Genomic DNA, 72,089 nt, shown 5'->3' with positions numbered 1-72,089 from the left:
TGTTGCTTTGTTTCAAACACAAAGATTATTTATGTATTTATGAAAAATTAAATAGAACAGAAATATGTTTAGAATTCTGATATTTTTTTGAATTTAATCAAGTTTGATAATGTCGAACATTTTTGGAGAACAAAAACATTTTTTAAATGCGAACATTTTTTACATTTTGAACAAATTAATTGACAACAACAATGATTTAAAGTTGCAAACATTTTTAAAACAAGAACAAAATTTTAGAATTCTGAAGATTTTAATAAAATTGGAACACAAATTGAAAATCTTAACATTGATTAAAAGTTTTAGTTTATGAAAAATGAAAAAAGAAATATAAACCTGGAAGCATTAAAAGAAAAAAAGAAAAAGAAAAAAAATAGAAACAAAAACAAAATATAGAAAAAGTATGAAAACGGGTCGATCCAGTCTGGGGCACCCAGTGCAAGTTGCGCCTACTTGATGCTCTGTGCGATAAATAAGAAGTCCGGGTTGTCTTCTCAGGAATTAAATGTGTTGGGCCGTGGCGTGCGGCCCACGTACGAAATTCTGGACGAAACCGTTTTATCTTTTCTAGCTGATGAACGCACAAAATTTAGTACCACCTTGGATAATTAAATTAAAATCTTTTCGGTGATGAACGGATGAAAAATCAGAGAAACGCACCTTGCTTTATTAGTAGGTATAGAATTACAGAAGCTAATGATGGAGTCGAATTCCAAAATTCCAATCTTAGGTTTGTAATTCTGGTACATCAAGGTATATAGTGCATGTTTAAATGTATCGTTATCTCATAGTCCAAACTATGAAACAAATTGATCAACCATGAGTGCACACACTATTGACCATGTATATCTCAATTATGTTAAAGTCCCTCAAATATAGACACCTCACTCTTTATCTGAAGCCACCCACCCCCTCCTCGTCGCCCCCCACACATAGAGAAGTCATTCTCTCCCCCAAACACCAACACACGAGCACATTAACACCCCACTCTCTTCTAAATTCCGGACCCCAATATAGGTCTCTATTACTTTGTCTCTTGGGCATGCACACATCTCTTGCCCCACTCTCTAGCTAGGTCTCCCGACATCTCTCTTTCCCAAGCACACGCACTATGTAGAGTGTATCATTCCCATACACACAAAACGACGCCCCCAAACGTCTATCTCCCTAATTATATATGTGGTTCTCACACACTCACCTCACACACCACCCCCACTGCAAACAAGCACACTTTGTCTCCTTGTGCACCACTCTCCTCATTCTATCTCTCCCACACGCGGACCCGCCCCAACTCCTTCCCTGTATACATATATGTCGTGACTTTTTCCATAGCTCCCTAATGTATCATCGTTCTCGATCTCTGTCATTGTACAAAAGTAGGGGCACTCCTTTTTTACCCCTTTACTTGTGCACGGACAGTTGGAGCCGCGCCCCCAGCCACACTAAGCAGGGCAGAGGAGGGAGGCCGGAGAGAAACCGAGGCAACGCCAAGACCAGAGGCACAAAAAGCTGAGGGGCGAGGTGGACTCCCCCGGCAAGGCCCTTGCCGAGGCGGCCTCCGCAGCCCCGGCAAGAGCCTTGTCGGGGCAACTTGCCCAACACCAACAGAACGAGCCACCCTTGAGCCAACGGGTTCCAACCCAACCAACTACATTGGGACCAGGGCTCGGGAGGCACCTCCGTGGTGGCATGCAGATCTTTCTCAAGACCATAAATATGTGAGATCAGATGAGGATCAGAAGACAGTGACCCTTGGCGGGATCCCAGCCGAGGGAATCCACAAGACCCCTGGTAAGCACCTTGCCGGGGACAACTGCAACACCACGGCAAGACCCTTGCCGAAGGCATCAGCAGGGCCACTGCTAGGCCCACGCCAGCCAAGGCTCCGCCGCCATTCGCATGCAGCTACCAGCCCAACCAGCTAGGCAGGCACCTGCGTGGCAACATGCAGCTTCCAGGCCAACTCAGCAAGCACTTGCATGGTGGCATGCAGATCTTCATGAAGGCCCTACCACCGCACCACCTCAGCAGCCTGCCTGCCTACATGGCGTTCCCACGCGTCGCTGGCCTTGGCACGTGTAGAAGCGAGGCGGGGCGGCGATGGACGGGCCTCGTTCCCACCCCCAATAAAGCTAATGGACACCTAAGTAGTGCATTTAATGCACTTTGTCCCGTAATGCCGTGCGATAAGCTCGCTCACTGTAGGCCTTTCCACCTCCTGTGTGCCACTGTGGCAACCCCTTTTTCCTATAAAAGGAGCCCCGAGGCGATGAGGGGGGGGGATTCGGCTTTTTGGAACTACGCAGCCACCGTAGCTAGTTCGAGAGCTCAAGAACACTCAATACATCCACCAAAGAAGGACTAGGGTTTTACGCATCCTCACAGCCCGAACTTGGGTAATCGATTTGTGTGCTAGCTCCTAAACCTGCTCTTCTCACGACCCCGCGCCCGTCGACCGTAGAAGGGATCCCAGTGATCCCATAGGTGCCGTTCTCACTGACATATTTTGCGCGCCAGGTAGGGGGCACAGTTGTGAGAATCTGGTTTAGCAACCAACTTAGCAGTTCCTCGTGGCCATGGTTTCTAAGGAAGAAGACGACCAAGAGGATGGTGTCGCCTGCAAGCATGAAGGGCGCCAGTACCGCGACAGGAAAGCTTAGTCATCCCGGACTTTAAATATTTCCTTTTTATATAAGGTTATTCCCCTCGGAGATCTCGTTCTTTGTATGGAAAACCTGCACGCAAGGGGGCCCTCCTGTGATTGGCAACACCCTTGTTCTGTTTCAGTCCGCTCAACAGCTCAAGCGGCCGCGTCGAGAGTGGCAGGGTAGCCTTCCGCAACTAGCAACGCTCTCGATTCTGACTCGAGTCAAGCTCGACAGTTTGAGCGGCCGCGTTGAGGGCAGTAAGGTGGTTCGCCCGGCAGCAAGTGCACCTGGCAAGCTATCGAGGATCCGTCCTCAAGGCACCGTGCCCTGGGTTACGCGCCGGCAAGCCTACCTGATTAACGTAGGGTGGACATACAAAGACATAAATTGAACAGGAAAATAACATGCACTAATTCAAAAGTACTGCAGAGTTATATTACATCAATTGTTGCTGCGGTTCTAACTAAAGATAGAAATTGTCTTGGTCCTGAACCTGCAGCGACGATAAGAAGCGGGGTGCCTAGTCCTGGCACTGGCCCTCTACCCTCTGGATTCCATCGATGCCACTGATGATGGGCTCGATATGCTCCTTGAGTGGCGCGAGGTCCACACTCTCTGGCAAGCTCTCCAGCGCAACATCGAAGTCGAGGTTGGGATTCCAGTATGCCACCTTGGTGAGAACCTTGGTCATGGCACCCCGGCAAAGCCTCCGAGCCTAATTGGCCAGGAAAGTCGCCCTGGTGGAGCGGAAAATGCTCTAGGGCTCCAAGAAGACCCTCAAAGAATAGGGTCAGCCTAGCATTGGGAGTCATGCTGCGATCCGGAGCGTACCTCACAGTTGGCATCCCCATGGTGGCCAGCTGTGTGGTGATCCTGCCGGCGACGTCTTCAAGGCGGCCGATCCAGCGATTCTCACCCTCCACAAAGTCTTTGTGGTTGGTGGTCTCATTCTTCCGCAGCTGCTTATCGTTCTCCAGATCCTTGGTCAGGGTCTCCTCCCGGGCCTTGCTCTCCGACAACATCCCCTCAAGACCCTCCAGCTTCAGCTTGAGGTCTTTAATGGAGTTGTTGGCCTTGGAGAGCTCCCCGGCCCTGCTGACGGCCGCGCCCTGCGCCTCCGTCAGGGCGCCGTTGAGTGTGTCCTTCTCCTTGGACAACTTCAGGGCCTGGTCCTACAGCTCGTCCCGCTCCACCTCCAGCTCCTTCACCCTGCCGGCGTGAACCAGAGCCTGGGCATCGAGTGCCTCTTTGTGTCTCTGCTCCAGCTCCCGGGTCCGCTGCGCGATGAGTTTTTCCACCTCCTCGTCCTTGCCGCGGAGCGTTGCGGCAAGCTTCCCCTCACGTGCGGCGAGGTCCTCCTCCTGGGAGTTCAGCGTGGCCTGGTGCTGGGTTCGAGCGGTCTCGGCTCCGGCGGCCAATTTCTCCGCCGTCTCTTGGGGCTTCTCGATGTCGGCCCACTGCATGGTGAGCTCTACCTCGCACTTGGCCAGCTTTCCCTGGGCGGCCTTCAGCTCCTCACAAGCTTGGCAGAACCAAATTTGCGCGTCGGCGACGCATCCCATTAGGTCCGCCTCTGCCTTGTCCACCGTTGCCATCCTAAACTTGGCCTTGTCCAGGCGGGCGCGGTGGAGCGCCTGGAGCTTCCGAAAGTTGGCGCCCATGGCCTGGAGAAGCCGCTCCTCCTGAGAACCGTCACCACCGGCGCTCGGCTCGTCAACAACCTCGAGCCCGGCGGTGGCAAGGACCTTCTCGTCGAACACCTATCCCTCGATGGGCGCCCTGGAGCTCGACGCCCCTGGAAGGTGGACGAAAAGATCGTCACCTACCTTCAGATACCTGCCGGAGCCAGAGGCAGCGGAGGAGGAAGACTGTTCATCGACTACCTCCTCCTCGGCAGCGGACTTGCCGGTCTCCCCGGCAGGCCCCTTGCCGGCCTCCTCGGCAGTAGCCTTACCGGGCTCCCCTGCAGGCCCCTTGGCGGCGCCCTCGGCAGCGCCCTTGGTGGCCTCCTCAGCGGCGATCTTCTCGGCCTCCGCCTCGGCAGCCTTGGCGACGTCCTCGATGACGGTATTTATGTCCTCTGGGTCCGCCGAGGGGGGATCTGGATACCGAGAAGGGAATGAGGCGAGGCCAAGACCAAGATTCAGAAAGAACGTGAAGCAAACAGGGACGGAAGGCGAGTGGCTTACCCGTGCCGGGCTGGGAAGCAGAAGTCCCCTCCCCGCCAGCATTTGGCACCGAGGCAAAGCCACCAGCGCCCGAGTATGCCTCCTCCTCCTTTGTGTGCACGGGCTCGGCACTTGGCGCCCTTGCCGGGGACGCCCCTCGAGGCGGCATGGTCAATGGGGGCGGCATGTTGAGGGTAGCCCTCTGTGGCACCTCCTGCTGCTGTCCTCCTCCTGCAATCACGGCAAGGTCAGCACCAAGTGATCGTGCCCCCAACACATGTTGACAGAGGGCGAGTGATGAACGTACGTTGGGGGCTGCGCCGGTGGCTGCTGTCCGGGCTGCTCAACACCACCAGCGGTGTGCCAGAAGCGCCCGCCGGGGGCCGAAGCCCTGGCCCTCTTCACCCTCTGGGCCAGCATCTCCTCGCCCCTGCAAAGATGAAAACAATACAAGATAAGTGGTACAGTTTGGAGGGACGAAGATGACAAGGAGGGGGGAGGGAACAAGAAGCTTACTCCTCCACCTCCTCCTCTGCTGCCTTCCTCTTCCTCCTTGGGCTGAGGGACCCGAAGTCGAAGACGACCTCCGCGTAGACATCTGCCGAGGGGGGAGGAGGAGGTGGGGTCTGAGCGCGCTTGGACGAAGAAGAGGTGGATGCTTTCTTCTTTGCCACTGCGGCTTTCACCACTTTCTTCGCCGTCGCAGCCCTCGTCTAGCGCGCGAATGTCTCCTGGGCTTGCCGCAGTTGCGCGGCCCTGCCGGGCCAGACCGGCTCGCCATAGGTGGCCCGCCACAAGACTCGCCCTCTCCCCAAGACTGGAGGGTCGACAGCCTTGGCCTCCTCCTCCCCCGATGACTCATCGACCACATCTTCGACGAGGGGGGCCCCGGTGCCGGCGCTGCTGGCTTTCCCAGCAGACTCCGCCCACTGGGCGAGCTCCTTTTCCTCTGCCTCCGCCACGGCCTTGTCCTCCACGCCGCCGGCGCTCTCGGCCTCCCTGGCGAGCTCCGCATCTGTCGCCCTGGCGGCTATGTAGTCCAACTCCGCCTGGGTGGTGTCCTGGACGAGTCGCGGCTCGGCACTGACGTATTTCTCCTCCAAGGTGTCAAAAAATTCCTGCACCTGATGCTCCCGCGGCTCGGCCCAATTTGGGACGAGGCCGTGCGCGTTGAACTCCGGCATCATGGCGACGATGTCGTTTTGACGTGAATTGTTGCTCAGCGGGACCACCCCCGCCGGCAACTTAAACAAGGCCCCCTGGTGGCCTTGCCGGCCTTCACGGCAGCCTTCACGGCCTTGCCGAACCGCTCGACCTTGCCATCGCGGTTGACGTCGAGCTAGAAGAGCCGCTGGCAGAAGTGGGCGTGCCCCATCACCGTAAGGTTGTGGTCCATGCCGGGACGCAGCCTTATGATGTCGGCGGCATTCGTGAAGAGCCAGGCCGCCCTCCCCTTGTCGTGCAGCGGAGCGATTTGGCGGCGGATGAAATCCGCCCCGATCATCTCAAGGGTAAGCCCGGCCTCGATGAGACGAAGAATCCTGGTGGTGGCGACCGTGAGCTTCTCGTCGTTGGCATCGACATCACTCTAGTCGCTCCTGCGAACCGGCGGTGCGTGGCGGACCCGGCAAAAATCCGGCGGATCCTTCTCTTCAATCCAGCACCACCGGCCCCGCCACTCCTCCCACCTCTCCTTCTGGGCACCTTTCGGATATGCCCTCTTCTCCTGGGTCCTCGTGATCCAGGGGACACAATCGGAAATGGCGCCCCCCTTTTGGATACGAGGGAAGAAGTAGTGGCGGAAGACCGCCGTGGTGGGATGCACTCCGGCGAAGCCCTCACAGAGATGGGCAAAAAGGTCCATGCACGCCACCGCGTTCGGAGTAAAATCCAGAAGGCGGAAGCCATAGGTGTGCATGATGTCGCTGAAGAAATCGGAGAAAGGAGGACAGAGCCCACAGGAGAAGTAATCGACGAAAAATGGATTCCGATTTAGGCCAGCTTCAGCGAAGGCGGCGGGGATGACGCGCGTGGCCGGATGCCCCGTCGTCTCGCTTCCCGTCTTGCACCCCCATAGGTGCTTGAAGTAGTTCCGGAGTTCAACCGCGTCGACCATCGACGGGAAGTAGGCGTGCTGCGTCCGCCGCACCGCCAACTCGCTCTCCGGCGGCTCCTTCACCCCGGCGTCCTTGGCCACTCCCTTGCCTCTGCTGGTCTTGGGTGCCATGGCGGCTGCGGGAAGTGAGGAATGGAGGATGGCGGAGATGCGGCAGTGGCGAGCAAAGGCAAAAGCTTGTGAAGGAAGGAGAGGGGGACGACGGTTCTAAGATTGGGGAAAGCACGGAGGGTGAATGAGCAGCGCGCTCGCGGTTATTCCTTTTTATGGGGAAGGCGCGGGCCGCCTCTTTTCCCATTAACTGTGATGTGACGCATGCGTGCGGGAACCGCCCCACGCATGACCCCCACGTCACGCACTACCCTCCACATTGCGCGTTCAACGCGGGTCGTGGGGAAGCGTAGCAGACGAGATGTTACCACAGTAAAATTCCCACCCCGACTGCCCATGCACCATTTTGGGCCTGGCCCAACAACGTATCGCGCTTATGTGTGGCCCAGGCCTGGGGGCTGCTATCAGTGTACAAAAGTAGGGGCACTCCTTTTTTTACCCCTTTACGTGTGCACGGACAGTCAGAGCCGTGCCCACAGCCACACTAAGCAGGGCAGAGGAGGGAAGGCGGAGAGAAACCGAGGCAACGCCAAGACCAGAGGCACAAAAAGCAGAGGGGCGAGGTGGACTCCGTAGGCAAGGCCCTTGCCGGGGCGGCCTCCGCGGCCCCGGCAAGAGCCTTGCCGGGGCAACTTGCCCAACACCAACAGAGCGAGCCACCCTTGAGCCCACGGGTTCCAACCCAACCAACTATATTGGGACCGGGGCTCGGGAGGCACCTCCGTGGTGGCATGTAGATCTTTGTCAAGACCATAAATATGTGAGATCAGATGAGGATCAGAAGACGGCGACCCTTGGTGGGATCCCAGCCGAGGGAATCCACAAGACCCCCGGCAAGCACCTTGCTGGGGACAACTGCAACGCCACGGCAAGACCCTTGCCGGGCCCCCGACAAGACCCTTGCCGAAGGCATTAGCAGGGCCACTACAGGCCCACGCCAGCCAAGGCTCCACCGCTGTTCGCATGCAGCTGCCAGCCCAACCAGGTGGGCAGGCACCTGCGTGGCATCATGCAGCTTCCAGGCCAACTCAGCAAGCACCTGTGTGGTGGCATGCAGATCTTCATGAAGGCCCTGCCACCGCGCCACCTCAGCAGCCTACCTGCCTACATGGCGTTGCACGCGTCGCTGGCCTTGGCGCGTGTCGAAGTGAGGCGGAGCGGCGACGGACGGGACGGGCCTCGTTCCCGCCCCCGATAAAGCTAATGGACACCTAAGTAGCACATTTAATGCACTTTGTCCCGTAATGCCGTGCGATAAGCTCGCTCATTGTAGGCCTATCCACCTCCTGTGTGCCACCGTGGCAACCCCTTTTTTCTATAAAAGGAGGCCCGAGCCGACCGGGGGGGGGGGGATTTGGCTTTTTGGAACTACGCAGCTACCGTAGCTAGTTCGAGAGCTCAAGAACACTCAATACATCCACCAAAGCAGGACTAGGGTTTTACGCATCCTCGCAGCCCGAACCTGGGTAAACGATCCGTGTGCTAGCTCCTAAACCTGCTCTTCTCACGACCCCGTGCCCGCCGACCGTAGAAGGGATCCCAATCGTCCCATAGGTGTTGTTCTTACCGACAATCTTGCACATTGTTCTCTACACCATCTATTCTAGATCTCTCATGAAGTCCCTATCACACACACGATGACTCGCTTCCCTTGCGTCTCCGTACATAGGCCAATTTCAAACAACATCAACATTGTCTCCCTATCTATACGACATTTGTGGACACAAACGCCCCCTCTCTCGCCCCCTCTCTTCCTCTCTCTCTCTCTTGCTCTCGCACCCCTCTCCCACACACACTCGATCTCTCTTCCAAATAGTCTGCTCCCCCCCCCCGCCCGCACCCATGCTATCCCGCTACTACACATGTCACAGTGATACATCTCCAACGTATCTATAATTTATGAAGTATTCATGCTATTATATTATCCATCTTGGATGTTTATTAGGTTTTACTATGCACTTTTATATTACTTTTGGGACTAACCTATTGACCCAGAGCCAAGTGCCAGTTTCTTTTTTTCCCTTGTTTCAGTGTTTCGCGGAAAACGAATATCAAACGGAGTCCAAACGGAATAAAACCTTCGGAGAAGTTATTTTTGGAAGGAAAGCAACCCGGGAGACTTGGAGTCCACGTCAAGGAAGCTTCGAGGAAGCCACGAGGTAGGGGGGCGCGCCCACCCCCTGGGCGTGCCCTCCACCCTCATGGGGCCCTCGTGGCTCCCGTGACATATTTCTTCCACCTATATATCTCCATATACCCTAAAACGACCGGGGAACAGAATAGATCGGGAGTTCCGCCGCCAGAAGCCTTGGTAGCCACCGAAAGCCAATCTAGACCCGTTCCGGCACCTTGCCGGAGGGGGGAACCCTCACCGGTGGCCATCTTCATCATCCCGGCGCTCTCCATGACGAGGAGGGAGTAGTTCACCCTCGGGGATGAGGGTATGTACCAGTAGCTATGTGTTTGATCTCTCTCTCTCTTGTTCTTGATTTGGCACGATCTTGATGTATCGCGAGCTTTGCTACTATAGTTGGATATTATGTTTCTTCTCCCCCTCTACTCTCTTGTAATGGATTGAGTTTTCCCTTTGAAGTTATCTTATCGGATTGAGTCTTTAATGGTTTGAGAACACTTGATGTATGTCTTGCCGTGCGTATCTGTGGTGACAATGGGATATCACGTGATTCACTTGATGTATGTCTTGGTGATCAACTTGCGGGTTTCGCCCATGAACCTATGCATAGGGGTTGGCACACATTTTCGTCGTGATTCTCCATAGAAACTTCGGGGCACTCTTTGAGGTTCTATGTGTTCGTTGAATAGATGAATCTGAGATTGTGTGATGCATATCGTATAATCATACCCACGGATACTTGAGGTGACATTGGAGTATCTAGGTGACATTAGGGTTTTGGTTGATTTGTGTCTTAAGCCCAACGGATTGATTGGAAAGAATAACTTTGAGGTGGTTTCGTACCCTACCATAATCTCTTCGTTTGTTCTCTGCTATTAGTGACTTTGGAGTGACTCTTTGTTGCATGATGAGGGATAGTTATATGATCCAATTATGTTATTATTGTTGAGGGTGTTGGAAATATGCCCTAGAGGCAATAATAAAATGGTTATCATTATATTTCCTTGTTCATGATAATTGTCTATTGTTCATGCTATAATTGTGTTATCCGGAAATCGTAATACATGTGTGAATACATAGACCACAACACATCCCTAGTGAGCCTCTAGTTGACTAGCTCGTTGATCAAAAGATAGTCATGGTTTCCTGACTATGGACATTAGATGTCATTGATAACGGGATCACATCATTAGGAGAATGATGTGATAGACAAGACCCAATCCTAAGCATAGCTCAAAGATCGTGTAGTTCGTTTGCTATAGCTTTTCCGAATGTCAAGTATCATTTCCTTAGACCATGAGATTGTGCAACTCCCGGATACTATAGGAGTGCTTTGGGTGTGCCAAACGTCACAACATAACTGGGTGACTATAAAGGTGCACTACGGGTATCTCTGAAAGTGTCTGTTGGGTTGGCATGAATTGAGACTAGGATTTGTCACTCCGTATGACGGAGAGGTATTTCTGGGCCCACTCAGTAATGCATCATCATAATGAGCTCAATGTGACCAAGTGGTTGATCACGGGATCATGCATTACGGTACGAGTAAAGTGACTTGCCGGTAACGAGATTGAACGAGGTATTGGCATACCGACGATCGAGTCTTGGGCGAGTAATGTACTGATTGACAAAGGGAATTGTATACGGGATTGATTGAATCCTCGACATCGTGGTTCATCCGATGAGATCATCGAGGAGCATGTGGGAGCCAACATGGGTATCCAGATCCCGCTTGTTGGTTATTGACCGGAGAGTCGTCTCGGTCATTTCTGCATGTCTCCCGAACCTATAGGGTCTACACACTTAAGGTTCGGTGACGCTAGGGTTGTTGAGATATTAGTATGCGGTAACCCAAAAGTTGTTCGGAGTCCCGGATGAGATCTCGGACGACACGAGGAGTTCCGGAATGGTCCGGAGGTGAAGAATTATATATAGGAAGTCCAGTTTCGGCCATCGAGAAAGTTTCGGGGGTCACCGGTATTGTACCGGGACCACCGGAAGGGTCCCGGGGGTCCACCGGGCGGGGCCACCTATCCCGGAGGGCCCCATGGGCTGAAGTGGGGAAGGAAACCAGCCCCTGGTGGGCTGGTGCGCCCCCCTTGGGCCTCCCCCTGCGCCTAGGGTTGGAAACCCTAGGGGTGGGGGGCGCCCCACTTGGCTTGGGGGGCAAGCCACCCCCCTTGGCCGCCGCCCCCCTTGGAGATTGGATCTCCTAGGGTCGGCGCCCCCCCTAGGGTCCTATATATAGTTGGGGGGGGGAGGGAGGGCAACCGCACCCTAGCCCTTGGCGCCTCCCTCTCCCTCCCGTGACACCTCTCCCTCTCGCTGAGCTTGGCGAAGCCCTGCCGAGATCACCATTGCTTCCACCACCACGCCGTTGTGCTGCTGGATCTCCATCAACCTCTCCTTCCCCCTTGCTGGATCAAGAAGGAGGAGACGTCTTCCCAACCATACGTGTGTTGAACGCGGAGGTGCCGTCCGTTCGGCGCAAGATCATCGGTGATTTGGATCACGACAAGTACGACTCCATCAACCCCGTTCTCTTGAATGCTTCCGCACGCGATCTACAAGGGTATGTAGATGCACTCCCCTCTCCCTCGTTGCTAGATGACTCCATAGATTGATCTTGGTGATGCGTAGAAAATTTTAAAATTCTGCTACGTTGCCCAACAGTGGCATCAGAGCTAGGTCTATGCGTAGTTTCTATGCATGAGTAGAACACAAAGCAGTTGTGGGCGTCGATATTGTCAATTTACTTGCCGTTACTGGTCTTATCTTGATTCGGCGGCATCATGGGATGAAGCGGCCCGGACCGACCTTAGACGTACGCTTACGTGAGACTGGTTCCACCGACTGACATGCACTAGTTGCATAAGGTGGCTAGCGGGTGTCTGTCTCTCCCACTTTAGTCGGATCGGATTTGATGAAAAGGGTCCTTATGAAGGGTAAATAGAAATTGTCATATCATGTTGTGGTTTTGGCGTAGGTAAGAAACGTTCTTGCTAGAAACCTATAGCATCCACGTAAAAACTTGGAACAACAATTAGAGGACGTCTAACTTGTTTTTGCAGCATGTGCCGTGTGATGTGATATGGCCAAAAGGATGTGATGAATGATATATGTGATGTACGAGATTGATCATGTTCTTGTAATAGGAATCATGACTTGCATGTCGATGAGTATGACAACCGGCAGGAGCCATAGGAGTTGTCTTAATTTATTTATGACCTGCGTGTCAACATAAACGCCATGTAAATACTTTACTTTATTGCTAAAGCGTTAGCCATAGTAGTAGAAGTAATAGATGACGAGACAACTTCATGAAGACACGATGATGGAGATCATGGTGTCATGCCGGTGACAATGATGATCATGGAGCCCCAAAGATGGAGATCATAAGGAGCAAAATGATATTGACCATATCATGTCACTATTTGATTGCATGTGATGTTTATCATGTTTTACGTCTTATTTGCTTAGAACGATAGCTTAAATAAGATGATCCCTCGTAATAATTTCAAGAAAGTGTTTCCCCTAACTGTGCACCGTTGCGAAGGTTCGTTGTTTCGAAGCACCATGTGATGATCGGGTGTGATAGATTCTAACGTTCGAATACAACGGGTGTAAGCCAGATTTACACACGCAATATACTTAGGTTGACTTGACGAGCCTAGCATGTACAGACATGGCCTCGGAACACGGAAGACCGAAAGGTCGAGCATGAGTCGTATAGAAGATACGATCAACATGAAGATGTTCACCGATGTTGACTAGTCCGTCTCACGTGATGATCAGACACGGCCTAGTTGACTCGGATCATGTTTCACTTAGATGACTAGAGGGATGTCTATCTGAGTGGGAGTTCATTGAATAATTTGATTAGATGAACTTAATTATCATGAACTTAGTCTAAAATCTTTACATTATGTCTTGTAGATCAAATGGCCCACGCTAATGTTGCCCTCAACTTTAATGCGTTCCTAGAGAAAACCAAGCTGAAAGATGATGGCAGCAACTATACGGACTAGGTCCGGAACCTAAGGATCATCCTCATAGCTGCCAAGAAAGATTATGTCCTGGAAGCACTGCTAGGTGACGCACCCATCCCAGAGAACCAAGACGTTATGAATGCTTGGGAGTCACGTGTTGATGATTACTCCCTCGTTCAGTGCGGCATGCTTTACAGCTTAGAACCGGGGCTCCAAAAGCGTTTTGAGCAACACGGAGCATATGAGATGTTTGAAGAGCTAAAAATGGTTTTCCAAGCTCATGCCCGGGTCAAGAGATATGAAGTCTATGACAAGTTCTTCAGTTGTAAGATGGAGGAAAATAGTTCTGTCAGTGAGCACATACTCAAAATGTCTGGGTTGCATAACCGCTTGACTCAGCTGGGAGTTAATCTCCCGGATGACGCGGTCATTGACAGAATCCTCCAGTCGCTTCCACCGAGCTACAAGAGCTATGTGATGAACTTCAATATGCAGGGGATGGAAAAGACCATTCCTGAGGTACATTCAATGCTGAAATCAGCGGAGGTGGAGATCAAAAAGGAACATCAAGTGTTGATGGTGAATAAAACCACTAAGTTTAAGAAAGGCAAGGGTAAGAAGAACTTCAAGAAGGACGGCAAGGGGGTTGCTGCGCCCGGTAAGCAAGCTGCCGGGAAGAAGCCAAAGAATGGACCCAAGCCCGAGACTGAGTGTTTTTATTGCAAGGGAAGTGGTCACTGGAAGCGGAACTGCCCCAAATACTCAACGGACAAGAAGGCCGGCAACACTAAAGGTATATGTGATATACATGTAATTGATGTGTGCCTTACCAGTACTCGTAGTAGCTCCCGGGTATTTGACACCGGTGCGGTTGCTCACATTTGTAACTCAAAGCAGGAGCTGCGGAATAAGCGGAGACTGGCAAAGGACGAGGTGACGATGCGCGTCGGGAATGGTTCCAAGGTCGATGGGATCACCGTCGGCACGCTACCTCTACATTTACCTACGGGATTAGTTTTAAACCTCAATAATTGTTATTTAGTGCAAACTTTGAGCATGAACATTGTATCAGGATCTCGTTTAATTCGAGATGGCTACTCATTTAAATCCGAGAATAATGGTTGTTCTATTTATATGAGAGATATGTTTTATGGTCATGCTCCGCTGGTGAATGGTTTATTCTTAATGAATCTCGAGCGTAATGTAACACATATTCATAGTGTGAATACCAAAAGTTGTAAGGGTTATAATGATAGTTCCACATACTTGTGGCACTGCCGCCTTGGTCACATAGGTGTCAAACGCATGAAGAAGCTCCATGCATATGGACTTTTGGAGTCTCTTGATTACGAATCATTTGACACGTGCGAACCATGCCTCATGGGTAAAATGACCAAGACTCCGTTCTCAGGAACAATGGAGCGAGCAACCAACTTATTGGAAATCATACATACTGATGTGTGCGGTCCAATGAGTGTTGAGGCTCGCGGTGGCCATCGTTATGTTCTCACCCTCACTGATGACTTGAGTAGATATGGGTATGTCTACTTAATGAAACACAAGTCTGAGACCTTTGAAAAGTTCAGGGAATTTCAGAGTGAGGTTGAAAATCAATGTGACAGAAAAATCAAGTTCTTGCGATCAGATCGTGGTGGAGAATACTTGAGTCACGAATTTGGCACGCACTTAAGGAAATGTGGAATAGTTTCACAACTCACGCCGCCTAGAAGACCTCAGCGTAATGGTGTGTCCGAACATCGTAATTGCACTCTATTGGATATGGTGCGATCTATGATGTCTCTTACCGATCTACCGTTGTCATTTTGGGGCTATTCTTTAGAGACTGCCGCATTCACTTTAAATAGGGCTCCGTCGAAATCCGTTGAGATGACACCGTATGAATTATGGTTTGGGAAGAAACCTAAGCTGTCGTTTCTAAAAGTTTGGGGATGTGATGCTTATGTCAAGAAACTTCAACCTGAAAAGCTCGAACCCAAATCGGAAAAATGCGTCTTCATAGGATACCCTAAAGAAACTATTGGGTATACCTTCTACCTCAGATCCGAAGGCAAGATCTTTGTTGCCAAGAATGGATCCTTTCTAGAGAAAGAGTTTCTCTCGAAAGAAGTAAGTGGGAGGAAAGTAGAACATGATGAAGTATTGCCTCCTGAACCGAAGAGTGGCGCAGCTCAGGAAATTGTTCCTGAGGTGCCTGCACCGACTAGAGAGGAAGTCAATGATGATGATCATGAAACTTCAGATCAAGTTGCTACTAAACTTCATAGGTCCACAAGGACACGTTCCGCACCAGAGTGGTACGGCAACCCTGTCTTGGAAATCATGTTGTTAGACAACAGTGAACCTTCGAACTATGAAGAAGCGATGGCAGGCCCAGATTCCGACAAATGGCTGGAAGCCATGAAATATGAGATAGGATCCATGTATGAAACGAAGTATGGACTTTGACTGACTTGCCCGATGATCGGCGAGCCATAGAAAATAAATGGATCTTTAAGAAGAAGACAGACGCGGATGGTAATGTAACCATCTATAAAGCTCGGCTTGTCACTAAGGGTTATCGACAAGTTCAAGGGGTCGACTACGATGAGACTTTCTCACCCATAGAGAAGCTGAAGTCCGTCCGAATCATGTTAGCAATTGCCGCATTCTATGATTATTAGATATGGCAAATGGACGTCAAAACGGCATTCCTTAATGGTTTCCTTAAGGAAGAATTGTATATGATGCAGCCAGAAGGTTTTGTCGATCCTAAGAATGCTGACAAGGTGTGCAAGCTCCAACGCTCGATCTATGGGCTGGTGCAAGCATCTCGGAGTTGGAACATTCGTTTTGATGAGATGATCAAAGCGTTTGGGTTTACGCAGACTTATGGAGAAGCCTGCATTTACAAGAAAGTGAGTGGGAGCTCTATAGCATTTCTCATATTGTATGTGGATGACATATTGTTGATGGGAAATGATATAGAATTCTTGGAAAGCATAAAGCCATACTTGAACAAGTGTTTTTCAATGAAGGATCTTAGAGAAGCTGCTTACATATTGGGCATCAAGATCTATAGAGATAGATCGAGACGCCTCATTGGTCTTTCACAGAGTACGTACCTTGACAAGATATTGAAGAAGTTCAATATGGATCACTCAAAGAAGGGGTTCTTGCCTGTATTTCAAGGTACGAGATTGAGCACGGCTCAATGCCCGACTACGGCAGAAGATAGAGAAAAGATGAGTGTCGTCCCCTATGCCTCGGCCATAGGGTCTATCATGTATGCTATGCTGTGTACCAGACCTGATGTGAACCTTGCCGTAAGTTTGGTAGGAAGGTACCAAAGTAATCCCGGCATGGAACACTGGACAGCGGTCAAGAATATCCTAAAGTACCTGAAGAGGACTAAGGATATGTTTCTCGTTTATGGAGGTGATGAAGAGCTCGTCGTAAAGGGTTACGTCGATGCTAGCTTCGACACAGATCTGGATGGCTCTAAGTCACAAACTGGATACGTGTATATTTTGAATGGTGGGGCAGTAAGCTGGTGCAGTTGCAAGCAAAGTGTTGTGGCAGGATCTACATGTGAAGCGGAGTACATGGCAGCATCGGAGGCAGCACAAGAAGCAATCTGGGTGAAGGAGTTCATTACCGACCTAGGAGTCATTCCCAATGCGTCGGGCCCGATGACTCTTCTGTGACAACACTGGAGCTATTGCCCTTGCCAAGGAGCCCAGGTTTCACAGGAAGACCAGGCATATCAAGCGTCGCTTCAACTCCATTCGTGAAAGTGTTCAAAATGGAGACATAGATATTTGTAAAGTACATACGGACCTGAATGTGGCAGATCCATTGACTAAACCTCTCCCTAGAGCAAAACATGATCAATACCAGGACTCTATGGGTGTTCGATTCATCACAATGTAACTAGATTATTGACTCTAGTGCAAGTGGGAGACTGTTGGAAATATGCCCTAGAGGCAATAATAAAATGGTTATTATTATATTTCCTTGTTCATGGTAATTGTCTATTGTTCATGCTATAATTGTGTTATCCGGAAATCGTAATACATGTATGAATACATAGACCACAACACGTCCCTAGTAAGCCTCTAGTTGACTAGCTCGTTGATCAAAAGATAGTCATGGTTTCCTTACTATGGACATTAGATGTCATTGATAGCGGGATCACATCATTAGGAGAATGATGTGATGGACAAGACCCAATCTTAAGCATAGCTCAAAGATCGTGTAGTTCGTTTGCTATAGCTTTTTCGAATGTCAAGTATCATTTCCTTAGACCATGAGATTGTGCAACTCCCGGATACTGTAGGAGTGCTTTGGGAGTGCCAAACGTCACAACGTAACTGGGTGACTATAAAGGTGCATTACGGGTACCTCCGAAAGTGTCTGTTGGGTTGGCACGAATCGAGACTGGGATTTGTCACTCCGTATGACGGAGAGGTATCTCTGGGCCCACTCGATAATGCATCATCATAATGAGCTCAATGTGACCAAGTGGTTGATCACGGGATCATGCATTACGGTACGAGTAAAGTGACTTGCCGGTAACGAGATTGAACGAGGTATTGGGATACCGACGATCGAGTCTCGGGCAAGTAACGTACCGATTGACAAAGGGAATTGTATACGGGATTGATTGAATCCTCGACATCGTGGTTCATCCGATGAGATCATCGAGGAGCATGTGGGAGCCAACATGGGTATCCAGATCCCGCTGTTGGTTATTGACCGGAGAGTCGTCTCGGTCATGTCTGCGTGTCTGCCGAACCCGTAGGGTCTACACACTTAAGGTTCGGTGACGCTAGGGTTGTTGAGATATTAGTATACGGTAACCCAAAAGTTGTTCGGAGTCCCGGATGAGATCCCGGACGTCACAAGGAGTTCCGGAATGGTCCGGAGGTGAAGATTTATATATAGGAAGTCAAGTTTCGGCCATCGGGAAAGTTTCGGGGGTAATCGGTATTGTACCGGGACCACCGGAATGGTCCCGGGGGTCCACCGGGTGGGGCCACCTATCCCGGAGGGCCCCATGGGCTGAAGTGGGAGGGGAACCAGCCCCTGGTGGGCTGGTGCGCCCCCCCATGGGCCTCCCCCTGCGCCTAGGGTTGGAAACCCTAGGGGTGGGTGGCGCCCCCCCTTGGAGATCCCATCTCCTAGGGCCGGCGCCCCCTAGGGGTCCTATATATAGTGGGGGGAGGGAGGGCAGCCGCACCCTAGCCCCTGGCGCCTCCCTCTCCCTCCCGTGACACCTCTCCCTCTCGCTGAGCTTGGCGAAGCCCTGCCGAGATCACCGTTGCTTCCACCACCACGCCGTCGTGCTGCTGGATCTCCATCAACCTCTCCTTCCCCCTTGCTGGATTGAGAAGGAGGAGACGTCTTCCCAACCGTATGTGTGTTGAACGTGGAGGTGCCGTCCGTTCGGCGCTAGGTCATCGGTGATTTGGATCACTACGAGTACGACTCCATCAACCCCGTTCTCTTGAACGCTTCCGCTCGCGATCTGCAAGGGTATGTAGATGCACTCCCCTCTCCCTCGTTGCTAGATGACTACATAGATTGATCTTGGTGATGCGTAGAAAATTTTGAAATTCTGTTATGTTCCCCAACAGAGGGAACTTGCACTAGCGAAAGTATGAACCCTAGGCCTTTTTTCAACGCATTGCAATACCGTTTATGCTCACTTTTACCATTAGTTACCTTGCTGTTTTTATATTTTCAGATTACAAAAACTATTATATTCTATCCATATTGCACTTGTATCACCATCTCTTCGCCGAACTAGTGCACCTATACAATTTACCATTGTATTGGGTGTGTTAGGGACACAAGAGGCTCTTTGTTATTTGGTTGCAGGGTTGCTTGAGAGAGACCATCTTCATCCTACGCCTCCTACGGATTGATAAACCTTAGGTCATCCACTTGAGGGAAATTTGCTACTGTCCTACAAACCTCTGCACTTGGAGGCCCAACAACGTCTACAAGAAGAAGGTTGTGTAGTAGACATCAAGCTCTTTTCTGGCGCCGTTGCCGGGGAGGTGAGTGCTTGAAGGTATATCTTTATCTCCAACAACCTCATTGTTGAGAAATTAAGAATAAATCTACACGTTCTTAGACCACCTAGTATGACTACTAGGACTAGAGCAAGCCAAAAAGGGCACCGCCGTCACCCCCTCCTTATCGGCGATGGGAAAACCTTTATTTTACACAGTCGAGAAGTCATTGTGCTAAGGCCCCACATGATGAGGCGTTGAATAGAATGTAGATGCTAGTTTATGGAAACAAGTATCGATAATACGTTTGTATCTCCATACTTATATTTCTTCTCTTCTAAAAACCAAGTTGGTGATGATGATACGCGTGCCATCTTGCAATATAGACCGTCCGATCTATATCTGACGGATGGAAATTACACTAAAAGATACCCGCACCCCTCTCCACATTTGCAGACAAGGCCTTCCCTCATTCATCCTTATCTCCAACAACCTCATTGTTGAGAAATTAAGAAAGGAAGCCTCTGGAACAAACTGGCCTGGTGATCGATGCCGGCATCGTCAATCCCCATGCCTCCGCTCCGTCCGACCACCAATCACCCCCACGCCCCACTCCTCTTCACCTTATCTCCTATTTCTCGAGATATCATTAGTTTTTAGACATGGGATTACTCCCGTATGGGTCAATCACAACAAGTGTTTTATAAAAAAAAGCATCTTGATGTTCCATGCAATGCACGGATCTTGCTAGTACTCCTACAGAAGACTAAGTTGGTGATGATGGTGTGTCTGCCATCCGTCGTTTGTGACCATTAGATCTACATCTAATGATTGTGAGGTAAGTTGTTGCCTTTTCTCACCAACATCCCACTTGTCTACCAATTTGCAGAAAAACCCATAAATAGTATCTTAAAACCAACCACATCCCTCCCTGACCTCACCAAAACTGCCCAAGGAATATATTCTAAGTGAAACATAATATATCTCTAGTGATATATGTATATCAAAATTAGAGTGTTTTGTATCAAGTTTGTGAATAAGTATTATTCTAAATATGATTCATTGCAACGCACATGAACATTGCTAGTATTTCCAACCATGCAATTTTTTTCCTAGTATTCCATAGTTTCGAGCTTTCCATCAAGATATTAGTCACTCATCGTTGATATTTACTTTCAATCATGTACACATATGCACTATGTAACTAGCCTTGCTTATTGGGTTCCAAAGCTTAACTTTCACTCCTACATACAATATGTAGAGTATTTAACAAAAAACTACCACTTTCAACCAGCCCTAGGAAGAATCTATTGTACAAAAATAGCAAAAACATACCCAAAATTTCTCAATCCATGCCAAAAACTACTACCTAGTATTGCAAGCTAGTTTAGCTTGCAAAAACATCTTATATTATGGGACAGAGGGAGTACCGATTAGGTTAGTTTAAACCCATTTATGACAGGGTTGGCCCACATGTCCGTGCTGACGAGGCAGCTTAAACCAACACATTTTGTTTGACCGTTGACACGAGGGACCCACATCTAACCTTCTATCCTGTTATTCCCCCTCAAATCATTATTTTTCCTGAACATTACTTCAAACAGTACTGATGCGTGTTCGTCGGTGGCGCCGGTGATGAGCAAGTTGGCCGTCGCTCCGCCGGACGGGCCGGACGCCGCACTGGCCTCTGCATGGGTTGGCAGGCTGGCCCGAGCGTGACTCATGAGCGAGCAAGCCGCCATGCTGGCCTTCGCTTGAGCCAGATGGCTGGCCTTAGCGCGGCGCGCGCGAGCAAGCCGCCGCGCCGCCGTGCCAATCTAGCTAGCAAACCTTGCAGACAAGCAGCTGGACGGAGCTATCTTGGTTAGCTAGCGGCCGCGAGCGCCGGACGGAGCTGGCATCCGCACTGATGCAAGATGGGCTCTGCACCGCCGGCGGTTTTGACCTCGCCTTCTGCCGGCGGCGGTAGCTATGTCCCATGGCCGAGGATGACTAGGTGGACGGGCCGGAGGTAGGAGGTCACTCGGGGTTTTTTGTGTAGACTGACATGTAGGTCCCACAAGTCATAACGCCCGGTCGAATAGAAGGCGTTGACTTAATGGGCGACATGGGCCCTGTTTGGATACTCTAAGTCAGAGGTTAGAGTTAGATTCTAACCCTGAACTAACTCTAACCAAAGTGGTGTTTGGATGGCAGGGTTAGATTGACAACAAATGTATCCGAACAGGCCCATGGGTTGAAACATGCATATAACGGCACTTTGTAGAGTAGTCGTTTCTTGGTAGGGCTGGTTGGTAAGAGCATGTACAATGGTTGATAAGGTAGTCTTATCTTAAGGCTGCCACGTACGCAAGTGGTAGTAGTTTCTTGGCATTATTAGTGGTTTCTTGCATTATTAGGGGTTTCTTGTAAGGAACAATGTACTACTAGGGACAAAAGACGATTCTAGGTTGCGTTGTCCTCCAACGAGTACTACTAGTGGTCACGGGAGTGTATACCTCGTTTTGTGGGTTCGATCCCAGCCGAACGCACTGCGGCCTTTTATTTAAATAGTAACTTCGCTGCGAGCCAATATTTTACACGGGTAGTTTGAGTTTTGAATTCAAACAGACGCGCGACACCACAATCTGGGTGCACTAGATAGCCTAGCCACGTGAATGGGTTTTCCTTCCCAGCAACTCGTGGCTCGCGTGCTCGCCCTAGCCGCACCTTGCTTGCAGCTTCCTCATCAGCTAGTAGCATATTTAAACTAGCGCCTCCCAATTAAGCCCGAGGAGCTAGAAAAGCCTGGCGAGGCATTGGGAACTGTGCAATATGGCTCTGTACGTAAAGTGCTCTACTACTACTCTATAGCTTGTGGCGTTGCATGCATGGACTTCACTCCATTATCGGCTCTACTATAAAAGAAATTCATCTTGACATGTTTTTTTTTGAAACGAAGGCAAAAGCTTTGCTTCATCTCATTCATAAAGAAGGAACTACTAACAAAGTTCGACCAGATCCATTACACCTCCACAAATGGAAGCGAAAAGCCTAGTCTCGTTGTATCAAATAACTCAAATATTCTGCCCCCGCAGTAACCGTCGCTGATAAACAGGCTGCTAGTGTGTGCGTGAGAGGACCGGCTGAGTAGGCCAGCTACGTGAGAGGAGCAGCTGAATAGAACACCGAGAGTACCCACTAGGCCACTACGCAGGTGTACTTTCCCTGCATTGATAGTACAGCGATGGTTCTAGAGAACAGTAGTACCCTCCACTTCCAACTGTAGCTCATTGGCCCTGAGATTCAATAGTTCAAAACTGGTGCACTATACTAGAAGTATAGTACATCGCACTACTAGTTGAGAAAGTAGTACTAGTATTGCTACAGTACGAGTACGTACTCCTCCGTCACATAATGTAAGAAGTTTTTTTACACTAGTTGGCGTGTACAAAAAATAGCAAAAACATACCCAAAATTTCTTAATCCACGCCAAAAACTACTAGCTAGTGCCAAAAATTTCTTACTAGTGCTATTATTTACAGTATAATGCAATCCCATAACATCCCATAATGCTAGTACTAGTAGTAAATAATAGCCTCACCCCTTCGCTAAGGAACGCTCTACAGTTGGAAGGGACGAGGTCCTGCGGTTACTACGCTCTTATATCCTCCTCGCCAGTTCCCCTTCCCCCGAAGAGAAGGCAGTTCGTCACTACTCCCATGGATTCGCCAGGAGGTTCTCCTCCTCGTCAGGGCTGGGAGACCTTGGACGACGATCCTCTGGGAGAAATCGCACGCTGCTCCGACGTCCTCACCGCCGCAAGACTCGGTGCTTCCTGCACCAACTTTTTCAAGATGGTGCTTAAAAAGGCTTGGGAAAAGGCCATGCTTGTTGGTCTTCCATGCATCCTCGAGGAGAAGGTTCTTCTACGGGACAATCCTTTGAACAGTCCACCGCTCCTTGGCCATGGTTGCACGTTGACTCCGCTAGAGTTGCCAACGTTGAGAGGTAGTCGGATTTTGTCCGATGAGCAGGTCAGTAATGGAGTTTGATCATGTTTTACTTAGTTATTCCATTTCCATCCCGTAATTTCTCCGCTGCCCACCGTCTTATATATAGGTCTGGGTCGGTGCCAACGAAGATTGGCTTGCATACCTCCGGCCGGATACCACCATCATTTTGCACAACATCCACAGCAGTGCGGCCGTTCTGGTAGACCCCCTCTCCACCATTGGGATCGGCCTTCCACACTGGCTGGGCTTGAATACGTATGATGATGCCTGCATGAGATTGAAGAACATAGCAATTGTGGACCCGCCGATAAAGCGATGTGGCTACGACGATTACTATCTCATCATGGTGTTCGACATAAGGATTGCCATCAATGCAAGCGGCAGTAACGGCGGAGACTGGTGCATGTTGGCGGCGGCAGATTTGTACCCCTACATGTTCGAAGATGCCGTGCACCATCTAGGCCGCATCTTCGTGGTGACAAGCCAGGGGACTTGTTTCATCTAGTTGCCATCCTACAGTACAGGAGATTACAAACGGAATGCACAAACCATCATTTGCATCCCTAATGGTACTCCATTATTTTCCAGGGACCAATCATCCCGCGATCAAAGTAAGATCGCTGATCCTGGATGTGCATTTGCATCCGTGATTCGGTCTAACCTGGAACCTTGTAGCTGATTTTGGCATATTGGTATCAACTATCTTAGCAGTCGTTACCCATGGTACCACTGATGTGCAACATGGTCACACAATCTACCACGATCGGACCGTCACCATCTACCCAGGTATTTCATTTTAACCCTCTCGGCTTCTCTTTCATTGTTGTACTAGTACTCTACTTACGTACTAGTAGGAGTACTTTTTACCGTGGAGGACGCGTATAGCTAGCTAGGCCCTTGAAGACTTGAACCCACTAGCTGCCACCATTTTTGTTTTTTCCATGTCTTACTATCTCATCCATGTAGCCAAGAGTGGCTATATATAATAAGCCGGTTATTGTACTTCCTCTATACCGGAGTAGTACTATTTGCTGCACAATATTACTGACCGCCATATTTGAGCACAACATTATTATGCATGGACCTTGACTATGTACGTCACCATGTGTCCAGATCTGAGATGCCGCGTGTACCAGATGAAAGACGCTGAGTTCGACCCCCATGATGCTATGTGGGTGCCGAGGAACACTCTTGGAGAGTACTCTCTTTTCATTGGGGACAGCTACCCCATTGTGAAGCGGATGCCACCTTCCGTGCACGACATGGAAGGCCTGCCGTTCATGAAGCATGGTTGTGTCTTCAGTGCGCACCACCGGATGAACGACATGCTGGGACATGCTATCCCTGATTTATGCCGCTTCTCAGCTTGGATGAGTCTCCATCATGTGGAACCGGACTAGAAAGATGCAACAATGATTCCCGTTGCCCACCGCTATGGATCGTGCCATCCATGAAGAACACCTGGGACTGGAATCTGGAGGAGGACATGTAGCCCATCTATAACGTGTAAGTGGAGTACGGTAAATTGTGAATGGTAGTGCTGTGAATATATGTAGACTAGTCGTGCACAAATTTATCACATGAATTGAAGATGAACTTGTGTTGCATACTGGCATTTGTCCTTTAGAATTTATTACTAGTAAATGTGTTATGGTACGTGCAACTTGTGTGGTTGTTGCACGGGCTCCAACATGCTCTTTCAGAAAAAAAAATGTGGAACCGCTTTGGATATACGTGACGTGGCGGCATCATACATTAGCATCGTTCGCTATAGTTGTAGTACACTCCTACTAGGACGACAACTCCTATAAAACCTTGCACTTGGCTCTTTTCCTCTTTGGAGGTTCAACAGTTCGTACTCGTGTGAACCTTGCACTTGGCTCTTCGCCTCTTCGAAAGGTCCAACCACTACAAGAAATATGTCAACTTGTGACCTTGACTATTGGTCACTGAAAGGTCATTGTTTTTCATTTACGACATTTTTGTGACCAAAAATAGAAGGTCAAAAGCTGGCGATTCTATGACCTTCTGTTTTGGTCGCTAGCTCTCTGCCCAGGCCACGTCGGATCCGACGTGGCAATCTGATGTGGCAAAATTGCGATCAATTGAAAAGGTCATTGATAAGATTCAGCCCGGTCCAATTAGGTGTTTTACATGAGCCGAGCCCAACAATTCAGCCCATTTGTTGTTTTTTTCCTATGCTTTGATTAGCTACATGGGCCTGGCACAACAATTTAGCTTTTATGAGCTTCTTCCATTTGTTTGGGCCTCATCCTTTTTGCAATCTATTTCCTTTTTATTTTCTGAGATTTTATTTTGTTTCATTTTTTAAACGGTCTAGTGCTTGTTGGGCTGTGGCCTTCTTCAGCCCAATTATTTGTCCGGTATTAGATCTCAGCCTTTTGGACCAGCCTCTAGCCCAGTTACACACACGCACATCCAACATTATTTTATATTCAAATCAAGAAAACTCCATATGAAATTCAAATCATCCATCGCATCACATCAGGTTTACATAACAAATCATCTTAGGAATACATTTCCTTATAGAGGAATATAGAAGGAACAAAGGGAATATGCAATAAGACAATTATGGCACATCCTACAACTTGCCATCCTACAACAAGAAGTATATAACAGGAGAGTACAATGGACTTCATTGCTCTCTCTTGTGAGACTTGCTCCAGTTGCAAAAACTTGCCATCCTACAACAAGAAGTATATAACAATGAACTTCAAGAACATTACAGGAGCTAAACACCCAATCAACGCGAAGTACTCAAAAATGCCTTAGCGCATGCATTCAAAATTTAGACACTTGACATAGCCTCATCAAGCATGCAATAAATTATAGAAAGTAAACGAGGACCAGACTTTACAATTTCAGACACATCCAACAATCCATGAGGCAAAATCATGTGAATCCAAAAGGAGAGGCAGGAAGGGATACCAATTTTGATCCAGAGGGGCTACGAGTGTGGCCTTCTTCCGAAAGAGGTTGGCCCTAACACACCTTCTATCAGAGGTGCTGGGAGCTCATAGATTGTCCTGGTCAGTGAGCAGGTCCTCGCATCCGGTCATACTGCTAGCCTGAGTAACAGGAAAAATGAAAGGAACAATTTAGACTTGGTATTAACGAACAAAGACTGTAATCAATAGCAGATTAAGCGCCAATTTTCTCGGATGCAAGGAGAAGAACGAGCAAGACAGCACAGAGATGTGGGACAATGTTGTACCTATAGATGATGTTCGCAGCCAAGGAAGACATGGGGCCAACCTTGCATGTGTGCGTGCTTCACCGGTGCATGCATCACCATAGCAGCCAAGCAAGTAGACATCATCGACATCTACTCACCGCTTTCCTGGCAATGGAGAAAGAGTCAAACAAAAAATATTAGACCATGATATGACACCAGACCATAGATTAGTAACTTTAAATCACAAAGTATATCCACAACACCGTAAAATAGTCCCAAACTCGAGTGTTATTTGAGTATATCGCATGTAGTTTATTTTCATGAGTCCATAAATATGGAAGGGTTCAATACAGTCCTAATATAAATTCATATTACAATAGCTCGATAAGTCCAAAAACATGTTGTATATGCATGATAAGTCCAAAAACCCCAGTGCTATTTATTTACTGGTTTTACTGAATCACACTACATTACTGCCCTTATTAGAAATCTCTCGCATGAATCTGGGTGCAGGGTAGATGCCTTTTTTATATGTTCTACATTACTACCCCAAGAAACATTGGCTTTGAACGCTTGTGCCAACTCATTTATCAACAGACATATTCTAGCAGAGAGGCACTCTAATTTACCTATGTGGATCTGGACAGTTCCCCTCGCTCTACGAGAAGCTACCGAATAAACAGTTTCACACATATGTTGATTGGTTTTGATACTCATAACAAAAGGATGCAACATATAAACAGCAGCCACAGCACAACTACAACGCGGCTCAAATTTCAAGTTGTTGTGATGTGCCTGTAGCATGCTGCCTAAGCAATGACAATGCATAGTGGTACAGCCGAGAGATCAGTAGCATCAACACATTTAGCCTACTTGGATCACACGCCCACGTACAGGCCCCAGAGACAATTCAACCAAATTGGCCAGGTTCGAGCAGAGCACAAAGGCAAAGACAAAGTATATATCAATGCCTACAATCTTAAGTTTAGTACACATCTCTTTAGAACAGAGTAATATTTAGAATTCATATATTAGTATATATTCAGAATTGAACCACCAACGACAGCTTTACTAATATCTCTTTAGTAGAGAGTAAACACCAGCAAACTAATTTCATCTTGAAGGGTAGTTTTACAACAGCAACAAGCATTAAAACAAGCTACTCTTGTTACTATAGTGCAGTTCAGTACTATAGTTCAGTACCATATGCCTACAATCAGACACAAGCTTCAGTACAGTCAAAGTATAATTACAAATAGGATTAAGAATCAAACTTGTTACTCATGGGATCGTGGCACAGAGCGTTCAGTAAAGAGTATAACACAAGATACACTTACAAACACAAGCTTCAATTCAGTGCAGAAATAAACAAGCCTCAGATTGTGAGCAGCAGTGTTAGATTGTTTACCTTCAGAGTTCTTCTCCCACCTCCCCATCCTTCACAAAGCCACCCTCCACCTGACCAAATCAAGCTTTCAGTTCAACAATCAACACCATTCACCTCTTCATCCTCACTATTTCTGCCCAGACACAGTCACATGAACAACATTTAGCTACACAGAGAGGAGACAAATCGATCCAAGACGAACAAGGTACTAGGATACATTACCTCCTGCCGTCCACAGGGACGCACTAGTAGTGGCACACTCCTTGTCAAATGGGATGAGGCCATCAATGAACTCCGGGACGACGTCCTCAGTGGCGTTGTCCTTGGCGGCCACCATCCAAGTCGGGCACGCCCTCGCCATCAGGGGCGGCGAGCTCCTGGGCCTCCTCTGCCAGCACGCCCTGGTCGGACTCATCGCCGCACTCATCGTCCTGGTTAATTGCATGCACACAATGACCACCACTATCACAACATGATGTTTATATAATAGCTTAAGTGATCTTAAATAGCTAGCAACAAAGTCTACTGCAACATCTTAGTCAATCAAATCACATATGATTGTGGGACTTTGATTAACCAAAACAGTGCAATAAGACAAAATAATGCTCATTTAACAAAATATCAACACCAAGCACTCATTCAACTGCACCAAATTAACAGTAACATAATCTGTATGGTTAATGTTCAAACACACATGTGAAATCATATTGTCAAATGCATGCACATATACCACTAATATCTTTGCAGCAGCATTTGCCTGCCATTTTACACATTAAATTAGATTAAGCATGTGAAGCAGTTAGACATGCATCTCCATTTTCACGACACTGAGAATGGTAGCAGAAAAAAAATCGACAAGGTTACAGACATGTAGAAAAGTAAGCAAGCGAGCAAGCAAAACCCTGTAGCTCACTGTTGCAGATGCCGTCATCCTTCTTGTGGGTGTAGCGGCCGGCCTCGGGCATCATCGCGGCCAGGAGGAACCCGCCACCAAAGCAGACAAGGGGCATGGGGCAGGAAGCGCTCCAACTCCAAGGCGGCCACGCGCGGGGCGACTGAGCCGTGCGCACCTGGACTCCATGTCTGAAGGAGCATGGAATGTGATGTCAGCATTCCCCTTATGTCTCTCATTGCCAATTGGTACCTGCCAAATAAATTCAAATCCTTGAGTTGACAGTTACCCATGTTGCTCAGTTTCTTGGTTCAAACAAGCTAAGGTAAAACCATCTGAACTATGTAAGCTCAACCTTTAACAGATACATCTCCCAGACTAACCAAGGATTTGAGTTCTTATTTCAGCCAGATTATCTAACCAAGGTAGCTGCAGTGGTTCAGTTTAATCTTGAACCAGTTAACAGTTTTAATGTAGTCTTTCAGTAAGTAGAAGCTAGTGAAGTACAGCAATGAGCAATCACCTCCATGGCTACCACATTCCATAATACTAGTTGCTTTACGGAGATGCTGGCATAGCTAATCTCTGGTGGAAGCATTACACCTCAAAGGATACTTCAACAAACAGAGACCACACTTTACATTTGAATCTGCGGGAATTTTAACACATATACAGGTACTCATATTTGACATAGTTTGGTGAAATGTGACTTATGCTGAGACGAATCTAGTAGTCGAACAGGTTGGGTGCGTGCGCCCGGAGCAGGGGCGGATCACCACGTATTTTGGAATGGCAAACAATGGATGGATGGTACGTATTTCTGTTACCTTGCCTTGATCTGATCGCCGCTGCAGATTCACCACGCCGGACCGAAGTCAACCTGTGATAATGGGAGGGAAAGGGTTAGGATTTTTGGCATTGCTGTTCTAGGGGATTCAGAGGAGAGAGGCGACACGGAGGGGGGGGGGGGGGGGGGGGGGGGGGGGGGGGGGGGGGGGGGAGCACAGGCTAGTGGGGGAAGATGCGAGCGGGGCGAAGCTTACCTGCGCCGTCGTCTAGTCGCCGAGGTTTCTCCGCCACCATGCCGCTCTCCCACACCGCACGAGATCATAGTGCGCCGGTCGGCCTGGATCGCCATCGACCGGATCTCGGCCACCACCGGGGCCTGAGCGCGAGCAGGGCGAGGGAGAGGGCGGCTAGGAGCGCCGCGGCATGCGGCGGTGCGGCGGCGGCCATCGAGGTGGTTGATGCGATCTTGGTGGAGGCGACGAGGAGAGGGCGGAGACGGTGAGATTTGGGATTTGGTGGGCACGCGGTCGCTTGATTTGTCGGTAAAGTCAGGCGACGGGCTGAGGGCTCCTCGCCGTCGAAGGGCTGAGGGTCGGCCAAGGTGCGGGGGCGGGGCGGCTAGGGTTTCGGCGAGCGAGTGCGGGTGCGGGATTGGAACTGTGGTGAGTGCGTGTGTGGGGATTGGAACGGTGGAGAGTGGGTGCGTGGGGTCTGCGGGTACGGTGGGGACTGGGGGCGTGGGTGAGAGGTTGAGGGGTGAGGGCTGCCGTTGGATTCGGGAGCATCCGACGGTGTCTGAGGCATGATCCACGTGATATGCTTCTGGACCAATCAAAATGCAGCAAGTAATTTGAACACTTTTTTGACCATCTAAATTGGCCGTAATCAATTAAAGATAAGTTATTTCATGAGAACTTCATTCTTCATTTTTTGAGTGCTCAAAATGAGTTTTTTTGTAAAGGATCAACCAAATATGTGTTCAAATAATCTCATATTGTGTACAAGGATGTATCTTGGAATGGCAAACAATGTTGCCTAAGGGAGTTTTCATTTTTTTGGACGAAAAATCGATTTTCCATTTTTTGAGTGCCCAAAATGAGTTTTTTTTGTGTGAAGGACCTACCATATATTTGTTGCAAAATTGGAACAAACCAATTTTCTAAAATACTAGGCCATATTTAATGCACAATTGACCAAATGGTTGGGGGTAAAAAGTTTTGATCCACCTTTGATGAAAAAGACAAATTTCCGCCGATTCAGCGAGAAGCGGGTCAAATTTGAACTGCAGCTGCCTCATAGTTTGTTCCTTATTTTTTTCCAAAAATCATTTCTAGGTACATAAGTATCTATTTAATCAGAGAAATGTCAAAAGTTTTCCAAGATTCAACCACTAGCTAGGAACGGTCAAACCCGCCGTTTTGACAACATTTTCAAACGGGCATAAAAAATCCAAAAAAATCAAAAAATTGAAAAACCTTCGCATTGTGTCATTATATGTGACCAAGTTTCCAGAAAAATCAATAAACTTGTAATACGTTAATTATTTTAAAAATGTGTTCTCAGAAATGAGCTATCATGTGTGAAGATTCATGGCTTTCCAGCCAAATGATCAATCTTATGGCCACATTCATGGTATAGTTTGTTCAAATGATCTCATATTGTGCACAAGGGTGCATCTTGGAATTCCAAACAATGTCGCCTAAGGGAGTTTTCATTTTATTTTCACAGAAAATGCATTTTCCATTTTCCGAGTGCCCGAAATGAGTTTTTTTGTGAAGGATCTACCATATATTTGTTGAAAAATTGGACCAAATCAATTTTCTAAAATACTAGGCCATATTTAATGCACAATTGACAAAATGGTTAGGTGTAAAAAGTTTTGATCCACCTCTGGCGAAAAAGACAAATTTCCGCCGATTCAGTAGGAAGCGAGTCAAATTTGAACTGCAGCTGCCTTATAGTTTGCTTTTTATTTTTTCCAAAAATCATTTCTAGGTACATAAGTATCTATTTAATTAGAGAAACGTCAAAAGTTTTCCAAGATTCAACCACTAGCTAGGAACGGTCAAGCCCGCCGTTTTGACCGCATTTTCAAATGGGCATAAAAAATTTAAAAAATCAAAAAATTGGAAAACCTTCGCATTGTGTCATTATATGTGACCAAGTTTCTAGGAAAAATAATAAACTTGTAATACGGTAATTATTTTAAAAAAGTGTTCTCAAAAATGAGCTATCATGCGTGAAGATTCATGGCTTTCAAGCCAAATGATCAATCTTATGGCCACATTCATGGCATAGTTTGTTCAAATGATCTCATATTGTGCACATGGGTGCATCTTGGAATTCCAAACAATGTTGCCTAAGGGAGTTTTCATTTTTTTGCATGGAAAATCGATTTTCCATTTTCCGAGTGCCCGAAATGAGTTTTTTTGTGAAGGACCTACCATATATTTGTTGCAAAATTGGATCAAATCAATTTTCTAAAATACTAGGACATATTTAATGCACAATTGACAAAATGGTTGGGTGTCAAAAGTTTTGATCCACCTCTGGTGAAAAAGACAAATTCCCGTCGATTCAGTTGGAAGCGAGTCAAATTTGAACTGTAGCTGCCTCATAGTTTGCTCTTTATTTTTTCCAAAAATCATTTCTAGGTACATAAGTACCTATTTAATCAGAGAAACATCAAAAGTTTTCCAAGATTCAACCACTAGCTAGGAGCGGTCATGCCCGCCGTTTTGACCGTATTTTCAAACGGGCATAAAAAATTCAAGAAAAAATAAAAAAAATGGAAAACCTTCGCATTGTGTCATTATATGTGACCAAGTTTCCAGGAAAAATAATAAACTTGTAATACGACAATTATTTTAAAAAAGTATTCTCAGAAATGAGCTATCATGCGTGAAGATTCATGTCTTTCAAGCCAAATGATCAATCTTATGGCCACATTCATGGCATAGTTTCTTCAAATGGTCTCATATTGTGCACAAGGGTGCATCTTGGAATCCAAACAATATTGCCCAAGGGAGTTTTCATTTTGTTTGCACGGAAAATCGATTTTCCATTTTTCGAGTGCCCGAAATGAGTTTTTTGTGAAGGACCTACCATATATTTGTTGCAAAATTGTATCAAATCAATTTTCTAAAATACTAGGCCATATTTAATGCAAAATTGAGAAAATGGTTGGGTGTCAAAAGTTTTGATCCACCTCTGGTGAAAAAGACAAATTCCCACCGATTCAGTTGGAAGAGGGTCAAATTTCAATTGCATCTGCCTCATAGTTTGCTCTTTATTTTTTCAAAAATCATTTCTAGGTATATAAGTATCTATTTAATCAGAGAAACTTCAAAAGTTTTCCAAGATTCAACCACTAGCTAGGAACGGTCAAGCCCGCCGTTTTGACCGTATTTTCAAACGGGCATAAAAAATTCAATAAAAATCAAAAAATTGGAAAACCTTCACATTGTGTCATTATATGTGACCAAGTTTCCAGGAAAAATAATAAACTTGTAATATGGCAATTATTTTAAAAAAGTGTTCTCAGAAATGAGCTATCATGCGTGAAGATTCATGGCTTTCAAGCCAAATGATCAATCTTATGACCACATTCATGGCATAGTTTGTTCAAATGATCTCATATTGTGCAAAAGGGTGCATCCTAGAATTCCAAAAAATGTTGCCTAAGGGAGTTTTCATTTTCTTTGCACGGAAAATCGATTTTCTATTTTTTGAGTGCCCGAAATGAGTTTTTTTTTGTGAAGGACCTACCATATATTTGTTGCAAAATTGGATCAAATCAATTTTCTAAAATACTAGGCCATATTTAAAGAACAATTGAAAAAATGGTTGGGTGTCAAAAGTTTTGATCCACCTCTAGTGAAAAAGACAAATTCCCGCCGATTCAGCTGGAAATGGGTCAAATTTGAAGTGCAGCTGCCTCATAGTTTGCTCTTTATTTTTTCCAAAAAATCATTTCTAGGTACATAAGTATCTATTTAATCAGAAAAACATGGTTTGGTGGCGATACATCGAGGTTTGGACGGTGGCCGAGGGCCCCAACTCCAAAGCGCGTAGACTCGCATGCCCGCCGCGTGGTCACCGCGTGACTGTGGCGTTGCCATGCGTTCTGGGAAGCTTAGTCATGTCTAGTAGGTTGGGCACTCCCCAGGCAGATGCCGGGAAGAAAATAATAACATAAGAATCTCACGGAGAGACCGAACTGAGCTCAAACATGAATTAGCAGCCAATTGTTTGATTAGCGATACGGGAAATTCACAAGGCCAATGGGCCTGAATTTTGTCCGAGTATGATCATCTACTAGGGAGACTCTCTTGGCAAATTTTCAGCTCAAATGGAGGAGTTTGGATGGCACTTGCTTTGCAAAGTACCACATCGGGCAGAAATATGGATGTTGAAGCTGGGCTCAAAATAATGAATGGATTGAGCTAAAATTTGGTGGGGGTGGTTATTTGGGCATAGGAACGCACTGTAGAAAATTGATACGATTTGGACATGCCAAAGTGGTACTTCCTTCACAATGCTATTCCCTGGACAGAAACTTGGGAAAATTAGCGGGAGAAATTGGATAAATGAAATGAGCTCAAATTTGGTGTAGGTAAGTTACATAGGTATGGTCATGCCCTGGTAAATTTTCAGATCATTTGGGTAAGCCTAGCTAGTACTTACTTCACAAAGTTTCTCTCGAGATAGAAACTTTGGAAATTTCCTGAGAAAGATTTACCAGGAAAATGGAGCTGAATATTATCATGTGGCAATGATTTGGGTATGGAAGAGTGCCCAAAAAGTTTGAGGATAATAGGAGGGATCTGGATAACACTTGCTTTGTAATGTGCCAATCTGGCCATAAAATATAAATTGAACCTGGGCTCACATAGATGATTTTACTGAGCTGCAATTTGGAGGAGGGTGATAATTTGGGCATATGAAGGAACTGTATAAATTTCATGTCATTTGGATATATAAAAATGGTACTTGCTTCACAATGCTTCTAGGTGGAAAAAAACTTTGGAAATTTGCCGAGGAAGATTTACTGGGAAAATGGAGCTGAATTTTGTCATGAGGCAATGATTTGGATAGGAAAGAGTGCCCAAAAATTTTGAGGGCAATCAAGAATATATAAATAGCACTTCCTTCACAAAGTATTGTTGTGAACAAAATAGGAAAATGAATATTGTTGAATTATTTTTGAACTAGGCAAGGAAGGATTTTTACATATTTGACGAAGATATGACCCAAAGAATTTATGAGATTTTTTGGGGAATTTTGGGAATGACAGAAATATAGGTTGCTTCACAACCTAGGGCAAAAATTGACACATGGACATGACACATAGGCAAAACTGATGAGATGGCGCCTAGTCATCACAACCCACCACAATTTACAAGGCTATGACCATCTATATTGGTCGTTAACAACTAGAGGTAAAGCAGCGAACCAGCGTTGTTTGCTTTATGACCATTTTGTGTAAGGAAATTACGACCTTTCTCACCAAAATGGTCGCAATGGTTTAGGGTTTGCAGCCCCCCGAACAGCTTTTGACCAATTGGTCTCAAATGGTCATAGATCTATGACCAATTCTTTTAGGGTCACTGACAGAAGGTCACTAGTTGACATATTTCTTGTAGTGAACAATGATGATATTATAGTACAATATGCTTCTGGCAATCTGACACCGATTGAACTGCTGCACGTCCACCGCGGGGGCGAGGGCGAGGGAGAGGGAGAGGGCGCTGTAGTCAAAACCCTCTCCTCGTCCTGCGAACCACTGCACGCGTGGGCGAGGGAGAGGCGTAGTAAGCAAGGTTCTCCTTGTTCGTCGAGTTGACGGGACACATCAAAGCAGTACTAGTACTAGTCCATACTGCATCCTTTCCGGTTAATATGGCTTAACTTGAAACGAGAAAAATATATTGGCGGTCAACGTATGTAACAATACGCTCTTTACGGTCACTATATATAGTTTTGCGGTTATTATACGATCACTAGCTCATAGTAGAGCACCGTATTGCACCCTACTGACCGACCACATAGTCGACGTGGCACTTTGTTGACTGGCTAAATTGTTACCTGGTTTCTGGGTCCGACCTGTCAGTTGGTAGAGCAAATAAATCAGTTAAACAAAACTTTACGCAGGCGCGATAGGAGTCCAACCCTTGCGCGTGAACCACCCTGGCTGTGTATGTGAGTGCATGCACGTGTACTCCCTCGGTCTTCCAACAAAGAGTGTACATCGGCTAAAAAACAAAGAGTGTACTACATCTACATTTCCAATGCATTTCGCCTTTAATCTAAATCGATATTGATTGACTAATGCACCAACTTGTGCTCTAGGTATAGGCTACATGTCTATCCTTAATTATAGCATGCAACGACCTTCGTTTAATCTTCTTCTCTCAATGGTCGCATGCACACATAAGTCTGCTACTTTTGGCCATTAATTATGCCCTGGTCAATGTGTAAATCTCTAAATGTACAGTCTTTCACGGACGTAGGGAGTAGGTTGAGCACTTGAGCGTGAGCGTGTGTGTTGCGTCGTGTGATGTGTGCCACATGGGTGCGTGAGTGTTGCGTACGTCCATGCGTAAATGTGAGTGTTGCATGTTGCATGCATGCATGCATGCATGCATGGGGCTTACTCCCTCCCATTTACATGTTCATATTTCAAGCTTCCTCTGTTCCCTCCATATGGTGATACTCCCTCTGTTCCCAAATACGGAGTAAAATCCTCCCTCTGTTCCCAAATACGGAGTATTTGTCTTTCTAGAGATTTCAACAAGTGACTATGTATGGAGCAAAATGAGTGAAGTGAGCGTAGAGGCATAGGGATAATGTAGAAAGGAAGTCTTCGCGATTCATTATTCCCCATTTCGGTCAGAGAGAACTATTCAACTAGTATTCACACAGTCAGAGAGAACTATTCAACTAGTATTCGCAGTGAAGTGACAATACACGCTGCATCAGATGGGTCACTTAATTAATAAGCTAAACCAGCGTGTTGGTGTTACTAAATCAGCCTTACCCAGTACTGCCATCATGTTTGCCAGTAGATCACACTTCTGTCCTCCATTAACTGACATATGGGACCTCTTGTGGTAGACCCACATGTCATCGGTGTAACTATTTACACTCCGAAGGACGGTATATCCTGGTAGTAGTACTAGTAGAATTGAGATTTAATGCACTTTGTTCCCCGTCTTCCACTCTTCTTCCTCCTCTCTTCCCCATCGTCGGCCGCACACCAATTCCCCCCGCTCACTGCTCGCCCGCCCGTGCTATCTTCCTTGGTAGCTCGCGCGTACCATATCCCCCCGCTCACTTCTTGGCCACACGAGGAGAAGCTTCTTCGCTCGCCCGCCCAAATCCACTTCCCTACTGGCTCGCAGGCATCGAAAACCCCAATGGCAGAACTGACTGACACGCAGAGCCGCGATTGGAATGACATCCCCGTTGTTCTCTCGGAGCAGATCTGTAATCGTATGGACCTACTCCGCACCGTCCGTCTAGCCGCATGCTCGGTGTCTTTGTACCGTCTACTCGTCTGCAAGCGGCTGGCTCTTTTCAAGACACCCTGCTTGCTGATGCCCGATTCTCGCAGGTGGCCCAGACACCGACTTGATGATCCTACGGAGGTTGCCGTGGTGCCCCTAGACATGCTACCACTACCCGTCCACCTGTCCTTCATGCGCGGCCACTACTGGGCGGGCATGAAGGCCAACTGGATCATCCTCATCCACCAATCCAGTACTCTATGGCGTCTCGTGGATATCTACACCCAGCGAGAGATCGCCCTTCCATCGTTGGATACTGCCACCATCGAGCCTCACGGCCCGCCGGACACTCCTGCCTACTACGCACGAGACGTGTCAAGCTTTTGGCTCGACCTCTGTTTGCTGAAAATTCTAATCTGCGAAGTGCCCACACCATCAGAAGACTACATGGATTACAGGCTCATTGCCTTGTTCAACATGGGATTAGTCTATCTGGAATCCGGTCGCCATACATGGTTATGGCTCATCGTCAATCCTGTTGAGACAACATTTCTGTCTGATGCTATAGTGCACGATGGCATCATTTATGCGGTCGACGCACAGATTGGCTGCCTATACTGGTGGAATCTATCGTGGTGTAATTGTTCTATCTCATCTCATCTTTACCTTATGAATATGACTGCCTGTTCATTATTACAATTTTAGAATAGATAGTATGTATATAACCACATCATTGCTATATGTTCCTCTCATTTCCTAGATTTTTATGACCACACATGTTATTGTTAGAATAGATATTATGAGCATAACATCATGATTGCTATATTTGCTATCATTTCCAAGATTTTTATAACAACGCATGTTATTGCTTAGAGTTGATATGAGAACAGTAGTAGTAAGTGCTATGGTAGAATATGAGTAGGCTCTGTCATAGCTGTTTTCCTCTCATTGTTACATGATGTTTGAACCATGACATATTGCTAGAATATGAAAGCCATTGGCTTATTTTGTTAACTTGGGGTATGATTATGACCACGACATTGCAATTCTCTGTCTATGATATGTGTCACTGTTATAATAATCTTAATTCCACACATACTCTGAACATGATTGTTTATTTTTGTCCTTTTGGTCTCCAATTTGAATTGTTGCAGAAGACGCAAATGCGATGGCCTTCATGATTCCAGGACCTGGAATCATACCAGCCGATGGGGGGTGGTTTATCGCTTGTTCAGCTGACGGCGGTCATTTGATGCTCATTCGCACGTACCAAATTGACCAAACCATTACATCAAACCACATGCAGTACAATGCCTGGGGCGTTCGTGACATTGATGGCTATGGCTGCTTCGTGTCCAACCAATCATCAATCATATCACCGGCGATGATTACCGTGCTATGCAACTTCCATTCGCCAGGGGGACTATGTTTACACATCATACCATGGGTTTCATGAATCACCATATCCAGAGATTCGTCGACACAGCTTGTTGCCAGATAATATTCAGTGTGTGAAAGGCATCAAGCTTCCATGTGATGGATGACTTTTGCAAACCCGACATGCGGCGATGTGGTTCATGCCAACAGCAAATATGCACAACTTGATTCGTACTGATATCTAGACTGAGCCATGTATTCTGCTGCTGTAGCACGACCCTCTTTTGTTGGATATTATGTACTGTTGTTAGTTTGAAGCACTCCTCTGGTTTGAAGGATAAATACCTTTCTGGGATCAAGTGCAGTATATATGTACTGATAATGATGATGGAGATGCTGTACAGTATATATATATAGGGCTGGACTATTCTGTTACTAGTAACAGAATAATATTCTGTTACCCCTCTCCCCTATAAGGGCCCGATCCATTTTGCAAAACCCGGTGCTGCACCCCCACCCGAAAACATAGAGAAAGCCCACCCCACTCCCCAGCATCTTCTCGAACCACCTCTCCCCGACGGCTCCGCCCCCTGCTCCCACGCGCCACAGCCCGCCGTACCCCTGCTCCCATGCGCCGCCGCCCGCCGCCTCCTTTCTCCCACGCGCCGCTGCCCGCCGCCTCCCTGCTCCCACACGCCGCCGCCCGCTGCCTCCCTCCTCCCATGCACAGCCGCCGCCGGCCACCTGCCCCTCCCTACCCACGCGCCGCCGCCGGCCGCCTGCCCCTCCCTACCCACGTGCTACCCCCGCCGAGCCAGCCTGCTCCTTCCGCTCCGCCGTCCACGTCGCCTCGCTAGCCACCTTCTCCCCCGCCGTCGCGCGCCTTCTGGCCGGTGCTCCTTACGGCACCGCTCGCCGCCCCTTCTCCAACCTGTAGCTCTGCCGCCGTGCTGTCCTCATCGGCCTCGGCTACGTACCTCAGTACAATCCCGTCGTCCCAGGCCGTTCACTTTTGCCACACGCACACGGCGTCTCTCCGGCGACTGCGGCCGGGAACATGCGGCCCTACTCCCTGCTTGATTCTCTCCTACCCAGCTCCTGACGGTGAAAATCTTCAGCCTCATGTTGGAACTTCCAGTTTATTTCGAACTGAACTGATGCTGCTCTTTATTCAGGCCCGTGGAGAAGGCAGAGAAGTCAGTGTGTGTTATTTGTAAATTCTCTTCCCCCTATCTCATTTCATTTATGTTCTGGATATGATGTTCATGATGGAAAATTTGTGTATGGTGTAGTTCTTGTTTAGATGTGGGGCAAGTTCCAAACAATAGAACTTGAGAAATTTGAAAACCCGAATTACTGGGGAGTTTGCTGGAAACAAATCATGTGTAAGTTCCCCGCACATATGCTGGTCCATTCATGATAAAGATATTCTATGGAACATTTGCAAACAATAAGGATTTGTGGTTTTGGTTGTTTTACAAGCCATGCTATGGCATGTACCCTATACGTTTGTAGGTCTATGTTTTTTTCCTGTAAAGCTAGTTAGCATCATAAGACCAACTGTAGGATATATATGTCCATTATGAGGAATAGTTTTAAATTCAAACAATGAATTGTCTCGCTGTAGTACTAATGTTCTAAGTCGGCATCGTGTTACCGAGAGGTTTGCGCCGTGTAGTCAAAGTTTCAGTTAGTGATATATATTGTACATCTTTCTTTTACATGTTTGCGCATTGTTTAGGGGATAAAGTAAGAGATGAGTGCTTACGTACTTTATCTTGAACCTTGATACATCTTGGCACGAACTTGATGGTAGGAAGATGCTCAAATAAGGTTGCGTCTGGTTGTACCAAATACTTGCACTCCTCTGAACTGAGAGTACGCTTGAGTTTCCTATTCCTTCTAATCTTAATAAATTGAATTTTTTTGGAGCTGACTGAACCAGGTTATCTTGATAGGAGTCCAGTGTTAGTTACTAAATTCTAGTCAGAGTAGTGTAATCAAAGGAATGTAGATAACTTGTGTCCTGGTATTACTTGTACAATTGCGTTGTTGTGCTGCACACTTGTACTCACATATTATTATGCTGCGATACTAGTTCTGAACATGTTGTTATGTTTGTCACATGCAGGTTTCTCCCCATTCTTCCCGTCTTCATACTATGCCTTTCATACCATATATAAAAAAGCTCAGTCTGAAACTATAGATTTGCCCAGAGCCTTGATCTAGGCCATTCTGAATAAAACTTCAAAGAAGTCTGAAATGCACTGTAGTATATAAAGCCTTGTTCATAATTGGATTCTGATACAATCACTAGTTTGCTTTTAGAGAGAAGTAACTCTAGACTCTAGAGTAAGAAATCAAGATTGTAATATGTAGGCGCAAGAACATGACTCCCTACTTGAAATGAGTACTCTTTTGTTTCAGCTAATACTTCTCACTCTGAATTCCAAAAGTGGATGCATATAAGAACAATTTAGTAGACTACTAGTAGTACATCATTATGTAAAGGACGATGTAATTACCACAACCTCATTGATTGTAGTATTGTTTTAGGATTGAGCTTGGGTTTAGTTTGTTAGGTACAGTTAGAGCGTATCTATTGAATTGATTTAGAGGCCTACTGTTCAGAAGTTTGATGAATTGTACACTCGTCAGTCTGTGTGTGTTGTTATTTAGTTCCACTGGATGTGTGTGACAAATCGGTTTACTTTCTTAGTTCAGCTAGTCTTCCTCTTTAAGTTTGGGCTTCGCTCACCTGTTCGCACTTGACAGAATCGAGCTCGTCCATGGTTCATAGTCCAACTGCTATCTCCGCCTCCTGTCGCTCAAAGAATCACGTGCAGGCCACCTCGTGCTCCGTAGCTGTATCCGGCTGGGCTACTCATGCGACAAGCTCCTCTTCCAGGTCTGGCAGCCCCCTGTACTTCGTCAATCTTTCAAAATTTGATCCTTTTTTTGCAGGATGCCGAAAAACACGATGCAACATTTATGAAAAAAGACATGAATTTAGAGGAGGATGCAACATTGGAACGTAGAAGACCCAGTTCACAAAAAAAACTAAAAAAATAGCAGGAATAAGCAGCAGTTTCCAAAAATGAAGGTATAATAAAGTTCTGAAAAATGCTATGAAATTCTGAGTGTTGCAATTCAGTCCTGTTCATTTAAGTTTCATAAAAGAAGTACATGCCAAACAACAAGTAAAGTTTGACAACAAACCTGTAGTAGTACATCAGTATATACCCCATTAGTAAAAATCATGTTAGGGTGTTTTCTCTATTAGTGTTTATGTTAGTGCCTGCAAATTGAAAGAACTGTGGAACTGACCCGTTGGCATTTTTCCGTAAAAACGTTGCTACTTGTTTTTTTCCAATTCCAGGTTTACATTCTAGCATACCTTTTTTGTCTTATCAATTACTCGTCTATCCTTCCTTGTAGATGGAGATGTGTGCATCCATACATGTGTTCTGGACTTATATGGTGGTGTGTGCGTGCTGCTGTATCCTCTTCTGGCCACTCTAATCTACACCATCAGTACAAGCCGATGCATCACCAAGGTACACTGGAATGCATATGTGTTTCTTTTATGGTGATGATTTTGGGAGTAAACTATGGAAAATTTAACAAGAGAAATATGCGTTGAGATCACTAAAGTAGTGACCTAAAATGTTCTTATATTTCTTTACAAAGGGAGTACTCAAGTCCACCTTGCAAACCAGTAGCAGTTCTATAGTGCAAACATGCATCAAATTAAACCAAACCTGACTTGAAGCAAATTCATATCTGAGTGTTTATTCTGTAGCTCATCGATACTCATATAAGCCCTTGAATATCTGGGTGTTTATTACTTTCAACTCTGAAGCTTGACATGCATATTTGGGGATGGTTTCAGGTACTAGTTTGGAACTGTATCTAACCCATACTATAAAATTTTTCAGCAGTTCGACAGGGGTTGCGGGGTTCAGTTCGACGATGAAGAGCCAGGCAGCCGGCCTTTGCATCATGAACTGGCACAGTTCGATCTTGTAAGAATTGGAAATTCCTTGATGTTGAGTGTGTCAGTGCATTTTCTTGGCAGCTTTGCTACTCTAGTTAGTAACATATCACTTGCTAAATCAAAATATTTTGGATGTTCACTTTCCTATGTTTTGTTGAATAATTCTCATGCTTTCTTTTCTGAGAGCTACAAAAATCATAGTGCTTAAAATACCGATGTGTGTGTCATACTTGAATTGAATAAAGTTAGAGGAGAAAGTACCCCTATTCCATTACTTTGACAAGTACAAGTACACCTTTTTGATAGTATAGTGCATGCCCGGTGCGGGCCCTGCACAAATGGCGTCTTCAGCTCACCATGCTACCTCCCTCCCGCCTGTGGGTCTCCGTCCCTATTCAATTTTTCCAGTGCATCTTTATATTTTGTGTGTGTGAGTTGGTAAACCAAGTGTGGCTACTGCCCACTGATTCCTTCCTAATCCCCCAATTTTTTCTTGCAAAATACATTTTGTGGTATGATCTACTACTAAAGATAAAACATTTAGGGATCTAAATATTTGATCAGAGACCTATTACATGTTGCAGCTAGCTCGAACTACATTTATAATGCGCAACTCAAAGGTCTGATGCTATTGGTAAGATAAGGTCACATGAATCCCAATTAAATGCGAAGCAAAGGGTGAAAAATGGGACCCTAGAAATCACTATTTGTTTCCTATATAAAAAATCAATACAATATCATTGTTACTTATCATTGTCTTGGACATAAAATTCAAACATGAAGACTTGGTTTCTTTCTTTTCTATAGTATCATGATGCATGCTTTGGCCGGTGCTCTTTAGTTAAATGTTATTTTGTTCAGACTATTGTCATCACTCAAGTGGTTGAACTGTAAGTTTAGAATTGGCAGTAAACCGTGCAGTATCTTGATGCATGCTTTTTCTACACAGGCTTTACAATAAATCATGCATTTTCCCATATACACAAGGTGCTTAGTTTCTAATTAGTTTGGGCATTGATCTTTTCAGAATTGATCGCGTAAAAAAACAACTTCAGCATGCCAATGAGACCTTTTCAGTAAGTGCTTTGACTTTGTCCATGTGTGTAATAATTGCCAATGGTGTCAAAATTAAGCTCATCCTGTGAATGAACAAGCAAATGTTCCCATTCAACTATAGATATTTTTTTCTATCTCTTGATGAAAATGTTCCAGTATCATGTACTGTCAGCGTTCACTTACCTAGTAGAATAAAAATAGATGCAATGTGTTTTTTTTCCTGTTAATGTCTGAGCCAAAACTGAATTATGTGGGGTTAAATTTTAGCTGAATGCAGCAGCAGGAGACACAAGATCACCTCCGGCGCCGCTGGTCACATGAAGGCCGTCAAAAATGGTATATTCTCCATAAAAAGGTGTTTGCTTATCTATATTCTCTACTGTTGAATTATAGCACAAACATTTGCCGAAACGGTATGCTCAGGACGTCTATTTTAATTGCTTAAACACAAACTTGGTGCTCTCAGTTCAGTACGTGAACAATCATCAGTTCGTGAAAAATACATATAACATGCTTTTTTGTGTGGGATTTGGGCGGTGCCTAGTCTGGCTAAGAATGCCTTAATTGCTGCTTTCTTTGCTCAGTTCAAGTGAGAGAAAAAATCTGTTCGAGAATATATATGCAGGAGGTTGGGGGCAAAAAAATTGTAGCTAGTGGTTTCGATGTGTCAAAAGATGAACATTTCTTCTTAAATTAAGTTTGCATCAGAGCTATAGCCATTTTCTTCTAAATAAGAAGTTTTACATAAAACCGAATAACTATCTTACAGGCAACTTACACAAAAACCCACCATTAGGATACTACATCTCTGATAAAAATAGTGACTTGTTTTCTTCCTTATTAACTTCACTTTTGTTACTTTAGCATATGTTCTGCTTGTAGAAGTCTAGATTTCTTCTAAATGTGAAGTTTAACTTCCCTGGAATTTTGGTTTATAGATATGGAAGAACAATCCTGAATAGGAAGTTTCTTATATTAGTTCAGTCCAATATCTAATTTTAGTCCACTTTGAATCTTATTTTTAGTTCAGTACATTCATTGCCTAGAATAGCAACGATCTGTTAATCTGGCAAGCAAATGAATCTGAAACCTTTATGTTCGGGTATGACTTGGTATTGACTTGCTGCTGCCTGTCATGATTTAGGAGGTTCGGATGACTAGGGACGCGAGCACCTGCCGGAGAGCTCCTCCTCAATGAGTAATTGGCCTTGTGGTGCACTTGTGCTCTACACATGTTTGTCTTAATGCCTTTTAAAGAAAAAAACATGTTTCTAATGTTCAATAGTATGGTCCTTCTCAGCAGATGTTATACAGCATACATTTTTTTCAGTACAAACTTTTAGAAAGTTTCTTTTTGAACTTCTCACAATTAATATACATGAACTTGATTATCTTTTTAATGTGTACTGATATCAGCTTCGTTGGATTTTTGTGCGTGTTCTTGTAACACAATTAGTTCAGATCTCGAGAGACCATAAGTTCAAGTTCACTAGTATTTATAAATGTTTATTGTAGTATAGTATTTACAAATTTCTTATAATTTCCATGGGTCGGGGGCTGTACATATTTCTTATTTCTATTGCTATAAGTTCAAGTGATCAAATGCTATAAGCTCGCATGTTATTCTACAATTAGTTCAAGTGATCATTGTTTTATTTTTTTGTGTATATGTCTAAGAGTAAACTTTGTGACCTGAACTTTCTACTTACTTCTTAGAGAAGGTCCCTTGGAAAAGATGACTAGCTTTCCAAGTTGGGTTATCCTCATACAGTATATATTTTAATATGGAATAGGAAAATATATTTGCTTTGCAGAGCATTAGATTCTCGAAAAGTAGAATGGTTGAGCTAGTTCAGTTTTTCACTCCATAATTTGTTTGCTATTCGGTTCATCTAATTCCATATCGTAAGTACAACTCCCTTTATGTTTTGCATCTTCATATAACACTAAACAGGCACCAGAGGATAAGGTGAGAATATATACTAATAAAATGTGTGGTGGCATTGCCACATTTGAATTTAAACCACTAGCATTTTTATACACAAGGGCTTGTCCTGGGAGAGCCCTATATAGGCATGAGCACTACTGTTACAAACTTTAATCCCCCATCTTCCGGCCTGCAGAGCATTAGAAAAAAGTTCAATTTTGGAAATTCATTCAGTTCTCTGGTTAGTAGACTAGTGGTTCATCTTGCTAAATCTTGTGGTTTAAAGTTTCTTTTTTGTTATAGCAGTTCAGTGTGTATTTTAAGAAGAAAACCCAACAACAACGGCTGCACTGGAGCCGCAGGACTACTATTGCTGATAGGTTTGTGAACTAAAAAACATTCTTTTTATGTTCATGTGATGTTTCATATTTTTGTGAACTGATAGTTGATGCTCTTTGTGGACTGATAGATGATACTTGTTGTTAACCGATAAACTAAATAAATGAGATGGATGTATTATCAGGTCGTGAAAATGATGTAAAAAATATGTGCAATTCAGTGGATGAGTATTATGTATGTCCTTCTAATCTGAAGGTAGTGGCACCACTAAGAAAAACAAAATAATCAGTTTTTTGTAGCCATGGAATGGGCATTTGGCTCAGTAATCTTCCATTGCTAAAGGTACTGCCTCTTGAGTTAATTTATGAAACTGAAATCATCCTTTTTATGTTTTCATGTTGTCAAATAAAACCATTTTTTTGGACATGTAGCGCTCAAGCTGTTCACCCTTACCACCACAAGCCGTTCACCTCCGCCACACAAGGCCGTGTGACGACGCAACTATCAAAACGTTCACCTCTGCCACAGGAGGCCGATGCAACGCTAAGAATGTTTTGTTCTTTTTCAGTACATGTTTTGTGTGCTTTTTAGTACACCTACTTAATGATTCTATGTCCAATTTCCCATGTTTAAGTGTTCTTCCTATAGCACAACAGAAGTTGTGTGTTATGCTTAATAAGCATTTGAGAAAACCTTGTATGGATCAAAACTAGCATATGTTCTGTTCTATTCTTGTAAATGAAGCTCCACTTTTGTTTTGTTTGAGGTTACTTGACATAAAAATTAGTATATGTTCTATTGTAAAAACATATCTAAAATGTCATGATGCATGCTACCAGAAATCTGAAAATACACTCAGTTCAGTTCCTATATTTTATTCCAGTTCAATTTAGAACTATTTGCAACTGTTCAGACTCGAGTGTTCCTATATTTTATTTCAGTTCAATTTAGAAGTATTTACAACTGTTCAGACTTGAATTTACAACGGAAAAACATTTGGAAGTTTAGCGAGCGAAAATACTTGTTAGATTCATTTAAAAAGTGTCGTATAGTTCAACTTTTATATATAATAAATTCATAAAGAAATGAGGGAACAATTCAATATGTGTGTGTGTTAAAAACATAACAGTACACTGAAATTTGCTACATACTCGTCGAAAGAAATCACATCAGTTCGAGAGGCACGGAACAGAAAATTTGGTGCCAATAAAGTTTGAGGGAAAAAAACAACTTTAAAAGGAAACGTGAGAAGCTCACAAATTAATTCTGTGACATTGACGTCCAAGTTCTACAACTGATCCGTACAAACAAAAACGGTGGTCCGTTCTACAAAGGAAAATTGGTTTAATTAAAAATATTGATTGGTACAAGTTAAAAATGGTGGTCCGTTCGAAATAAAAGAAATGAGAGAAATTCAAATTGTAAAAGTTCAAGCAAAAGGAAACCCCATGCAATTCAAATGGTAAAAGTACAAGTCGTAAAATAAGAGAAGTCCAGAACATCGTTGTAAAAAAATGTTTAGTTCAAAAAAAAGAACAAAAAACATTTTCTTTTTGAAAAAATATCATTCAGTTCGATGATATAAACCATGCAAGTATAGGGCCGACGATACAATAACATTCAGTTCAACAATATAAACCATGCAAGTTCAGGGCTAGGATATAGTAAACCGTTGAAAATTTACGAGAAAAATATTACCCAAAAAACAGAGCAAACTGTAGTTAGTGAAAACACGCTTAGTTCAAACCCATGCAAGCGTCAGTACAAGTACCTTTTTTGGAACCATTTAAAATTACTCTACAAAAAATAGCTCAGTACAAACATACACATATATCAGTACGACTACTCTGTTTTCAGACGAGAAAACAGCAGGATCCGTCATGCCGTATTTAAGATTACTCTTAAACGGTTGCGAAGTAGAGAAAACGTCCAACATAACTAAGTTTCGCATTTTCGATAGCTATCCAACGGTATATTATTTGTCCCATTTCGACAAACTTTCTAAAAAAACCGCGTTCAAAACCAATTTTAACCATATTTGAATTCGTATTTAAACCGTAAGGAATTAGAAAAAACTTTTAATACGCAAAAGTTGCGCATTTTCCATAGCTTTCCAACGTCGTATCATTTGCGTCAATCGGACAAACCGTTTGCAAAAAACAGTGAAAAAGTGTTTCGCCCAGAATTTCACCATTTTCAAATTACTTTTAAATCAAATAGAATTTGAAAAAATAGTAGATATATGGAATATGCGGATTTTCACAAGCTTTCCAATGCCATCTCATTTTCTCAATTCCGACAAACCGTTTGAAAATTAGGTCCAAAATATGATTCACGTTTTCGGTTTCGATTTTTTTTCAAAACTGCTCTTAAATCATATTTTTTTCCTTAAAAACAAATTATAAGATTGTAATGTGGATGTAAAGAGCTTTCCAACGATATAGTACATGCCCCGTTTCGACAAAAAAAATTGCAAAAAATTTGATCTAAAGAATACGATTTTTAATAGCAACAGAAAGCATCAGTTCAACCACTCGAATTTCATCAGTTGAACCTCTTGAATTCATCAGTTCAAGTAGGGTAACAGAATACGCGTAACAGAATAGCCCAGATGTGTGTGTGTGTGTGTGTGTGTGTATAGTGTGTACTTGTTAGTTAAACCTATGGTTAAAATGTGACACTAAATACGACTAGTAAGTAGTACAGTAGCAGTACTAGTATACGTCGGTCAAATTATTCATCATGTCCACACATTAAATTGACGTGACAACACGCTGCACGTGAGGTGACACAAGAATCCCGGCGGCGTGTTCGGGTATTCTGGACTTCAGATTTGGAGTACCACTTATCTGTCGAAATCTTTAATCATTCACTTAAAATAGTCGATTGATCATACATTGAGTACCATATATTTGGAATTAACCGATGCAAATCGAAGAAGGTTTGGCCAGTGCTGTCTGTTGGCGTCAAGTTCTATCCCATGGATCAGGAGCTGATCGAGCACCTTGAGGCCAAAGTGAGTGCTGACAGCGCGAGATCTCAACCTCTCATCGATTTGCTCATACCAACCATCGACAGCGAGCACGACATATGCTACACCCATCCTGAGAAACTTCCAGGTAAGACACCGATCGGCCTTCTACTTGCACAAACATATTTCTTTTTTTATAGCTCTATTTTTGTTTTTAGACGCAGACCTGGTGAAGCAATTACAATTTGACAGTTAATAAAAAGTGAAACAAGTGACTGCAACATGCCAAAGATGTTATGATAATGCCAACTGCGTACACTAAAACATGTATTCGACAATACTGCAGGTATCACACTGATTGGCCTAAGCAAGCATTTCTTCCAGCACAATTCCGGGGCGTTCAAAAGGGGCACATGGACGCGTCGCAAGGTACAGACGGAGTGCGCCATGCACGCGATATGGCACAACACCGGCAATACCTTGCCGGTGACGGTCAACGGCTGGCATACGGGTAGCAAAAAGGTTCTGGTGCTGCACACCAACAAGAACTTCGACCAGCAGAGGACCAACTGGGTGATGCACCAGTACCACCTCGGGGACCTGGAGCAAGAGAAGGAGCGGGAGCTGGTCCTCTGCAAGATTTTCTACCAGACGAACACTAGGGCCAGTAGTAAAAAGATTATAAGTTAGTTTGGTATTGGTACTTGTACTACCTTGTCATCCGCAAGTTGGTATTGTTGTTAACGATCTTTTGGTATGAACTTGGCATTTGCTTCCAACCATCATGCCAAGGGTCAACGTGGATATAAAGTTGAATCATTTGTTCCGAAACGAATTTTCAGGCACCTGATTTTTATTTGATGGATAGCATAAGCACCTGCCGTTCGAATTCCTAGTTCTCCAAATTTTCTGAAACAAGTGCATGCACTTATTATCACGATGGAAAAACAATATCCCTGATGCATCCCAGTTATCAGTTTGTACTTGCAGAATTCTCTCGTTTATTGAGCATGTATATTGTTTTTTCAGGTCGAGCAAGTTTCAACCAGGTTGTAGACTGCCTAGGCTTGGTTTTGTTTTTAACAGGCCCAGTCCATGACGACAACGGGCCACAAAGATCCAGCAGGTATCTACTGGCCTCTGGCCCGCCAGCATTAGTTATATTTTGTCTTACAACATCCGCATGCAGTTTTTTTACTGAATCAAACACACAACCCAGTTATATTTTCCTCTTGAAACACATGTCCTACATCTGTTTTCTAGTCTCTACCTATAGTTTTACTAGTTCATATACACGTATCATTATATTGAAAATACATAAAATTCCCTTTTCATATTTACATCCTTATTTTTGTTGTTGTTTTCCCTCCCAGCACTGATTTTGTTACCACTGGTTTTCCCTTAAACCAACTCAATTGTCTCACGTCTTATTTTCTTACAAAAACAAAACGATTTTTTGACAAATCAATAAGTTCTTAAAAAATGTTTATCATTTTAGGATTTCAAAAGTTCGGACTCCACCGAGATATGAAAAATAAGGTTGAACTTTTTGACCATGGTCCTGGGAAGAAAATGGGCTGTAATAAATTACTTAAGACTTAGCAAATGGGCTGCAAATTATTAAAAAATAGCAAATAGGCTCTATGTTGTCTGCCACAGATTTGGAGGCTGACTTGTGGGCCTACTAAGTTCATGCCTACACAAGGTTTCTCAAAAAAGAAATTAGTCAACAATCGACTCTACCAGCGTCAGACCGTTAGATGTCAATCTAACGGCAATCGTGTTTCTTCAGTCTCCGATCTTCCTGCCCCAGCCGCCCAAACTAGAACCGTCTGCTCCCGCCTCCCGTGGCCGACTGTGTTGCCGGGCAGGCCTCACGGACCCATCATATACTAGCATCTATCCCTCTACTCACCCACTCCTCCTGTTATTTTCCGGCGACGGCAGCCGAACCAGTCAACCCTCGTACTCTCCACCGCGTGGGCAGCCACTGCCGCTTCTTCCCCGGCTCCGTGTCGTTCCCTTCATAGGCCTCACCGTCGTCCACCGCCCTGGTGCTCTCGGCGTGGCATGGTCAACGTGGTCAACGAACGACATCCATCGGAAGTGGACTGTACGTGGATAGGCTGACAGCTGGGTCCACGGCCGCACACAAGGAAATGCCTCCTTATTACGCGCAAAATAATGATTCCTCCACCTGACATCTGGGACCCGCCGGAAGGGCCTCTGCATTTCGCGAAAAAAATGTTCCCTCCGCTGACAGGTCGGACCCACCAACTATATCTTCGCACGCAAGGAAGTGCCTCCTTATTGCGCACAAAAAAAATGAATACCCCCTGCCAGCTGGGACCCACCACAGTGGGAGGCTGACTTGTGGGCCTACTAAGTTGACGGGGACGGAGGGCTTTGTCAACTTAGTCAATATATGAATGATTCTAGCTCCAGTGACCGTACGATGTCCATCCAACGACCGTAGTGCTTCTTCAACCTCTGGTCTTCTTGCTCCAGCCGCCCAAACCAGCGCCGGTCGTGCCGCGTGCTCCTGCCTCCCGTGGCCGGCTGTCATGTCGCGGAGGCCTCACCGCCCCCTACTACTCCCACCGCTGGCCAGGCCATCCCTCTACTCACCCACACCCCCTATTATTCTACGACGACGACAGCCTCACACCGCAGCCGAACCAGTGAACCCTTGTACTCCTCTCCGCGTGGGCATCCACTGCCGCGTCTTCCCTGGCTCCGCGTCGTCCCCTTCCTAGGCCTCGCCGTCTTCCACCGCCTTGGTGCTCTCGGCGCGGTGTGGTCAATGTGGTCAACGACCGACTTCCATCGGAAGAGTACTGTACGTGGAGAGGCTGACAGCTGGGTCCACGGCAGCCACAAGGAAGTGTCTCCTTATTACACGCAAAATAATTATTCCTGCACCTGACAGCGGGGACCCACCGAACGGGCCACCGTATTTTGCAAAAAAAACATTTCCCCCCTGACTGCTGGGACCCACCAGTTACATCTTCGCACGCAACGAAGTGCGTTCGGGCAAAAACAAAAACGATTCGCCCCCTGACTGATGGGATCCACCAGCTATATCGTCGCACGCAAGGAAGTGCGTGACAGTCGGGACCCACCGTACGTAGCATTGTCATTCTGGTCGCGAACGTGTACGTACATACTGGTCGATGTAGAGCGCACACATGTCGTAGTAGAGACGCACATGTAGCATGTACACGTACGTAGAACGACCAGTGTGCAAGAAAGAAAATACGGCCACGTACGTACATACGGGCGGGGTCTCGAACGCCTACTCGCGCATACATACGGCCATGGCTCGTGTACATGGCTGGGTCAGAATGGAGAAACAACGTCGTCGTCGTGTTCATGGGAAGCCAACCGGCTGGGTCGGAACGGAATGCGTCGTCGTGTTCATCGGGAGGGCTTGGACGGAACAGCCGATGGAAACGAGGCCTGGCGTACCGCACAACGGAGAAAACGGCCTTGTGTTCGACCGGCCACGATCGAAACAGGATCCTGTTCATCGGGAGGGGTCTGGCGTACCGCAAAACGGAAGAAACGGACTTGTGTTGGACCTCCTACGGTCGAAACAGGGTCCTATTGATCGGGAGGGGTGTGGCGTACCGCAAAACGGAGGAAACGGACTTGTGTTGGAGCGCTACGGTCGAAACGGGGGTCCTGTTCATCGGGAGGGGTGTGGCGTACCGCAAAACGGGACTCCACGGGATATTGTTCATCTCCACCGTCAACCCCCTCCAGCCTCCACGGGCTACTGTTCATCCACTGTCGACCTCCTCCAGCCTCCACCTGCGACTGTTCATCCACGGGCTCCTGTTCATCCAGCCTCCACCGCGTGCTACTCCACCGGCTACTGTTCAACCAGCCCTCTCCACGGGCTCCTATTCAACCACCCCTCCACGGGATACAGTTCATCCAGCCCTCCGCCGTCTACTGTTCATCCAGCCCTCCACGGGGTCCTGTTCATCCAGCACCAACCGGCTCGATCAATCGGGGTCCTGTTCATCCAGAGGCAACACCACGGGGTCCTGTTCATCCACCCCCACCGGGAATTGTTCATGCAAACCCCCCAGCAACGCTCACTGTTCATCCAGAGGCAGCATCGATCGACTTCAGTAAGCAACAGTAGCGAAGGAATCACTCGATCGGGTTCAGTTAACAGCCATCGATCGATCGCTCGGGTTCAGTAACGCGTAGCCTGCAGTGCAATCGCTCGGGTTCAGTAGGCGAACGCCTCGCTCGGGTTTAGTTAGAGCCCAACGCCTCGCACACACGCGCGTTCTTGTATGAGAGAAACATGCAAACCTCCGTGCGTTGCTCGGCCCCGACCATCCACCGTAACTGGGAACACCCCGATATTTTCCTCGCCCTCGCTTCTACCATAGTTTTTTCCGTCATGGACGGCCCAAAGAATGTCATGCAGCTGCGTCTCCGGCCCGCCCAGGACGAAAGCCCATTTTCTGTCATGATTTTTTGTCATAGAGGTAGGAGCCCACCACATCTATGATGATATCGGGTATTGTCACAATTATCATCATAGAAGTGTCATAAGTATGGTAGATTTTTTTTTCGTTCGGCCCAAAATGTCACGGATGTGTCGTTTTTGTAGTGTAAATTGAGTTTATGACATGCATATGCAAATGTACCATTCATTACATACAATAAGTCATCAAAACACAACGATAACGAGGATACATGTTGGATTATAGATTAGTTCCAACAAAACATTCTAGTAAATACTAAAGTTTTCATCACACAACAAATAACAAGCAATGAAATGAACTTCATCTCAACTAATCCTCGGCATTGGAAACACTAGCTTTGAACCAGAAGTGATTCTCTGGGAAGGGTCAGCAATTGTCAATCTCGAGACCAACGCAGGACTGATCATCCAGGCTGAAGCGGCCTATATCAGGACGCATATTGTGATAGCTACGGTAGGGAACCATAGCAATGTCCGAGCTATAGATGCAGTTTCTTCTCATAAATGGTAGTTGTTGGGGAACGTAGTATTTCAAAAAAAATCCTACGATCACGAAATATCTATCTAGGAGAAGCATAGCAACAAGCGGGGAGAGTGTGTCTATGTACCCTCATAGACCGAAAGCGGAAGCGTTTAGTAACGTGGTTGATGTAGTCGAACGTCTTCACGATCCAACCGATCCAAGTACCAAATGTATGGCACCTTCGTGTTCAGCACACATTCAGCTCGATGACGATCCTCGAGCTCTTGATCCAGTTGAGGACGAGGGAGAGTTCCGTCAGCACAACGGTGTGGCGATGGTGATACTGAAGTTACCAGCGCAGGGCTTCGCCTAAGCACTACGACGATATGACCGAAGTGTGTAACTGTGGAGGGGGCACCGCACACGGCTAAGACAATTGGAGTGCCTTTGGGGTGTCCCCTTCCCACGTATATAAAGGAGGGGGGAGGAGGACGCTAGCCAAGGTGTGGCGCGCCAAGGGGGGAGTCCTACTTGGACCCTCGGTCCAAGTAGGATTCGCCCCCCCTTTCCTATTCCAAGAAGCAGAAGGGGGAAAGAGAGGGAAGAGAAGAAGGAAAGGGGGGCCGCCCCCAACCCTAATCCAATTAGGTTTGGGCTTGGGGGGCGCGCGCTTCCACCTGGCCGCCTGTCTCCTCTCTCCCCAAGGGCCCATGAAGGCCCATTAACCCCCCGGGGGGTTCTGGTAACCCCCCGGTACTCCAGAAAATGTCCGAACCCTTCTGGTGTCCAAACATAGCCTTCCAATATATCAATCTTTATGTCTCGACCATTTAGAGACTCCTCATCATGTCCGTGATCTCTTCCGAGACTCCAAACAAACTTTGGTACATCAAATCACATAACTCATAATACAAATCGTCATCGAACGTTAAGCGTGCGGACCCTACGGGTTTGAGAACTATGTAGACATGACCGAGACACATCTCCGGTCAATAAGCAATAGAGGAACCTGGACGCTCTTATTGGCTCCTACATATTCTACGAAGATCTTTATCCGTCAAACCGCATGACAACATACGTTATTCCCTTTGTCATCGGTATGTTACTTGCCCAAGATTCGATCGTCGGTATCATCATACCTAGTTCAATCTCGTTACCAGCAAGTCTCTTTACTCGTTACGTAATGCATCATCCCACAACTAACTCATTAGTCACATTGCTTTGAAGGCTTATAGTGATGAGCATTACCGAGAGGGCCCAGAGATACCTCTCCGATACACAGAGTGACAAATCCAAATCTCGATCTACGCCAACTCAACAAACACCATCGGAGACACCTGTAGAGCATGTTTATAATCACCAAGTTATGTTGTGATGTTTGATAGCACACCAAGTGTTCCTCCGGTATTCGGGAGTTGCATAATCTCATAGTTAGAGGAACATGTATAAGTCATGATGAAAGCAATATGAATAAACTAAACAATCATAGTGCTAAGCAAAAGGATCGGTCTTGTCCATCACATCATTCTCTAATGATGTGATCACGTTCATCAAATGACAACACATGTCTATGGCTAGAAAACTTAAACATGTTTGATTAATAAGCTAGTCTAGTAGAGGCATACTAGGGACACTCTGTTTGTCTATTTATTCACACATGTACTAAGTTTCCGGTTAATACAATTCTAGCATGAAATAAACATTTAACATGATATAAGGAAATATAAATAAAAACTTTATTATTGCCTCTAGGGCATATTTGCTTCAGTCTCCCACTTGCACTAGAGTCAATAATCTAGATTACATAGTAATGAGTCTAATGCCCATGGAGTCTTGGTGTTGATCATGTTTTGCTCGTGAGAGAGGCTTAGTCAACGGGTCTGCAACATTCAGATCCGTATGTATTTTGAAAATCTCTATGTCTCCCTCCTTGACTTGATCGCAGATGAAATTGTAGCGTCTCTTGATATGTTTGGTTCTCTTGTGAAATCTGGATTCCTTCACCAAGGCAATTGCTCCAGTATTGTCACAAAAGATTTTCATTGGACCCGATGCACTAGGTATGACACCTAGATCGGATATGAACCCCTTCATCTAGACTCCTTCATTTTCTGCTTCCGAAGCAGCTATGTACTCCGCTTCACACGTAGATCCCGCCACGACGCTTTGCTTAGAACTGCACCAACTGACAGCTCCACCATTCAATATAAATACGTATCCGGTTTGTGACTTAGAGTCATCCAGATCAGTGTCAAAGCTTGCATTAGCATAACCATTTACGACGAGCTCTTTGTCACCTCCATAAACGAGAAACATATCCTTAGTCCTTTTCAGGTATTTCAGGATGTTCTTGACCGCTGTCCAGTGATCCACTCCTGGATTATTTTGGTACCTCCCTGCTAAACTAATAGCAAGGCACACATCAGGTCTGGTACACAACATTGCATACATGATAGAACCTATGGCTAAATCATAGGGAATGACTTTCATTTTCTCTCTATCTTCTGCAGTGGTCGGGCATTGAGTCTGACTCAACTTCACACCTTGTAACACATGTAAGAACCCTTTCTTTGCTTGATCCATTTTGAACTTCCTCAAAACTTTATCAAGGTATGTGCTTTGTGGAAGTCCAATTAAGCGTCTTGATCTATCTCTATAGATCTTGATGCCCAATATATAAGCAGCTTCACCGAGGTCTTTCATTGAAAAATTCTTATTCAAGTATCCTTTTATGCTATCTAGAAATTCTGTATCATTTCCGATCAACAATATGTCATCCACATATAATATCAGAAATGCTACAGAGCTACCACTCACTTTCTTGTAAATACAAGCTTCCCCAAAAGTCTGTATAAAACCATATGCTTTGATCACACTATCAAAGTGTATATTCCAACTCCGAGAGGCTTGCACCAGTCCATAAATGGATCACTGGAGCTTGCACGCTTTGTTAGCACCTTTTGGATTGACAAAACCTTCTGGTTGCATCATATACAACTCTTCTTTAAGATATCGATTAAGGAATGCAATTTTGACATCCATTTGACAAATTTCATAATCATAAAATGCGGCAATTGCTAACATGATTCGGACAAACTTAAGCATCGCTACGGGTGAGAAGGTCTCATCGTAGTCAACTCCTTGAACTTGTCGAAAACCTTTCGCAACAAGTAGAGCTTTGTAGACAATAACATTACCGTCAGCGTCAGTCTTCTTCTTGAAGATCCATTTATTCTCTATGGCTTGCCGATCATCGAGCCAGACCACCAAAGTCCACACTTTGTTCTCATACATGAATCCCATCTCAGATTTCATGGCCTCAAGCCATTTCGCAGAATCTGGGCTCATCATTGCTTCCTCATAGTTCGTAGGTCCATCATGGTCAAGTAAAATGACCTCCAGAACAGGATTACCATACCACTCTGGTGCGAATCTTACTCTGGTTGACCAACGAGGTTCGGTAGTAACTTGATCAGAAGCTTCATGATCATCATCATTAGTTTCCTCACTAATTGGTGTAGGAATCACTGGAACTGATTTATGTGATGGACTACTTTCCTATAAGGGAGCAGGTACAATTACCTCATCAAGTTCTACTTTCCTCTCACTCACTTCTTTCGAGAGAAACTCCTTCTCTAGAAAGGATCCATTCTTAGCAACGAATATTTTTTCCTTCGGATCTGTGATAGAAGGTGTACCCAACAATCTCCTTTGGGTATCCTATGAAGACAAATTTCTCTGATTTGGGTTCGAGCTTATCAGGTTGAAGCTTTTTCACATATGCACCACAGCCCCAAACTTTAAGAAATGACAACTTGGGTTTCTTGCCAAACCACAGTTCATAGGGTGTCGTCTCAACGGATTTAGATGGTGCCCTATTTAACGTGAATGCAGCTGTCTCAAAAGCATAACCCCAAAACGATAGCAGTAAATCGGTAAGAGCCATCATAGATCGCACCATATCTAATAAAGTACGATTACGACGTTCGGACACTCCATTACGCTATGGTGTTCCAGGTGGCGTAAGTTGTGAAACTATTCCACATTGTTTCAAATGAATACCAAACTCGTAACTCAAATATTCACCTCCACGATCAGATCATAGAAACTTTATTGTCTTGTTACGATGATTTTGCACTTCACTCTGAAATTCTTTGAACTTTTCAAATGTTTTAGACTTATGTTTCATTAAGTAGATATACCCATATCTGCTCAAATCATCTGTGAAGGTCAGAAAATAACGATACCCGCCGCAAGCATCAACACTCATTGGACCGCACACATCAGTATGTATTATTTCCAACAAGTGTGTTGCTTTCTCCATGGTTCCGGAGAACGGAGTCTTAGTCATCTTGGCCATGAGGCATGGTTCGCAAGCATCAAGTGATTCATAATCAAGTGATTCCAAAACCCCATCAGCGTGGAGTTTCTTCATGCGCTTTACACCAATATGACCTAAACGGCAGTGCCACAAATAAGTTGCACTATCATTATTAAACTTATATCTTTTGGCTTCAAAACTATGAATATGTGTATCACTACAATTGAGATTCAACAAAAGTAGACCACTCATCAAGGGTGCATGACCATAAAAGATATTACTCATATAAATAGAACAACCATTATTCTGTGATTCAAATGAATAACCGTCTCGCATTAAACAAGATCCAGATATAATTTTCATGCTTAACGCTGGCACCAAATAACAATTATTCAGGTCTAAAACTAATCCCGAAGTTGGATGTAGAGGTAGCGTGCCGGCGGCGGTCACATCGACTTTGGAACCATTTCCCACGCGCATCGTCACCTCGTCCTTAGCCAATCTGCGCTTAATCTTTAGCCCCTGTTCCGAGTTGCAAATATGAGCAACAGAACCAGTATCAAATACCCAGGCGCTACTATGAGCTTTAGTAAGGTACACATCAATAACATGTATATCAAATATACCTTTCATTTTGCCATCCTTCTTATCCGCCAAATACTTGGGGCAGTTCTGCTTCCAGTGACCAGTCCCTTTGAACTAGAAGCACTCAGTCTCAGGCTTAGGTCCAGACTTGGGCTTCTTCACTTGAGCAGCAACTTGCTTGCCGTTCTTCTTGAAGTTCCACTTCTTCCCTTTGCCCTTTTTCTTGAAACTAGTGGTCTTGTTAACCATCAACACTTGATGCTCATTCTTGATTTCTACCTCCGCCGCCTTTAGCATCACGAAGAGCTCAGGAATTGTCTTATCCGTCCCTTGCATATTATAGTTCATCACGAAGCTTTAGTAGCTTGGTGGCAGTGATTGAAGAACTCTGTCAATGACACTATCAACAGGAAGATTAACCGTCAGTTGAGTCAAGTGATTGTGGTACCCAGACATTCTGAGTATATGTTCACTGACAGAACTATTCTCCCCCATTTTTCAGCTGTAGAACTTATTGGAGACTTCATATCTCTCAATCCGGGCATTTCCTTGAAATATTAACTTCAACTCCTGGAACATCTCATATGCTCCATGATGTTCAAAAGAACGTTGAAGTCCCGGTTCTAAGCCGTAAAGCATGGCACACTGAACTATCGAGTAGTCATCAGTTGTGGCACCCCGTCTTAGTGAAAACCGGAATGCCCCGTATTCCAGCCTAGAGATCGAGGAGAAGTCTTCTGGAATATGACACTGCTTAGTATAGAACAAACTAGCTCTCTATTACAACACGAATATGGATACAAGGGTTCCGATATTACAATGAATAACATCGGCATGGCGACACTACGCCAACCACGGTTGCTCTATACAAGCAGTAGAACAACTCGAAATAGCGCAATAACTCTAGCAGCGGAACAACGATAACGGTGGTGAACTCCACTCCGCAGGGACTCTGGCTGGAACGCTTATCCTAGCTCGGGAACACAGGAACAACCCCAAACAAGCAAGCAATCCAGGCACGACCTGCAAACTCGCATGACATGCCAGGTCAGTACATTGAATGTACTTGCAAGCTCACAATAACCAGAAGCATTCAAGACAAACAACAGCATGGCAATTACAGGTTAAGCAGGAATTATCATGAGATCATCAGAATAACATGGCATGAACAATATGGACATGATACAGGTAGAACAACATGAGCATGGCATGAACATATAGATCTGATGCTACTAGCATGCAACATGATGACACTATATGCACTATTTATTTTGCTCGGGTTACTACGTAACCTTCACATGCATCACTTACCAACCTTGGACATCACACGATTATCTCAGGATCAAATCAAGCTTGGTATAAACAATACCGTAGTAATCATTAAATGACCACAAGGAGCTTGATCTTTACCCATGATTCTCGCACAACATCATGAGTATCCAACAACTCGATATTCTCGATACCACGGTGATCATTCCGGTGATCACAACCATGACCAACACTTGGTCTCAAACGGTGATCTTTCCGGCGATCACAACCAACTTATCTCATCATCGAACCGGGGTTGTCATTAATCAAGTTATTATTAATACTGTTGACTCATGGTGGGACCGACTACGAACTGGGCCCTTATCTACGGGCGCGGCTATCGATAGATTTAATATACACTCTGCAGAGGTTAGTGCACTGTACCCACACCACGGAACCCATGGCCTCGCACTCCCATTCGGGTGGACAAACGATGTTCCGACAAAACCGATCTACTGCCATGACACTCTCCCGGCCATTCTGACTCACTCCCCATTTGGCTAGTCCTGGGTGGCCCCGTGTCTACCAAAGACACAACGACCACCATCGTGGTCCGTCCCAAATAGGGACAAAAGCACTTATCATCCAACCTACGGGCACACAAGGTTATGTCCGCCTACCTGATCAGGGTAAGCACGCCCATAACCTTCCCTAGTTGGAGGCACCGGCGAGAGGCATGGCAATAGACCCAGTTAGGACCTTCCCATACCGGCAAGTGTGGTTGCACTGGTCAGCTCGATATGGTGGCACCATGACTCAGCCAACGGTTGTTCAAGTTCAATTTAATCTGGTTAAACTTGAATGCAAATATGTTGAGCCATGATAACATGATGCAATTGCAAAGCATGAGCATGATATCAACATGAGCATGAGAGTATGACATAACTATCCACTATATAAACAATGAATCATATCCAACTGAGCATGGCATACTGACTAACATGAACATCACAAGTACATACTTCTCAGAAACATAGCATGATCACGAGCATCAAAATAATATCATGCAAGAACATAACAACAATGCAAGCATTTAACCAATGGGATGCAATGAAATATGCATAACAACGGCACTCGGAACAGACGATAGTCATGCACTGAAGACCATTACCGACATCAACATGTACTACTAGCAAGCATAAGCATATGAAAGGAATACTGGCAACTAGCAGGGCATGATGACCAGGTGCATAACAACATAGCAAGAAAGTAAGCACTAACCCGGAAGCAACAACGATAACCATATTTTAAACAGGCAAACATTTAATAAATATTCAAGTTGAAAACCATGGCTACTACATGACTATCATTCAAGTGGGTATTGTGGCTTGCCTGGAGATAAAGAATACTCCGGGAAGAAGTGCGGTGAAGCCGCGGAAAGATTTGCCGGAAATAGCTCTCTCTCGGAGAGGCTGTTTACGTGCAAGGGCAAAAGGTCATTTTCATAGTGCCAAACCATGTGAAAATGAAACCAACAGAACGAGTTCGACGAATTGAAGACGTGGGCTTTGGAATCACCTCATTTGGAGTTGTGGTTAAAAAGATACGAAGGGTTGAAGTTTAGGGACTTTTCTGCAAAAATATCATCACAAACAAGTCCATGAGTGGATAAGACAGAGGCGCAAAGTTAGAAATACGCTTTCTGATTAAGAAAATGCATTCTAGGTTGAAACAGAGAGGAAATACGCTTCCTCTAAAAGAAAACGTACTCAGGGGAAAGTACGCTTTCTTACGCGAAAACGTACTGGAGGGTTTTACGCCTCCACTTAAACACATGGCAGAGACGGGGCAGGAGCTTGAGCAGTTGACGTGCGGGTCCCACGGGTGGGGCCCGTCACTTATCCAGGTCAGCATGGCAGGGCCAGACTCTGGGTCGATGACGCGTGGGGCCCATTGCATCTTCTCTCTCCTCCCACGCGCGTCCTTCTTCCCCCGCGTTTGCTCCTCCTCTCCTCGACAGAACATGGGGCAGGGGCGTTGCTGTCGCCAGGCACGGCGGCTCCGGCCATCTCTGGCCAAGGGATGGCCACCGGCGAGCGTGGAGCGGCCCACCACATCCATCCAGAGAGGAAACGAGCGCCGGGGAGAAGCGAGATGGTGGCGAGGGGTTGCAGCGGCCAAGGGCAGAGGCGGTGGCCCACCTTGGGAGCCGCGGCCACATGCACTCCGGCGACGAACGAATGGATTGGGGAGGCTCTACGGGGCACGGAGGAGACGATGGTGGTGGTGGAACGGAGGGAACGGGCTTGGTTCGCCGGAATCGAAGTGGACAGAGACGGCGGCCATGGCGGCAATGGTGGACACAGAGAGTTCCTCGAGCTCGTTTGAGAGGCTGGGCGGGACCGGAGGAGAGTTGTGAGGCTGGTGGTGAGCTCGAAGTGCTCGGAGACAGCTTAAATAGCCAGCGGGGGGGGGGGGGGGGGGGGGGGGGTCAATCTGGCACCGCCGCGGACGCATGTCCGGCGCCGCGGATGCGTGCCCACGTGTATGAGCTCGTAGGGAGGCGACAAGAGAGGGAACGGACAAGGGGCAGGGCTCAAGGAGGCGAGGCCGAGCTCGTGGACAAGAGGAGAAGAAGCCGAATGCCATAAATGCCCGGTCGGCACTGTGTGCTCATGGACGCGCGGCGGCTTGCGTCGGTGAGGAAGCGGATGGAGCGGGAGAGAGGTCCAGCGCAACGGCGATGACGAGATGCAGCCACTGGACATGCTCACGCGTGCGAAGACAACGACTGGGAGCGGTGCCAAAGCAAAAACGATGCTCTGTACACGCCACATCGCACAGAGCGCGTGCACAAGCACGCCATTGTCGTGGGCACCACGTGAACGAGGGCATTCAATGCTCAACAACACCCAAAATGTTGTCTAGCTGACAGTCCTTCCAAAGTAGGTTGTAACTGTGCTGGTAGCTTGGTTAAAAGTGCTATGGTTAACTAGTAAAGAACCTCTGAAGTTTACTACAGTAAACTTGATCGTGTTCTACTGCACAACAGGGAGGTGATTGGGTCAAATGGAGTTGTCTAGTAGGTTCAGGGTAAGAAGGACTTTCACCCTGGTAACTTGGAGAGGATTAGGATCAAAATTTAATGCAGTTGCTTAACAACCACATAAACTGGTCCAGAAACTAGATTAGGATCATGCACTCTGATGAAGCATCAACTTGAGCTCAAATTGGGCAAGGCAGAGTCATTTGGTCCTATGAAGATGCTCAAAAAGTCTCATACCAATTGGCCAAGCCAAACTGGTACTTGCTTCACAAACATCTCCTCTGGACAGAAACTTGCAAAAATTCTAGAGGAAAATGGCTTGAAGAACCATGCCCAAAATGGGTGGAGGTAGGTTATATGGATAACAGAAGGCCTAGAAAAATTTGCAGCCATAATGGAGCAAGATAAAATATACTTGCTTCACAAACTGAAATTTTGGACATAAACGAAGAATTGAAGATGAGCTCACATGGAGGCATGAAATGATCTCTACTTTGGTGGAGTGCTATGATATGATGATATGAGGGATCATGCAAAATGGCAACTCATTTGGATATGCCTAGCTTGCACTTCCTTCACAAAGCTTCTTTCTGGATAGAAACTTTTGAAAATCATAATTAAATAATTCTAGGAAAATGAGGTTGCATTTTGGCATCTGGCAATGATATGGACTGGAAAAGGTGTCCATGGAGTTTGAGGTCAATTGGGAAAATTAAAATAGCACTTGCTTCACAATGTGCCATTTAGGGCAGAATATGAAATGAATTATTTGAGCATGATGATAAACATGACAACTGAAATATTTTGCCATATTTGAGAAAGATATGACCCAAACAATTTATGAGACAAAAGGAATACTCCCAATAAAAAGAATATTGGGATTTGGGCTAGGATGAAAATGACAGGGTCTAGGGAAGGATTTGGGAATGACAAGCCACTCTGGAAACAAAGAAGAGGGCATCTTCTTCAGTTTCCAGACCACATAGCCACGAAAAAAGGAAATCTCAGGGAAAAACCTCAGAAAAACAAAAGAAAAAGAAAGTGCCAAAAATCAGGCTCTTACAAACCTTACCCCCTTAAAGAAATCTCGTCCTCGAGATTTGGTTGCTTAGGGAACAAGTATGAAGATACTGACTTAAGGAAATAGTTTCCAACTCGGGTATCCTTTTTATTATTTTTGTTCCCACTAAATTTTTATCTGACTGGCCCTGGGGTGGTTTGCTTTAATGTACCCATATTCTGTCTGATTCTTGCTTCTGACCAAAATGTTGCGGATCTGATTCTTGGGATTCACTGCCATATGCTGTCAATTCACAGCGTACTACCTTGTACCAATGTCTTACTGAGGAAAATTGGCTGGCTTGTGCTCGAAACTTTCATCGGACAGCTTGCTGAAGAATACTGGGTATCGTGCTTCATAAGCTTACCCCTTAAAGACTTTGCCGGGGAAAGACTCAGTACCTTATGTCGGAAGCTTTTGCGGTTGCTTACACCAGAAGCTTCTTGTTGTGATATGCGGACCAATTTCCACATATATAACCATCTTAATATTTTTGTTCTTGATTTCTTGTATGGAACGGGGTATTGCAGGACTATCCTCCTTTCTGAGGACATGCCATATTTTTGCTTGCTTCCAGGTACATCGGGTTCCAAAATCATCCTCAACGAAAAATTAAACTTGTATCTGAGCCATACCTTTGATAATATTCTATCAACCTTGCACACAATTTATCTTCTTGCTAATTTGATTATTTCTGCTATGAGGAGTACAAGCTGAGGGAGACTTGACACTCAGTAACATGATCAGATATCCCCCAATCTGAATGCAGTCGGCTGAGAATTCCATACTATTTAGCTGAGTTTCCAAATATATGCATTTCTTGCCGACTCTTCGGGTCCGGTGTCGGCTGACGAGCAACTTTAATAGGGGGAAAATTTGTAACACCGAAGGCCCAAAGAAACAAACAAAAGAAACAACTAAAACAAAAGCACCCAAGCATACAACTAATATAATTAATCAAGCAATCATCACATATTACTGCTACTCACACCATAATATGCATGCACACCTAAGCACACAAATTGCGCGGAAACTCCGGTATTACGGTCTAATATGATGTGGCGGTGTGCATGAAAGTTATATCCATGTGTGGAAGGAGTTGGCGTAACTGAAGCTACACCAAGCACTAGCTGAATAGTGGCTGGATCTGGATGGATACACAGGTGAGAACGTACTTGACGATCAAGTAGCGAGACACAAAAGTCACGACCACCTCATCATCAAGCGTACGAAGGGAATCATACCCGTCCAAAGAATGAAATGACATGGCAAGATAACAGTGGAAGACTAGGTTTATTGGCATTTCCCTTTTCTGATAACAAAGATCAGCAAGGGTTGCCAAAGGGGACGAGATGGAGGGCATGGATGATGATGTGGTTGCATCACACCGAGGAGCAGGCATGCTAAGAAAGATGGTGCAGGCGGTGGAACGAAAACGATGCTACCTACACTCACAAGATTAACCATTAGTGACAAAATAACAATCTATATGCATGCAATGCGACAAACAAATGCAACAATCAAGTGCAACAAACCAACTGGGGTCTATACTACCGCTTTCTAACGTTCGCGCGGGCTAGGGCATCCTACACCCAGACCTGCTCTGATACCAAGCCTGCGGCACCCCGGCTCAGAGAAAATCGGAACGCCCCGTATTCCAGCCCAAAGATCAAGGAGAAGTCTTCTGGAATACGACACTGCTTAGTATAGAACAAACCAGCTCTCTATTACAACACGAATATGAATACAAGGGTTTCGATATTACAATTAATAACATCGGCACGGCGACACTATGCCAACCACGGTTGCTCTATACAAGCAGTAGAACAACTCAAAGCAGCGGAATAACTCTAGCAGCAGAACAACGATAACGGTGGTGAACTCCACTCTGCAGGGACTCTGGCTGGAACACTTATCCTAGCTCGCGAACACAGGAACAACCCCAAACAAGCAAGCAATCCACGCATGACCTGCAAATTGGCGTGACACGCCAGGTCAGTACATTGAATGTACTTGCAAGCTCACAATAACCAGAAGCATTCAAGACAAACAACAACATGGCAATTACAGGTTAAGCAGGAATTATCATGAGATCATCAGAATAACATGGCATGAACAATATGGACATGATACAGGTAGAACAACATGAGCATGGCATGAACATATAGATCTGACGCTACTAGCATGCAACATGATGACACTATATGCACTATTTATTCTGCTCGGGTTACTACGTAACCTTCACATGCATCACTTACCAACCTCGGACATCACACGATTATCTCAGGATCAAATCAAGCTTGGTATAAACATATCGTAGTAATCATTAAATGACCACAAGGAGCTTGATCTTTACCCATGATTCTCGCACAACATCACGAATATCCAACAACTCGGTATCCTAGATACCATGGTGATCATTCTGGCGATCACAACCATGACCAACACTTGGTCTCAAACGGTGATCTTTCCGGCGATCACAACCAACTTATCTCATCATCGAACCGGGTTTGTCATTAATCAAGTTATTATTAATATTGTTGACTCACGGTGGGACCGACTATGAACTGGGCCCTTATCCACGGGTGCGGCTATCGATAGATTTCATATACACTCTGTAGAGGTCAGTACACTGTACCCACACCACGGAACCCATGGCCTCGCACTCCCATTCGGGTGGACCAACGGCGTTCCGACAAAACCGATCTATTGCCATGACACTCTCCTGGCCACTCCGACTCACTCCCCATTGGGCTAGTCCTGGGTGGCCCCGTGTCTACCAAAGACACAACGACCACCGTCGTGGTCCGTCCCAAACAGGGACAAAAGCACTTATCATCCAACCTACGGGCACACAAGGTTATGTCCGCCTACCTGATCAGGGTAAGCACGCCCATAACCTTCCCTAGTTGGAGGCACCGGCGAGAGGCACGACAATAGACCAAGTTAGGACTTCCCATACCGGCAAGTGTGGTTGCACTGGTCAGCTCGATATGGTGGCACCATGACTCAGCCAACAATTGTTCAAGTTCAATTTAATCCGGTTACACTTGAATGCAAATATGCTGAGCCATGATAACATGATGCAATTGCAAAGCATGAGCATGATATCAACATAAGAATGAGAGCACGACATAACTATCCACTATATCAACAATGAATCATATCCAACTGAGCATGGACTACTGACTAACATGAACATCACAAGTACATACTTCTCAGAAATATAGCATGACCACTAGCATCAACAATAATATCATGCAAGAACATAACAACAATGCAAGCATTTAACCAACGGGATGCAATGAAACATGCATAACAACGACACTCAGAACAGACGATAGTCATGCACCGAAGACCATTACCGACATCAACATGTACTACTAGCAAGCATAAGCATATGAAAGGATTACTGGCAACTAGCAGCATGATGACCAGGTGCATAACAACATAGAAAGAAAGTAAGCACTAACCCAGAAGCAACAACGATAACTATATTTTAAACAAGCAAACATTTAATAAATATTCAAGTTGAAAACCATGGCTACTGCATTACTATCATGCAAGTGGGTATTGTGGCTTGCCCGGGGATGAAGAATACTCCGGGAAGAAGTGCAGTGAAGCCGCGGAAAGATTTACCGGAAACAGTTCTCTCTCGGAGGGGCTGTTTACGTGCAAGGGCAAAAAGGTCATTTTCATAGTGCTAAACCATAGTGAAAATGAAGCCAACAGAATGGGTTCGACAAAACAAAGACGTGGGCTTTGGAATCACCTCATTTGGAGTTGTGGTTAAAAAGATATGAAGGGTTGAAGTTTAGGGACTTTTCTGCAAAAATATCGTCACAAACAAGTCCCTGATTGGATAATACAGAGGCGCAAACTTAGAAATACACTTTCTGATTAAGAAAACGCATTCTGGGCTAAAACAGAGAGGAAATACGCTTCCTCTAAAAGAAAACGTACTCACGGGAAAGTACGCTTTCTTTACACGAAAACGTACTGGAGTGTTTTACGGCTCCACTTAAACACGTGGCAGAGGCGAGGCTGGGGCTTGAGCAGCTGATGTGCGGGTCCCACGGGTGGGGCCCGTCACTTATCCAGGTCATCGTGGCGGAGCCAGGATCTGGGTCGATGACGCGTGGGGCCCATCGCATCTTCTCTCTCCTCCCACGCCTCCTTTTTCTTCCCCCCGCGTTTGCTCCTCCTCTCCTCGACAGAATGCAGGGCAGGGGTGCTGCCGTCACCAGGCACGATGGCTCTGGACATCTCCGGCCAAGGGATGGCCACCAGCGAGCGCGGCGCGGGCCACCGCATCCATCCAGTGAGGAAACGAGCGCCGAGGAGAAGCTGGATGGCGGCGAGGGGTTGCAGTGGCTGAGGGCAGAGGCGGCGGCACACCTTGGGAGCCATGGCCACATGCACTCCGGCGACGAATGAATGGGTTGGGGAGGCTCTATGGGGGCACAGAGGATACGATGGTGGTGGTGGAACGGAGGGAACGGGCTTGGTTCGCCGGAATCGAAGTGGACAGAGACGGCGGCCATGGCGGCAATGGTGGACACAAAGAGCTCCTCGAGCTCATTTGAGAGGCTGGGCGGGACCGGAGGAGAGTTGCGAGGCTGGTGGTGAGCTCGAAGTGCTCGGGGACGGCGTAAATAGCAAGTGGGGGGGGGGGTCGAGCTGGCACCGTCGCGGACGGGTGCCCACGCGTATGAGCTCGGAGGGAGGCGACGAGAGAGGGAACGAACGAGGGGCAGGGCTCACGGAGACGAGGCCGAGCTCGTGGACAAGAGGAGAATAAGCCAAATGCCATAAATGCCCGGTCGACACTGTGTGCTCGCGGACGCGCGTCGGCTTGCGTCGGTGAGGAGGCGGACGGAGGGGGAGAGGGGTCTAGCGCAACGGCGATGACGAGATGCAGCCACTTGACATGCTCACCCCGCAAAGACGACGAGTGGGAGCGGTGCCAAAGCACAAACGGTGTTCTGGACACACCACAGCGCACAGAGCGCGTGCACAGGCAAGCCATTATCGTGGTCACCACGTGAACGAGGGCATTCAATTCTCAACAGCACCCGAAACGTTGTCTAGCTGATAGTCCTTCCAAAGTAGGTTGTAACTGTGGTGGTAGCTTGGTTAAAAGTGCTATGGTTAACTGGTAAACAACCTCTGAAGTTCACTGCAGTAAACTTGATCGTGTACTACTGTTGAACAGGGAGGTGATTGGGTCAAATGGAGTTGTCTGGTAGGTTCAGTGTAAGAAGGACTTTCACCCTGGTAATATGGAGAGGATTAGGATCAAGATTTAATGTAGTTGCTTAACAACCACATAAACTGGTCCAGAAACTAGATGAGGATGATGCACTCTGATGAAGCATCAACTTGAGCTCAAATTGGGCAAGGCAGAGTCATTTGGTCCTATGAAGATGCTCAAAAGGTCTCATACCAATTGGCCAAGCCAAATTGGTACTTGCTTCACAAACATCTCCTGTGGACAGAAACTTGCAAAAATTCTAGAGGAAAAATGGCTTGAAGAACCATGCCCAAAATGGGTGGAGGTAGGTTATATCGATAACAGAAGGCCTAGAAAAAATGGCAGCCATAATGGAGCAAGATAAAATATACTTGCTTCACAAACTGAAATTTTGGACATAAACGAAGAATTGAAGATGAGCTCACATGGAGGCATGAAATGAGGTCTACTTTGGTGGAGTGCTATGATATGATGATATGAGGGATGATGCAAAATGGCAACTCATTTGGATATGCCTAGCTTGCACTTCCTTCACAAAGCTTCTTTCTGGATAGAAACTTTTGAAAATCATAATTAAATAATTTCTAGGCAAATGAGGTTGCATTTTGGCATGTGGCAATGATATGGACTGGAAAAGGTGTCCAAGGAGTTTGAGGTCAATTGGGAAAATTAAAATAGCACTTGCTGCACAATGTGCCATTTAGGGCAGAATAGGAAATGAATTATTTGAGCATGATGATAAACATGAAAAATGAAATATTTTGCCATATTTGAGAAAGATATGACCCAAAAAATTTATGAGAATTATTTGGGAATTTTAGGAGTGATGGATGTAAAGGTTGCTTCACAACCTAGGGCAATTTGAGTTATTCCTTTAATAGGAAAGGAATATTCCCAATAAAAAGAATATTGGGATTTGGGCTAGGATGAAAATGACAGGGTCTAGGGAAGGATTTGGGAATGACAAGCCACTCTGGAAACAAAGAAGAGGGCATCTTCTTCAGTTTCCAGACCACATATCCACGGAAAAAGGAAATCTCAGGCAAAGACCTCAGAAAAACAAAAGAAAAAGAAAGGGACAAAATGAGGCTGTTACATCATCTTTGCTCTGCCACGCGTTCATAATGTCTGGTGTTCCTGTCGGATTTCGGGTTCCGACAGACCCTTGAGGTTCGAACACTAGGGTGCGCGCGGAGATCTCTCCCCTACTGATCTACGTCCAATCTCCTCGCGTGATCTAGCTGGAAACAACGAACAACACAAGGGACACGAGGTTTATACTGGTTCGGGCCACCGTTGTGGCGTAATACCCTACTCTAGTGTGTGGCGTGGTGGAATTCCTCAGGGGCTGATGATGGACAGTAGAAGGGAAGAACAGCCTCGCGAGAGGTGTTCTTGAGCTGGTGCGATGAACTACTTGGGTGAGTTCAGTCGCCTCTCTCTCTCTCTCTGCTGGGGTTCTGCCAGAACTCTAGCCGTCTGCCTCTACTCTGTGGTGGCTAGCTCTATTTATGGAGGCCCTGGGCCTCTCCCCAAATAATGAGCAGGAAGGGCGCCAACAATTGGCCATTTTGAAAGGGAACATCTAGTACAAGTTATCCTGACCAAAGGTGGTCTTCGGCTGCCAAAAGCACTGGTGATGACGCCGTCTTGGGCTCCACGGTAACCTCCATCCTGCCGCTCTGTTGGTCATGGTCTCGTTGCACCAGAATTGTAACCTTTGCTCGATGCCTTGGCCTGTGCTTTCCTCCTTTGCACCAAAGGGGAAGAAAGGACACTGCACAGGCCGGCGCCCGCCTGGTGCCCGCCTGGTCTCGATCGTCATGGCTTGCGTCACGGGCTCCTCGCGAGGTACCCCTGCCTTGATCTCTCCGCTTCCTCGCGAGCCTGCCTGATGAGGCTGCCTTTGAGGAAGCTTCCGGTCGTCCGCCCCACGAGGCTTGGCCCCTCGTGAGGGTCTTGAGCTTGAGCTGATGAAGATGGGCCGCGCTGGGCCCCTACTTGAGCCACGCCGCAGGCCGCAGGCAGGCAAGTCTGGGGACCCCCGTTCCCAGAACGCCGACAGTAGCCCCCGGGCCCAAGGCGCGCCCAGGCTTGGCCTAGTAGGGAAGCGAAGGGGCGAGCGCGAAGCGCCGCGGGCACCAACAGCCTGCGGCCTTGGGTGCCGCATGGCGACCGATTGGACGTGGGCATATGCGCTTCCCCAAGACTCCTCGGCGACCGCACGACTTGACAAGTCCCTGCATGCAGAGAAACCGGTCATGAGTACCTGCGATCATGGTGCTTGGCGGTTGGCCTCCTCCGGCTATAAGTACGGGGCTGCGTGAGCCCCTTCAGTCCATCCCTTCTTGCTGCTCCTTTTCTTCTTCTTGGCTACTCGCCGTTCCCATGGCTCCAAAGAGATTCTCGGCCGCGGAGAAAGGACAGGCCCGCCAGGCAGGGCCTGACTCCTCCCTACCGCGGCCATGGAGGCGGTTCCCTGCGCGGTGGTGAGCACCCGGTTGCCGATGGGGGGCATGCCGTGGCTGCGCCCCCCTAGGCCACGCTTTCGCTCTGCGAAGGTGCTACCGGAGTTCGTCGTGTGGTCGGCGGACCCAACCAGCACCCGGCTCCAGCTCCCCCGTTTCTTCGTAGGTGAACTGCCGGCCAGCGCCCGGTGCGGCCTTTGGCTCCAGGCAGACGGCTGCTGCAGCAGGGCCTCCTGGGCTTCGCTGGAGGTCTCCGTTTCTAGGAATGGGGCCCTGACCCGCGGCTGGCAAACATTTGCCCGCGCGTGGCCTGGGCTGGTGGTGCACCCTGCACTTAAAGTTCGATGGCGATGCCACCCTCTACGTGAGGGTGTTCGGCAAAGACGGTCGCTGTGCTGGGTGCTGCCCCGAAGACGACGACCGCGGCCGCCTGCCCAGCCCCGGTACTGACCAGGATGAAGACGGTGACAGGCGTACAGGCGGTGGTGCTCGGGGTTTGCTGAGCTTCGGCGACTCCCTCTTA

The 72,089-nt window shown here is 46.2% G+C and overlaps 1 protein-coding gene and 2 long non-coding RNA genes across 14 annotated transcripts; 2 read left to right on the top strand and 1 right to left on the bottom strand.

Moving 5' to 3' along the window:
• Positions 1–25,623: 25,623 nt before the first annotated feature.
• LOC125512799 lies at positions 25,624–30,140 on the bottom strand. Of its 2 annotated transcripts, none has more exons than XR_007285552.1 (8): positions 29,694–30,140; positions 29,478–29,530; positions 28,672–28,902; positions 27,981–28,189; positions 27,780–27,891; positions 26,411–26,536; positions 26,125–26,264; positions 25,624–25,880 (listed from the first exon to the last, which is right to left on the bottom strand). It is a non-coding gene; the product is annotated as an uncharacterized LOC125512799 (long non-coding RNA). The 2 variants fall into 2 exon arrangements; XR_007285553.1 differs by having other exon boundaries at positions 25,625–25,880; positions 28,672–28,841.
• Positions 30,141–38,838: 8,698 nt separating this feature from the next.
• Positions 38,839–46,646, top strand: LOC125515087. Of its 11 annotated transcripts, none has more exons than XR_007286780.1 (10): positions 38,839–39,428; positions 39,500–39,520; positions 39,617–39,709; positions 41,100–41,427; positions 41,763–41,881; positions 42,263–42,349; positions 43,349–43,397; positions 43,645–43,732; positions 44,522–45,985; positions 46,075–46,646. It is a non-coding gene; the product is annotated as an uncharacterized LOC125515087 (long non-coding RNA). The 11 variants fall into 11 exon arrangements; XR_007286778.1 differs by having other exon boundaries at positions 39,500–39,537; XR_007286786.1 differs by having other exon boundaries at positions 39,500–39,709; positions 41,100–41,232; positions 41,289–41,427.
• An 877-nt stretch (positions 46,647–47,523) lies between these two features.
• On the top strand, positions 47,524–49,262 carry LOC125516949 (NAC domain-containing protein 75-like; the record flags this gene model as incomplete). Its single annotated transcript, XM_048682202.1, has 3 exons — positions 47,524–47,613; positions 48,585–48,762; positions 48,961–49,262. Coding segments are annotated over exons 1-3 (570 nt in total), but the record flags the coding sequence as incomplete, so codon positions are not given.
• Between the last annotated feature and the right edge of the window lie 22,827 nt (positions 49,263–72,089).

Source organism: Triticum urartu, chromosome 6, assembly GCF_003073215.2.
Source record: "Triticum urartu cultivar G1812 chromosome 6, Tu2.1, whole genome shotgun sequence".
NCBI lineage: Eukaryota > Viridiplantae > Streptophyta > Magnoliopsida > Poales > Poaceae > Triticum > Triticum urartu.
The sequence above is the reverse complement of the archived record's forward strand: the minus strand, read 5'-3'. Positions and strand labels throughout refer to the sequence as shown.